At 42.8% G+C, this 60,948-nt stretch overlaps 1 protein-coding gene across 1 annotated transcript; it reads right to left on the bottom strand.

Annotated features, from left to right (window-relative positions):
* Positions 1-18,978: 18,978 nt before the first annotated feature.
* LOC121003639 (transient receptor potential cation channel subfamily V member 6-like) lies at positions 18,979-55,682 on the bottom strand. The gene is made up of 15 exons (XM_040435473.1): positions 55,552-55,682; positions 27,978-28,075; positions 27,739-27,861; positions 27,211-27,351; positions 26,985-27,083; positions 26,584-26,759; positions 24,165-24,311; positions 23,858-24,070; positions 23,683-23,769; positions 23,523-23,599; positions 23,268-23,433; positions 22,726-22,792; positions 21,884-22,152; positions 20,711-20,817; positions 18,979-20,455 (listed from the first exon to the last, which is right to left on the bottom strand). The coding sequence occupies exons 1-15, from the start codon at positions 55,680-55,682 to the stop codon at positions 20,164-20,166; spliced, it is 2,193 nt and encodes a 730-aa protein (XP_040291407.1). The 3' UTR covers positions 18,979-20,163.
* Positions 55,683-60,948: the final 5,266 nt, after the last annotated feature.

Genomic DNA, 60,948 nt, shown 5'->3' with positions numbered 1-60,948 from the left:
GGGCTATGATATGCACAATTAACCCCTCAGGTGCGGCACCTGAGGGGTTAATTGTGCGGATCACAGCCCCCTGTAAGAGATCGGGTGCTGACAGGCAGCAGGGGGCAGTCATGTACAAAGTTCTTAGTATATTCTAACTTGAAGAGTCCCCATCACTATGGGAATGCCTCTGTGTTAGAATATACTGTCGGATATGAGTTTTCACGATATAACTCAAATCTGATGGTATATTTTAACATTGAAGCGTTCCCATGGTGATGGGGACGCTTCAAGTTAAAATATACCATCGGATTGGAGAAAACAACGATCCGATGGTATAATAGGGACTCCTGACTTTACATTGAAAGTCAATGGGGGACGGATCCGTTTGCAGTTGCACCATACTGTGTCAACGTCAAACGGATCCGTCCCCATTGACTTGCATTGTAAGACAGGACGGATCCGTTTGGCTCCGCACGGCCAGGCGGACACCAAAACGACTTTTTCCTTCAAGTCCGTGGATCCTCCAAAAATCAAGCAAGACCCACGGAAGAAAAAACGGACACGGATCACGGACCTACGGACCCCGTTTTTGCGGACCGCAAAAAAAAAACGGTTGTGTGCATGAGGCCTTAACCGCAGACACATACATTTTAGAATACAGGAAATAAATGTAACAGCTAGCATTTCCATTTATCAAGAATATCATCCCTCACATTTCCCCCATTTGAGACCATGGTGAGCCCGTAAGATCCGGCCGGACGTACCCCAGATGTTTCACCTCATGGATGAAATGTACATCTGCCGGCATCCATTCAAAGTTCAGTTGAACCGGTGTTCCGAGCTCATCCATAGTCTCACTACGGAATTGGTAAAAAGTTACTTCAGTCTGCAGTCTTTTCAAGCAGTCTTCTAATACATGGCATAATACAATATACCACTATTACAAGCAAGATTATAGCAACGATCAGTGATACAAATATTCAAGATGGGCCCTCGATCTTTGAGACATCTGTGGACTGTCACCGCCCAGATGTACTTCAGAACAAGCTAATCCTATTCTGCCCTTTGAGATCCTTTCCAGAAGGGGGGGGGGAACAGTACCACAGATCATTCAGTCCCTCAAACAGCAACTGATGGTGCCGTATCAAAGCATTGTCCCATTCATCATTCAGTGGACGAAACACTGCTGACACACTCAAGGTCAGAGCCACTGCCAACAGAAGGACCCTCATCCTGTGGTTCCAAGACTTTTTTTGCAATGAGAAGCGTGTATCCAGTTGGGTTTTCCTTCAACTTTTACAGCAGTCTCAGTCTTTAACAAAACTTGGAAGGGACCATCAAATCTGGGCTCAAATGTCTTTCTCACGTGCCTTTTTATGACAACCCAATCACCAGGCACCAGGGGGTGCGTTCTTTCCACTGAGTCTGGATCTAGAATGGAAGCAAACACTTGTTTATGATTGTGCTCCATCCTGCGGGTGAGGGCCTTCATGTAACTGACCATGCTGTCAGTCTGGAGCTGAAACTGTTGAGGAAAATACAGCCCCAGTTTGGGTACAGAACCAAACAAGATTTCATATGGGGATAGGCCAGACCTTTTCCCTGGGGTGGTGCGGATGGAATACAGAGCAAGGGGGAGGCACTCAGTCCAGGGCTTCCCAGTCTCCTTCATAGCCTTCTGGATTTATAATGGTGCCGTTCAGTCTTTCCACATGGCCGCTGGATAGGCTGTGTGAAAGGCCTGAGTGACCCCCAAGGCTCCCATCACTTCCCCTGTGAAATGGCTTCCTCTGTCTGATTCTATCACTTCAGGGACTCCATACCTGCACACAAGTTCACTGACCAGCTTATTTTGCAGTATTCTTGGCATTTGCAGTAGATACAGGGTAAGCCTCCGGCCATCCTGAAAAGAGATCAACGCACACAAGCACATATTCGTATGTTCCTACCTTCGGTAACTGTATATAGTCTATTTTCAGTCTCTGGAATGGGTAAAATGGCCTACCCGTCTATTTCTTAGGTGTCTTAACTACCTGTCCGGAGTTGTTTAGAGCACAGATCATACAGCCTTGTACAAATCTACTGGCAATAGTGGAGAAACCAGGTGCGACCCATCTCTTCAGTACCGTGCTCACCATAGGACCCATCATAGGATAGAGGGCTCTGGGTAGTCATATTTTTCCTGACATTTCCCAGAGTCCCTGCCCATTTGGTACTGCTCCTCTCTGAGTCCAGGAGGTCTTTTCTTCTTCATCTGCCTGTGCAGACAGTTTAATCAACACGTCTCCAGGACGCTGACAGGGATAACCTCGGGTTTCCAAGGCTTCACTGCTGCCTCGTCTGTCCTGTTGCCCCTAGCCTCACGGGTTTGTTGTCTGGTATGTGCCTTAACCTTGACAATGGCTACTTCCTCTGGAAGCAGTAGTGAGTTCATTAGTTCAAACACTGAGTCTTTGTTCTTTATAGGTTGACCTGCAGAGGTAAGGAAGTCCCTGGCTCTCCAAATAGTGCCATAATCATGTGCAATACCAAACCCGTAGCTGGAGTCTGTAAAAATATTTGCTTGTTTACTTTGTGCCATTTTACATGCTTCAGAGATTGCGTTTAACTCAGCCTCCTGTGCTGACATGTGAGGAGGGAGTGGTTCAGCCAATACTACCTCATGTTGCGTGACCACTGCATATCCAGTATGAAATCGGCCATCAGCACCCATGTATCTGCTGCCATCTACAAAAAACTCAAAAATAAGGATTAGCTATGGGTTGATCATGTAAATGTGAAAAGCCAGAAGTTTCTTGTCGCATTAATTGGACACAATCATGTTCATCAGTATCTTGTAATTGTTGTAAAAGAGGGCCTGTACCCCCTTCCCCCATTTCTGAATCCGAAATCGGTAGGAGAGTTGCAGGATTCAGAGTAGCACATCTCTTGAAAGTAATGGACTCAGGCATGAGTAAAGAACATTGCAACCGTAGTTGGCGCGCCATGGATATGTGCTTTGGTTGCAACTGACTAAGGATACCTTGGATGTCATGAGGGGTCTGTACCATCAGGGGATAGTCAAGTACAACTTCAGAAGCATTTTCCACCATCAGCTGCACTGCCGCGACCGCCCTGACACAGGAGGGGGCGCCGCGTGAGAATGGATCTAATCTGGCAGAAAAATAGGCAATCGGCCTTTGTCTGTCCCTATGTTTCTGGGTCAGGACTGAGGTACTATGGCCACTCAGTTCTGAGCAGAGCAGGTTAAAAGGCTGGTCATAGTCTGGTATGCTGACAAGACTTCCAATTTGAGTGAGTAAAAAAAAATCCTCTGCAGGGCCAATGATTGAAAAAGGGTCAGAGGCCAAGTAGTCATAAAGGGGTTGCATCAACATGGATGCATTCTGGATCCAAGGTCTGCAACAGGACACCAGTCCCAAAAACATTCTGAGGGGTTTTGGCCCCTGAGGGAGTGGGATGTCCTTCACAGCCTGTTTTCTTTCCTCGGTGAGGTGCTGGGCACCTTCTGACAAACAGTGACCGAGGGAAGTAACACGGGATTGGCAAAACTTCAGCTTGTCTTTGGAAGACTTACACCCACTTTCTGCTAGAAAAATCAACAGTGACAGAGATGCATTTTTACAAGTGTCATAGTCAGGAGCACATAACAATAGATCATCAACATATTGTAACAAAACAACAAGATCAGGAACCTACCAACCTGTCAGGACTGATTGGAGGGCTTGAGTTTACTGTACATGGTGGGTAAGTTTTGAGCTCCCTGCTCAATACCATCCATGTATACTGTTTACCCTTAAATGTAAATGCAAAGAGATATGGACATTTCACATGGATCGGGACACGGAAAAATGCATTTGCAAGGTCAATGACAGTATAACATGATGCCCTCGGAGGGACGTGTGACAACAAGGTGTATGGGTTTGGGACAATTGGAATATGGAGGACAGTAACCTTATTAACTTCCCGTAATTCATGCACCAACCTATAAGTCACAGCCTGGCCTGTTACTGCTTTCTTTTTGACCGGAAAGAGGGGGGGTGTTGGCGGGAAAATTATTCACCACCAGGACCCCCATTTGAACATACTGGTCAATCTGAGTGACCACAGATTGTTCTTGTGAATGACTCAAGGGATACTGACGGACTCGGGGTGGTGTACATCCTGGTTTTAAATGTACCATGAAAGGAGTGACATCCAATCTGCCAATATCAGTTTTACCCTTTGCCCACAATTTGTCAGGGACTGGCTGCAGGTCCTGCTCCAATTGTACCACACAGGATGTTTGGTCCAGCTCCAGGTGTAAAGCTAGAACCCGGGTTAAAACATCATCGGGGGTGTCAATATCTGCATGTGTGGTACCATCCTCATTAAAGTAAATATGAGCCCCCAGTGCCTGCAGGACATCAGCACCCAACAAACTGAATGGGATATTTTCTTTTACTAACAACCGTGATGTAGCCTGCAAGGCACTGGGGACACCGCTGCGCTCCTTGAGAAGGATCGGACCACCACCTAGGCCAACCTTCCAACACTGCCTGAATATCGCTAGGCAAGTACTGCGCCCAGGTACATAAGTGGAGTCTGGATCAAAGGCTACCACTGTAAGGTACCATTTGTGTCACCCACTGTTTAATATAACTATATGTGTTGATAACCAATTTAAAGACCAATGCTATAGTGCTTATTGTATTGCCCCATTGTGTGTGCCTAAACTTCCCCTGATGAGTTTTCTATACGAAACATGCGTGTAGGGATTAGCTACACTAGGGCACAATAGGGCCAAGTAGTAAAAGGGCAAGGTTCCGGACGGGGTCGTTCTTATCAGAACGGGTGCTCCGTGTTTAGGACGTCAGGGCCGAGATAGCACCTTTATCATAGGGCTGTCTAGGGACCCCCAACCCACTAATACCCCCGCCCAGCATTAATTGCTCTTCTTTTCAGCTAACCGAAATTCACTGAACATCTACGGTGACCGGAGGATCCTGGCCTGTACGGTAGGACCACTGGTTTTTCAAGGTGCCGCCGCGCACATATCTTTTTTGCATCTAAGGTGCCGCCGTGCACAAATCTATCTTTGTATCCCTAGTGTTATCATGCACTTTCTTTGTTTCTAAACACAACACTTAGGGACCATATTCTATGTAAAATAATTAAAAGTTACGTTTTAACTATAAATCACCATTTCCATTTCACTTACAAACTTCAATAGATCCACTGTCTCGGACCCAGGTGAAGACATAGGAAACACAGATATATTTATGTAAGAATAAGCTTCTTACCTTACAGCACTGTTTGTAGTATGTGTGAGTCCGGGTCTCCTCCTGTTGCGGCCGGGACCGTAAGGTCAGAGTTCACTGGTCAAGCCCCATGTTGGGCGCCAAAGAAATTGTGGGGGCAAAAACCCCTTGCTCTAATTTATGCTGAGTTCCAAATTATTACTGCCCATATATTAATAATGAGTACTCATGGAGCATTAATTGACCGACACTCGAGTGATCAAACAAGTCTCTGTTAAATTTTTCATGGTAGCAAATACTTATCATTAGGGCCAGTTCCGGCTATACACCCACACACTTACCAGGAAACATCTAGACATATATAAATGCTTATGAAGCAGAAGGTGTAAAATGTCAGTTAACCGCAGACACATACATTTCAGAATACAGGAAATAAATGTCACAGCTAGCAGTTTCCATTTATCAAGAATAGCAAAGATGGGGGCTAAGTTATTCCCTGCAGAAATTTTGACATACGGAAAGTCCCAAAACTATTAACTTCAAAAAAGGGTCATACAATGTAAAATGGCCGCTGCATACACAAAGATGGAGTGTCATCGCTTACATCATGTCACATTCATTGGTCACATGGCCTAGGTGCAGCTCAGCCCCATTGAAATGAATGGGGCTGAGCTGTGATACCAAGCACAGCCTCTGTTCTTGGTGAGAAGAGAGAAATCCGCAGTACTAGTGCGAGCGCTGGTGCAGGGATCCAGGTTGTCGGACCTCCACTGATCAGATACTGATGACCCACTCAGAGGATAGGTCATCAGCTTAAAGAGGTTTTCCAGGTATTTCATATCCTCAGGATAGTTCATCAATATCTAATCTGCTGTTTGACAAGGCCGCAGTGTTCCAGCATCTGCCACGGCCTCCTTGCTTGGTTTTAGCAGCTCCGCCTATTCACTTGAATGGGACTGAGGGGGCTGTACTTAGGGCATCTGACCGATGAATGTGATGTCACTGGACTAGGAAGAGGCCACAGCACTCACTGGAGCGTCGCAGTTTGATCAGAGTATATCCTAAAGATAAGATACCATTATGAAAATCTCAGACAACCCCTTTAAGCTAGCCATACACCTTAAATTCAGGTCAGCTGGATCTTCCAATTTCAGGAGGAACGCCCAAGTATCTACCATGTATGGGGGTGTCCAAGTTCTTCCCTGTTTGAGGAAAGAAGGGCTGTTGGATTTCATAAGGGAAATAAACCTCCAACAAAGGTATCATTATACCTTCATATCATATTCCTCATATCATCATTAGGAACCTCTCATCATTCAGAAAACCTGTAAACCTAGCTAAGCAGAGCATTCACGTTTATGTGGTGGTCTGGAGGAATAGCTGTTGGCCAAATGAGCAGTCAGCGGACAACCATTTAACCATGAGCATCAAAGTAATTGGCAAACTGAAAGTTTTCATACTCGCTGAGAGCTCATAAAGATAGGTCTGCTACATATAAATTAATTTATGCTACATATGTGTATGAGTTCTAGTTCAGTTTTAAACTTTTTAAAACATCACAAAATATGTCCTGTATGAAGGAAAGACACCTGGTGGTTTAGTTTTCTTCTAAAAACTACAATGAACTTAGATGATTAATAAGGTCATTCTATACCCAGTAAAATCTCATGTACATTGTAACTGATTCTGATAATTTAGCAATCAATCTCAAGCATGTGGGGGGGGGGGACATTCCCAAAATCTTAACCTCTCAATCTATTCTAGAGTTCAAGTTATGTAACAAGAAAAAGGATGTAAAGACAGTCATGCCTCCTTCATTAGGAATGTCTTCTCGAAAGAGTTTATCTAAAGTGCTAATTGATGAGACAACATGCCAGCCTATGGTCAAGTTCTTCCCATTATAGATCCATCCATTGATTATGGCACCAGGGAATGTTTACTTAAACATAATGGTAAGACCATGGTGATGAAGATTTTATTGGATTCCGAGCTTGACTGTAAGATTTAATTCATTAGGTGGGTTAGTGAAAGTCTTTGTTGAACAGCTTAAATATCTTAACGTATTTAATCAACGGTTGAATTAGGATTTGGGTGTCTTTGTGGGGCAAGATCAGATGCTCTATGGAAGTGGGATGTTTACAAGAACAAATCCAACATCATAAATCTAGATAGAATAGCCAAGGTTATTGAAGGACGAGGAGTCACATTCAAACCTCATGTTGTTCAGGGAAGATTCTTTGCTCCTCATAAGCCATAGACATAGACATTCATAAGCCAAGATTCATGAGATATACTCAGTTTGCACATGGTCAGATGGATATTCTTCTTTTAGTAAAGCTTAGGTGACCCAAGTTTCGAAATAATACAAAGCAGTAAGGATCGGTTTTCCTTGTTTAGACAGATCCAGCAGACCTTTGAGTCTGTTCAGCATAAAAGAAGCGTTCACCTTACACATCGTACACATCCTCATCAATATCAAGGGCATAGTTGACTATGCGACTGCACTGATATTGCGACACCACAATATTCTAATTCTTGCTGAACCACCAAAAGCCATGTGAAGCTTACATACTATACAATACACTGAGATGATTTGCGTTTTATCTTTGCATAGTTGTCACTTACCGGAGATACCACGAGTCTCCTAAACCGAATTCCTTGCCGCTAATGCCAATACGGGGCCAAAGGGACTTTGGCATTTTTATTTCTAGCATTATAGTTGTGACCACAACCTGAAAAAATGCATACAACAAAATAAGATAAAAATGTGAAACTTCCACATATGAGACAATGGGCTGCATACCACTCCTTTTTTTCATCTGTTTTCAGTAGTGAAGTGCAACTTTTTTCACACTTTCCAGGAAACCTGCGACTTTTCTCCACAAAGATGCAACTTTTTCATGTCTAAATACATTTGACCAGTCTAAGTGAATATGAACCTGTCCTACTGAGAAACAACCACCAGAGGTCAGAATAATAGCAATATGCTGAGTCTAATTCATAAACTGCTGTACGACTTTTAATAAATACTCGGCAAAAGAAAGACAGCCGAATGAAATTAAAGTAAATTTATGGCCAAAAACAGACTAGGCTTGATAAATGTGCCCCTTTATATTTTACACCCTTTTTTAAAGAGCCGGTGGAGCCACCACAGCTTGATACATTTATTAATAGTCACGCAACCATTTTAAAGCTGTGAAATTTGACTGTGAAAACGCAGGTAAGACCCACGTTACCTGCCACGTGCAACACAATAACATTCTGGCATGTTCACAATCTGTGTTCTGTCTTCATACACAGGGCCGTCTTTAATATTGATTGGACCCTGGGCAAGAATTTACTTGGGCCCCCTGGATCCCGCCCCCCCCCCACCACCACTTTGCTGTACTTGCTATACAGCAGCACTTACCTGTTACGTCCAGGGCCTCCAGGTGACGTCTCCTCTCTGTCATCATCTTCTCTGTAGATCTTCTCTCTCATCATCTTCTCCACTCGGTCTGGACAACTTCTCTCAGCCGCCTCGTCTCTGCAGAGTGTGACACACAGACATCTTAGCTTCCTCACATTCTATCATTATCCCCCAACTGGAGTCCCCACAATGTTATCCTGCTGCTTGCTGTGCCCCCCCAGGGGTGTAGCTATAGGGGGTGCAGAGGTAGCAGCCGCTACCGGGCCCAGGAGCATGAAGGGGCCCAAAGACACTTGTGCCGCATAAGAAGACACACAAAGCACTGAGGGAAGGGGGGCCCAAGCTAAACTCTTGCACCGGAGCCCATGATCCTTTAGTTATGCCCCTGCCCCCCCCCCAATACTATCCTGAAGAAACATTACTGCCCCCCATAGTAATAGTGCTCCTCATAGTCCACCAATAGTAATTCCCTTCTAGAGTGTCCTCATTAGTAACAGTGCCCCAACCGTGATAATGCTCCTCAACAATGCCCCCATTATTAGAAGAGCCCTCCCATATTAATAATACCCTCACAGAGCCCCCCAGTAGAAATAAGGCCCCCTATTGTTCCCCCAGTGGTAATAAAGCTCCCTACAGACCCCTCAGTAGTAGTAATAAGGCCCCCATAGTGCGCTTCGTAGAAATAAGGCGGATCTATGACCCTCCTATAGAGCCCCCAGTAGTAATAAGACCGCCTATAATGTCCCCTGGATCTGCAGTGCCCCCTGCAGTTATAATCCTCCCTCCACCATACAGTCCCATGTAAATAACATAACCTCCTCCCCAGCCGCCTCCAACGCACAATCCCATGTAAGCATCACCCCCTAAGGCTACTTTCACACTTGCGTTCGTGCGGATCTGTCCTGTACTTGTACAGGATGGATCCGCACCGATAATACAAACTAATGCATCCGTTCAGGACCGATTCGTTTGTATTAGATTTGAATTTCTAAGTCCCAATACGGATCCATCCTGACTTACATTGAAAGTCAATGGGGGACGGATCCGTTTACAATTGCACCATTTTGAGTCAATGCAAAGGGATCCGTCCCCATTTACTTACATTGTCAGGACGGATCCGTTTGGCTCCGCAAGGCCATGCGGACACAAAAACGCTGCTTGCAGCATTTTGGGGTCCGCCTCCAAAACGGAACGGGGGGCCGTACGGAGCCGAACGAATGCATTCTGAATGGATCCGCATCCATTCAGAATGCATTGGGGTTAAACTGATCCATTTGGGGCTGCTTGTGAGAGCCTTGAAACGGATCTCACAAGCGGATCCCCAAACGCAAGTGTGAACGTAGCCTAAACATTAAGTCCCATGTACATAAACATCATTCCCCCCCACCATCCACTTTCAACATACAGTCCCATGTAAATAACATCACTCCCTCCCCCAGCCACCTCAAGCACACAGTTCCATGTCAATAACATCCCTCCCTTCAGCCCTAACATACATCCCAGTTAAATAACTACAACTCCCAGCATTGCTCTGCCTCTCCCTGTCCCTTCACTTACCTCTCCAGTCCTCATATACAGACATCAGCATTAGGCTCCTTCCCCTCTTCACTCCGGTCCAATCCTGCACTGGTCACATGATGGTGACATCATCCAGGTCATCCTATCACAGCCTGTTTTGCTGATCACATGACCTGTGATGTCACCACAGGTCCTTCACCTCTACACCCAGTGTATTAGATTCAATTGTATTGCTGTTCTGTGTACGGCAATACAGTTGTATCTAGCAGGCAGGCAGGACATTCGGGGCCTGGGACAAAACATCAGGGGCCCAGGCCCCGAATGTTTTAATCTAGTGATGCAGTCACTAGTGAATGGGAGTCGGGAAACTGAGCTCCCTTGGGCCCCCAGGAGCAACTGGGCCCGGGGCAGCTGCCCCTTTTGCCCTGCGGCAAAGACGGCCCTGTTCATACACGTTCACACAGTGTGCAGTCTGACATTCAGCATAAACCATTCCTGTCTTCCAAATAAGAGGACTGTTCTTTGTAGTCTAACTTGTTTATTGGTAAAACAGGATTGTTTGATTGGCAAAACGACAAGAATACAAATAACATGTATGAGTATAAAGCATAGCATGTACTATCGATTACAATGTCAAGGTTCATCCAAGGGATTTGCTTTTACATTATCAGACGGGAAATCTCTTTATTCATAGTAATGGGGGTTAAACACTTATGCACCGAGTGTTCCTAATTATTTTAAATAGTTGGGTTCTCCTGAGATGGGTCGGTTCCAGTAGGAAAAGAAAGCAAACGGAATTATCCCAGGATCTGTCCAAAATGCAGGTGAGAAAACTATTCAGATACTGTCTGAATACATTATACGAGAGAAAAGCTGGTGTCAGCCTGCTGCGTACATTACCGGGAGGAAGTCATTACATGGGATTGTACACGGACGCTCCCTTTGGGCACAAGTTCTTGGCAACGATCTTACAGATTTGCTTGTACAAATATGACATGATTTTTTTCTAAAATGTTTCTGGTACTGGCCACCAGAGGGCACTGTTTCCCAACATCTAACATCAAGGGAGAGTTCAAGTCACCGCTATTTTTCCATTTTTCTGATCCATCTGCAAAAAAAACAGGATCCTGTAAAAAAAAATTAAAATTTTAAAAAATTGTTCCTGTGCATCAGTTCCTGTGCCGTTTTTAGCCATTTCTGTCTGAGATCCATTCTTTTTTAGACGGAAAAAAAAAGTCCTGCATCCCACATACCAAATGTGCATAACCGATGCACAGGATCCGTTTCTTTTTGTTGTTTTTTGCAGGATCCTGTTTTTTTTAGTTTTTAGTTTTTCTGTTCTTCTGACTAATCAGAAGAAAGCAATACTAACGGTGACGTGTACTCTCCCATATACACAGTTACACACCTCAACATTGAAATTGGATCACCAAGAAAGACCAGCTGTAAGGTTATGGAAATGAAACAAGTAGCAGGTGTTGCTAAAATTTGCAGATGCTCAAATTTTCAAGCACATAGCTCCAATCTGAGGTATTTGGGAGAAACAGAATAGCCAGACTGAAACCAAAGTAGACCTTGGTTTATCACTAGTGATGAGTGGCAGGGGCAATATTCCAATTCACAATATTTCACGAATTTTTGGGCAAATAGTCGTCATATATTTTTTTTTTATTATTTTCTTGATTAAGAAAATTGGCAATGTATTATGCTCGTATTAAGCGCGCAATACAGGCGTGGGTCACTGTTGCTACATTTTTCAAGCTGCTAGAAGTTTCCTGAGACTGGAGAAAATGGTTGGCACGGCAGAACATTACAATAGGTTTATATGCAGATAGAGTGCTCCAATGTATTCGCGATTGCGCAAATCGGCAATTAATGATGAGCATATTTTGGCGCAATACGTTCAACTTCACATTTTAGCAGGTCTGTCTACATATTACTGATTGGTGCCCTAAGTATTGTTGTGACATCACAGCACTATGTCTGTACGGACAGCAGAACCTATCAGCTACACTATATCAGAATATAACCTACACTGACTATCTCCCACTAACTATCTGTATTATATATATGAACTAACTATCTATCTAATGTAATTACACAGTAAAGCACGGAGCACAGCAATGACACTGCTCTCTCTCTCATAACTGCAAAAAACTGCAGTAAATGGCTGCTGGGGAGGTTCTTATATAGTAAGGGGTGGGCAACTTTCCTATTGGTTGCTAGGGATGTTGCTAAGATTAGACAAAGACATTGCAGCCTTCTCATTGGCCCACAAGCAAGAAGGGAGGGTACTGATGAAAAAAAATCTAGAATATTTGCAAATGCGAATATATAGCACTATATTCTAAATCTTCACAAATTCTCGAAGTGGCGATATTCGCGATTAAAATTCTCAATAGGAATATTCGCGGCCAACACTATTTATCACTCCGGCAGATCTCAACGCGCCAAGATGTCAGCACTGTTCAACATTGCTTTTCACGGTGGTTGGAAGAACAATGCAAGAGGTGCAGAGAGGAGAACATCTGTATGGATGGCTCGTCTGATTGGATCAATGCACACCATTCTTCTATTCTGTACTGTAAGTTAAACTAGACATCATATACCAAGCCTAGGGCGGCAAACAGTGTCTACAACAACCATCAGAAGGCGTCTGTATGACACCGGACTACAAGGCAGATGTCCAACTAGAGGTCTTCCAGTGTTCCATTGACCTCACCCCACCACTCTTAAAAGGCCATAATACTGCACAGCAAAGCAGCAAGGAATAAATTAAAGTAATGTTTCTGAGGGACATCGCAACTGATTTTCACAAGACAGGTATCATTTTAATTAGCAGGATTGACCCTACCAGGCGGCATGCCTGGTTTAATAGGGTTGACCCTTCTGTCAGGCGCTCTTTAAAGCTGCCTGCAGAACTCAACATTTATTAAAAAAAGAAGATCAATGGGGTGGTATGGATATGCATTAGCTTATATTTACTGTCCCCCCCCACCCAAATATTCCCCCCTACTCCAGTGAAACTTGTGTGGAAAAATCGCAGCATAACATAGTACTAGTAAATTTTATTTCATTCGCAACGAAGGCGAATTTCCTCGCGCTTTGTGGTAACGAATCACATTTTTTCCTAAAATGGCTGCTGCACGTGTGAGGACATGGAGAAAAGAAATCTGGGAAGGCGGGATCACCCATAATGCCATGCATGCAGACAATCAGCAGCCAGACAGCCCTGTGATGTCACAGCCCGATAAATAGCATCAGCCATCTTAGATTCTGCCATTTACTAGTATACTTAGTGCAGGGAGAGACGTCAGCAGGCGCTAGGGACAGTGCTAGAAAAGACTTTATTGTGGTGAAAAAAACATTTATAAGTTCAGGGAAAAGATAGGGAGGATTCATTCCACAGCATTGAATCAGAACAGGGTTCAGTAGGGGAGGTCACAGCCTGGGTAACAGGAACAATCCTATTACACCTTGCTGCACTGACTGGGGATCCAAATTGCCATTATACAGCTCTGTAATTCCAGCAAACCGTGTGCAAGTGCTGTTTGATACAGCCATTATCAGGGTTTACTACAAGGAAATATTTCTACAGTACGTCTTATTTACCATTGTGCGGTGCAATTATATGTTAAGCCCAGTTTGCCGTGTATTAGTGGCGAAACAAAAATATATTCACCGTCCAACATTGCTTATCTGTTGAAAAGCCTTTTGTGTAGTGTAAAAATTGAAAAAAAATTAGGACCTAATTGTCGTTCAGCGGTGCAATCATATGTGGTGACATTTTTTTTATCTGAAACAGGCTTTTTTGGGAAAATTGATGGGTGGTTGTAGACTTTCTTCTGTATGAACTGAATTCCATTATCCTTTCATTGGTGACACTTTTTATTCCAAACATATTTTCTTCTGGAAAATTGGTGGGTGATTGTAGACCTCCTTTTGCTGTATGGGCCGAATTACGCAGTGGTGAAATTTTTAATTTCAAAGCAAACGCCGCTGCTATGTATCTCTTGTGAAGTCAATGTCTCCAACTATGCCCCTCGCGCGAGTTACACCAAACACATTATTTTTATATAGAGATCCAAGAATTATGTTGGAGGCATGTAGTGTATGCAAGCCATGTGCGACCCCTCTCATCACTCTCACGCTGTTCTGAACCTGGTTTGCCTGGGCAAACGGAGTCACACAGGGGAGGAACTGCTCCATGTCCTTCATCAAGAAATAGAATCCTGGCTTTCTCTGCGAAAACTCAAAATCATGGTGAAAGCGAGGATTCGATTTCTTGATGAAGGACATGAGGCATGTTCCTCCCCTGTGTGACATGGTGTCGGCGATGCGTCAAGGAGGGCTGAGCCATGCGCACTGCATGGCATACATGTTCAATCTGGGTGTCAAGCGGTTCCTGAAGTCTTCCACCCATCTGCAGGAAATCCTAAAAATGGCCAGAAAACTTTGCATGCACTTCAGCCACTCGTACACCGCAAAGAACACCCTCCTTGAGCTGCAGGTGCAGAACGGCATCCCCAACATAGGCTGATATGCGATGTTTCCACCCGTTGCAATTCCACCCTCCATATGTTGGACTGACTGTACGAACAGAGAAAGGCCATAAACGATTTTTTGATGATTCAAGCGGACAGAAGTAGTCCTCTGTGTAACTTCGATGTCAGCCAGTTGCAGCTCATGCGTGACACCTGCCGTTTGCTCAGGCCCTTTGAGGAGGCCACGTTATTTGTCAGTCACCAGGACTATATGATGAACAACATCATTCCACTGCTTCATGTCCTGGAACAGATGCTGGTAAATCTGGCTGGTCAGGAGAATAGAGACGTGGCGTCTAGAAAGATGGCGTCAGAGTTTGATACATTTGTCTGTCAAGATCTCTGTTTACAGTCAGTGAACGGGAACATCATTTATCGCAAGGATATGCAAACACCAACCGATGGGGTGTTAACCCCCAGAAGTAGGTCATGGGCACAAAGGAGCCGTCATTTTCACAGCTCAAGGTATCCTCTCGGAAGCTTGACCTCTGCACGTCAACAGTCTGCATTGCGAAGCTTGTCTAAAAGAAAAATCCCGTAGTGCACCCCCTTGGAGGAAACTCTTGATCCGGCACAGGCTACTTTGCTCCTTCAAAAACAATGGACTCTGTACAGCGTGACACCAATGTATAATTTCTCATACACCAGACTGAAAGAGTATTCCAAGCACCTGTCTGGCCACATAGCTGCCGAGAAGCAGAAGGGTCTTGCCATTGAAGTGGGTTCAGAGCTAAACCTAAAATCCAAATTTTCCTGTTTACCTGGACTCAAAGGAAAGGACAGAGATCCACTGGCTGTGCTCATACAGATTTCATCCAAGTCTCCCATCACCAAGGCAAGCACAGAGGACCGGATTGTGTGGACAGGTTGCTTCTGCGGGATGTACACAGAGGACGATCCATTGGAGGTGTTACCAAAGACATTTACTTGCCTCCCGCTCTTCCTGTATAACGGCTCCGAGGCACTCACAGCTATCATAGGGACATGGTTCTAAAGAAACTTTGACTGTTTCAGTAAGCTGGTGATCAGTTCTCAGAACTTTACGTGGCTAGCAGCGATGTGGACCGGGTATGACGTGTCTGGATCAGTACTACAAGAAAATTTAGACTAGAACCTTCAGAATCACAGGTGCATATCCATTATACATAGAAACAATAGAGCTAAGAAATGGGGGTTATTCTAAATAAAAGTGGTACAATACCGACTATAAATGATGGTGTGCAGCCATTTTATTTATTATAATAGTGTCTGGATCAGTGTCGGCCACAGAGCTTGTTTTCTCTGTGCCCATCGAACCTCGCATGGACATTTCTTATGCCATCCACGCAGAGGATTTCAAGGCTATGGAATGATATTCATAAATTAAAGGACGAGGTCACGTTGGAGGAAGTGGAACTTTAGAATCCACTTATCAGCAACCCAGCTCGTCAAGGTGACGGCATCTGTGGCATCAGCGCATTGTGAAGGAAAAGTGAAGTTCCTCAGTAAGGACTACCTAATCCGAGTGCTGGGATTAATCACGGAGCTGGCCAACAATGACATCCAGTATTGAACACATGGACGACTCATCTCGGACCTTGTCCACACAATGTTCTGGACCCCGCGGACGTCTTACATGTCTTAGACATGATCCCTGCAGTGCTTACTACATGTTTTACTGCTTCTAACCATTCTGTTACAGCGGCTGTGAGACCTGCACATAGTAAGGCTTATTTATGAAGATTTTTGGGTGTTGCCTGTACCGACTAGTTACCTTCCAGCTGTGATTGCATAGCCTGAAATGTAGGAATGAGCTGGAGTCGGCGTGTTTGCTGGACTGTCCTCCAGTTATCAGCCATAACCCCATACATTTCATGATCAATATGCATTACCATTATGGTCACCCCGACACTGGTCGTTAATCTATTCTTGTTGATGAAGCACTTTTTTTTTCCAGTTTTTCTTTTAAATCTTGCGGTTTTGCCCCTTCTGTGTTGTATGTTATGTGTGCTAAATTTATGTCCTGTTTGTTAAATAAAAGTTTTTTCTCCCCCGTTTAAAAAAAAATAAAAAATTAAATAAATTGCCTTGTGATTTGGTAGCAAAAAGCAGGAGTGGGTACAAAACACAGAAGACATGCAAATATTCCATTCACGTGTCATCTCTGTTTCTGATACACTCCTGTTCTTTTGGGCATCAGCAATACTGATGGATTACTGACCAAATGCTGACCGAGTGAAGGCGGATGCTCCACAGACAGGATCCATTTCCTGTGGGTTATTGTCCTGACGGATCGGAGGAAGGGCAAAATAATCAGTGACGTCAACACAAACTTACTGCTGACACCCTCTCCACTCTGTCTACTTGTATAAGCGTTTAATAGAACAGGTTCTGTAGACATCTATGTGTAATCAGCTGATGACTGTGTAAAAGGAGTGCGCTTCTTCTTAGTACTAACATCGACCTGTAAGGCTGAGTTCATACTGGAGTTATTTGGTCAGTTTTGGCCCCGTGACTGCCCAAATAAGTGAAGTGTGCAGTGATTATAAGAGCGACACCTGTCATCTGCATGTCATATGGACTTACAGTATTATTTCACTATCAAAGCAGACTCCCTTTCCTATGCGTGTTACTACAAGGCACAGTGTTCTACACCATTATAAAAGGCTCTCTACAGCCAAGAAATATAAATTTTTTAATGTAATTCGCCGCAAATAAATTCGGATCGAATCAAATTTTTCCCCAAAAATTTGGAGCACTGGCGAATTTTTTCAAATTTTGCTCATCTTTTGTCGTTTGCATGAGCCCTAAGAAGGTGTGCTATGGGGAATCTATGGCTGAGGTAGACATATGGATACTATTATAGGGTGTCCATTCCAAACTCCTTTGAATCAAGCCTTATAGCATTCCATGCCCTTAGAAATATCCATCTGCTTGCTGCACCTTTTAATTACAACAGACTAAAATTTATAGAAAATAAAATTTTATTGACAAAAATAACATTTCAAGAATAAAAGCGCAAAACGAAATGGCTTTGCTTAAAGTGTCAATTGTGCACCTCACCTCACCTCCTAAGCCCCCTGCTCCATAGACAACTGGAGAAGGAGGACAGAAGATAGTAGCCATTGATGACCACCAGAGGGCTAGCTTTTGGGACAGTAGATTGTACCACACTGTTATTTGGTTCTGCAGGGGTGGTATTTTGCACTATGGTCTACTTGAGTTGTCCCGCCTTCTGTTAATTTGGACCTGCCTACAAAATAAGGCCACTTTTAGTTTTTTTTTTTTCCAGGGCCACTTTAAGTTCCCAGTCTGCCGCTCATTTAAAGGAACCAGGTCGTGGTGACCAATTCCCTTTAAGCATGTTATAGTGTTCCAATATACATCAGCAAGAAATCAGTTACATAATTGTAGGTTATATAGGGCAGATTCCTGAACAGTCTTGAGAAGAATAGACTGAGCCAAGACTATAATGAGTCATGCCACACGAGTATACACTATATAGATATTGACCCTGCCAAGATTGACCTGCCCAGCAGAAAACCAACAAACATCTGAATTAAGTACAGAAGACAGCTGTGTTCTGTTCTATAAGAAGAGCCATTAGTAAATATTAGCTCTAGGGAGCATCGTGTATGGATTAATGGGATTATTCTCTGATCAGTAATCCGTGACTATAAACACATGTGCCGAGGATTAGATACACTAGCATCAGACTATCACAAGCCTGAACTAAGAGTTTACCTTACTTACACAAAACCTTTAATACCGGTCATATCATTTTTATTAAAATATCATATTTCCCCAGTTGATTTCCAACATTGACCAATGGTGGACATATGAAAAAGGTATCCCATAGGACTGGTATAGGATCTATGGAGAGGGGAGCTGAGCTTAGGTTGGTTCTATCATCATTGGTGATCCAATCCGGCACAGGATATTCCTATACATGAGCACCACAACAGCAATCAAGAATGGGGAGTGGTGGAACATCCCATGGTCTACATAGCTATGTTCTCCTACAAGAGAAGCACCTGGATCCTCATTAGCCTTTAAAAGGAATTTATGAGATTTTCTTACTGATGACCTATCCTTTGGATAGGTGGAGGACAGAGGGACGGGATCATCATCGCACGGAATAGATCGGTAACCCCTGTTGAAGTAATAAGGATAACACTAATATATAAATATATATATATATATATATATATATATATATATATTAATATATATTAGACCCCGATAGACTATGATTAGTCATGTGATGCCCGATACACTGTAGAGCGCAGTGGGATGACTTACTTTATGGAGGTGTGAGGAACCTCTCATCATTCAGAAAACCTGTAAACCTAACCTAAGCAGAGCATGCATGTTTATATGGTGGTCTGGAGGGATAGCTGTTGGCCAAATTAGCAGTCAGCGGACAACCATTTAAGCATGAGCATTAAAGTAATTGGCAAACTAAAAGTTTTCATGCCCGCTGAGAGCTCACAAGATAGGTCTGCTACATATAAATTAATTTATGCTACATATGTGTATGAGTTCTAGTTCAGTTTTTGACTTTTTAAAACATCACAAAATATGTCCTGTATCAAGGAAAGACACCTAGTTGTTTGGTTTTCTTCAAAACACTACAAAGAACTTAGATGATTAATATGGCCAGTCTATACTCGGTAAAATCTCATGTACATGGAAACTGATTCTGACAATTTAGCCATCAATCTCAAGCATATGAATGGGGGGACATTCCCAAAATCTTAACCTCTCAATCTATTTTAAGAGTTCAAGTTATGTAACAAGAAAAAGGATGTAAAGACAGTCATGCCTCCTTCATTGGGAATGTCTTCTCGAAAGAGTTTAACTAAAGTGCTAATTGCTGAGACAACATGCCAGCCTATGGTCAAGTTCTTTCCATTATAGATCCATCCATTGATTATGGCACCAGGGAATGTTTACTTAAATATAATGTTAAGACCATGGTGATAAAGAATTCATGGCATTCCGAGATTGACTGTAAGATTTAATTCATTAGGTGGGTTAGTGAAAGTCTCCGTTGAACAGCTTAAAAATCTTAACGTTTTTAATCAAAAATTGAATTAGGATTTGGGTGTCTTTGTGGGGTAAGATTAGATGCTCTACTGAAGCGGGATGTTTGCAAGAACAAATCCAACATCATAAATCTAGATAGAATAATCGGCAAGATGTTCTTCAAGTAGCCAAGGTTATCCAAGTCCAAGGACGTTGAGTCACATTCAAACCTCATGTTGTTCAGGGAAGATTCCTTGCTCCTCATAAGCCATAGACATTCCAAGATTCATGAGATATACTCAGTTTGCACATTGTCAGATGGATTTTCTTCTTTTAGTGAAGCTTAGGTTACCCAAGTTTTGAAATAATACAATGCAGTATGGATCAGTTTTCCTTGTATAGACAGATTAAACCTAGATCCAGCAGACCTTTGAGTCTGTTCAGTATAAAATAAGCGTTCACCTTACACATCATACACATCCTCATCGATATCAAGGGCATAGTTGACTTTGCCTTGTAGCTGGCCAGTTGAGGCTCTTTTAAGAATATGCCAACCTTTGCTCGATCTTCTGTGAGAAAATTTTCGGAGCAAAGCGGGAGTTTCACTTATAGACACCCTCTTAGTCTTGAGCTCATCTCCAGGGAGATCCATTACCAAAGATTCCCTTTCTGCATCTTCATCATCCTCATTATTTTTAAAGGCATCTGTAATCCTTGTAATTTTGAGCTTGTCTAAATCCTTGCGCTCCTCGACTCTGTCAAATGAGAAGATAAAAATTATAGATGTCAATTTAGCTATAAAGATTATTTCCATTCCATGGCTGAAACCAGAATACTAATTATAAAAGTACAGTACAAAAACAGCCGGGCCCGTATATTGCCACACCACTGATCGTGTGAATAAGGAGTTATTCTAATTCTTGTTGAACCACCCAAAGCCATATGAAGCTTACATACCATACAATACACTGAAATGATTTTCGTTTTATGTTTGCACACTGGTCACTTACCGGAGATACCACGAGTCTTCTAAACCAAAATCCTTGCCGCTAATGCCGATACGAGGCCAAAGGGACTTTGGCATTTTTCTTTCTAGCATTATAGTTGTGGCCACAACCTGAAGAAATGTATACAACAAAATAAGATAAAAATGAGAAATTCCACATAGGAGACAATGGGCTGCATTCATCAAAAGTGGAATTCCATATGCCAGTCTACATCACATTTCTTCAAAACAAAAATCCGTGCAGTTCCCATACGGATTTCTGTGCCTTTCCCTCACCAGATCCACACCAAAAACCAAGTGTGTTACTTGCAGTTTTTGGAGCGGATGTGATGTGGATTTTCTGAGGACCTCACTCTTGCATTTAAATGGCTAAAATACACAGACACACACACAAAAAAAAAAAAAATTATTAAAAATCACAAAGACATGCTGCACGGCAGGTCAATTTCCGCACAAAAAAGTGTACATGAGATTTGTCTAATCTCATACATTTTGCTGGTACTGTATTAAGCTGGGGTTTTTTCTGCACGTAAATACACATGGGAAAAAATACGCTTAATCTGCGAAACAGCCAAAATGTCCATTCTTGTATAAATAAATCTTCAATCCTCCTGGTAATAATCCTCATCAAATATAATCTTTACTTCAGAGAGGATGGGTGGTCTCTCACTAAATTTTCCCATTCAAGTGAATGTCTTGATGAGAAAAAAGGACACACTATAAATGCCATCTGTGTGCTGCCCATTGCAAAAATATTCATGTTTTTGAAGATAGAACATGGACAGGTCTTAGATTCCTCAACTGAAAGAGCTCTGATGGCATCAAGCACATGAGACAATATGGCAGCAAACACAATGCCTACATCTCAGTACTGTAGAGGAACAGGAACTCCATGTGCCACTATACAATGCTACATTAAATTGGACTTCCATGGAGGTATAGTATGGTTCCCTAGACTCCTATAGGTGTCATATTACAGCCCTGTGCCAATAAAGCCATATTATGACCATGGATGAGCCCTAACAGTGTGAAAGGTAACACTTATTGATGCCACAACAATATCAATATCTGTGGAAGACTATTACCCAGACTTCTGTTTGTGGTGCAAATGGCAAGGGAGAGAAGACACATAAGTGATGTTATCTCTAGAGAAACTGGACTTAATGCAACAACCTACCTGAGCTCTCCATAGCTCATCTCCTTCATGAGCCACACGCCAATGTGTGTCCCCCATCATGGCAATTAGAAGATTCAACATCAAAAGAGCAGCGACTACTGCAAACGCTGAGTACATAACACTGAACATGAAGGGCAAGTCTACACCGTAATTTGCCGGAGCATCGATGAGGGTCAGGAAGAGTTCAAATGTGCTGAACAGAGATATAGAGTATGACATAAATTGTCCCAGTTCTTCAGGGTCTTCGGTTTGAAATATCACAAAGAAGGCTATGGAGGAAAAGAATAACATGAGTATTTTGCAGTTCAACAATCTGATGTCCATTAATTGAATTGCTCCCTTGCAGCTTTTGAATCACAAGCTCAAATTTAAAGGAGTTTTCCAGGTTTAGGATATTGATGGTCTATACTCAGGAAAGGCCATCAATGTCAAATCGGTGGGGGCCTGACTCTCAAATCCCGCAGCAAAAACGGTTTGAAGAAGCAAACTTGAAACTCATATCACTCAAAGTGATATTAGTGAATGCTGCTTTTTTCCCTCCTCAATTTCTGTCTGTCACTCATGCAAAAATCTGGGATCTTAGGGAATTACTGATGTACAATGAAACCTCTTTGGCTCCATTTCTTTAAATTGCTGTAAAAACTTCCTTTTAGGGAGATGGTCCGCTTAAAGACCAGGCCAGTTGTGGAATTTAAGTGATCACAAAAAAATCTGAACTAGACTAAGCAGGAGGGAAGTATTTTACAAAGATTTTACTTGAATCTTTAATTGAGGAAATATTTCTCAGTTTCATGACAAAGACCCGCAACCAAATTCATAAAGTGACAAAAATGGAATCTCACCAGCACCAAAGCCAAGAATAACCACAGCCATTAGCCAACAAAAGCGCAACAGATCTCCAAATATCATCTGAAAAATAGAATTAGAAGATCAGAATCAGTATGTATTCACTTGGACTTTCTCTTGGTACATGGAAAATGATTGTCTCTATTCCAGATTCAAAATTACATAATAGGTCAACAGGAGATTGCCCAGGAACTTTATGAAAGAGAACCATCAAAATGGTCCTGCACCTTGAAAGCTCCTATCCTGAGATAATTGCACTTTTGTGTTGACCCTATTTCTCAGAGATGCAGGAGTTGTGTCCATGGTCTAATGCAGATCCCCTTATTTAGGGCCCCCACTGTCTGGGGGAAGTATTGCTCTGTAATAAAAAAAATCTGAACATCAACGAAGCAAATATTTATAGATTTACTTATCTCTACTAAGCTTTATTCTTGTGCTTTTGGTGGAGGCAAATGAAAATAAAAAATTTCTGTGAAATTAATTTATACAGTATTTGTGATGGGTAAAATCTATAGTGCAATATCTTTATTAGATTTACCTTTTGTATCATGATGGTAAATGGTCCAAGCATCTGAAAACCACGTGTGAAATACATGATGTAACACCAGCCAAGCACCAATGCCACCGACATAGGAATGGCTTCGCCATCACTGTTGGTCAACCTCATGACCAAAACTGCCATCACCATAGAGGCAAAAACAATTCTATGAAAGAGGAGATTATGGATAATAAATCTAAACCAAAAGGCATATAGACAAAAAACATGTCCCCCATCGAACTATAATGTTCTTACATGATTATGTGAAATGGACCACCAAGGACAGTCTGTCCAAAATATCTTGTGGCTCCAACCCTGAGCAGATCAGGAATCTAAAAAACAAAAAATTAATAAACTTCTTAGAAGTAGCCACAAACAAAAAGGTAAATCACGAAGACTTGGGAGGATTTCTTACCAGAAGCAGTAGTATAACAATTGCCCCCAAAACACTAATTAGTTCCCCTACAAGACGAAGGTCATCCTGGTAGGTCCTGTATGACTCCTGTTATGATCCAATAAAGAGATCAGTCATGAATAAATGAAAGAGGAAACAAAACTCCAAAACCTCTATGCATTCTATGTTCACTTACATGAAGAGGTTTTTGAATTAAGATGGTTGCATCTCTAGACTCGTTTGACTTATGTGGAATGGGTTTAAGAGGTCTGTAAATGCAACACATAGTCACGCAGATCATATACAAGACATAGACTGCCGCCAAAAACCAGAAGTATGGTCGTCCACAGCTCCTCCACTTCAGACTGACAAGTTCTTTCACAGGTGTAAGGTCAAGGATATGGCGAGCCTATAAGAAATATTAAGTGCAAGACCATATTAAAAAATGCACACGTCATGCCAGGGCATCAAACATGTTAAACCTGACAAACAGATATACGTACTGCTCTCTTTCTGGAAGACACCACAAGTTCTAACACCGACTGCTCTTCTCCCCAAGAGTCTATCCCCGAAAGATCATACAAGACGGAAATCACTGGGCCAAAACTCCACTGGATCTGTTTCCGTTTATTTAATAGATGTTGAAACACCTGAGAAGTGAAGATTGAGAATAAACTGTAAAGTCATGTTTCTAAACAAGCATTTCTAAAAGGTTCTTCTAATGGATTTTGGAGATTCATAAAAAAATGAATAAATAAAATTCTATATCATAACAGGTCAATTTCCGCAACTAAGAAAAACAAAACTAAGTGTACATTAGATTTGTCTTATCTCAGGGTACTTTCACACTTGCGGCAGAGGATTCCGGCAGGCAGTTGCGTCGCCGGAACTGCCTGTCGGATCCGGCAATCCGGACGCAAACTGATGGCATCCGGTTCTGTCTCACAAATGCATTGAAATACCGGATCCAGATCCGGTATTAATTTGTTTAGCATTTTTAAAGGTCGGCGCATGCGCAAACCGGAAAGCCGGATCCATTTTGCCGTAACACTTAATGCCGGATCCGGCACTAATACACTTCAATGTAAATGAATGCAGGATCCGGCATTCCAGCAAGTGATCAGTATTTTTGGCCGGAGAGAAAACTGCAGCATGCTGCAGTATTTTCTCCGTCCAAAAAATGTAAGAGGGACTGAACTGATGCATCCGGAACGGATTGCTCTCTATTCAGAATGCATTAGGATAAAACTGATCAGTTTTTTTCTGGTATTGAGCCCCTGTGATGGAACTCAATACCGGAAAACAAAAACGCTAGTGTGAAAGTACCCTTATACACTTTGCTGGTACTGTATTACACTACAGTTTTTCTGCACAAAATCCATGCAGAAAAACCACTCAACTTGCATCATGGGCAGGCACCCTAATAATTAACTGAGGATAATTTCCATGCCTGTCCTCAGCACTGCGCCTACTGAGGACAGCAGTATGTGGCCCATTCATCAGGGGAAGAGAGTGAGAGGTATTACTGATTTTTTTTTTTTATTTATACCACAGAGACTTCTTCTCTAATTGAGGGGGAGCACTACCATGTGAGGACACTAAAGGTGAGCATTAGTGTTGAGTGAATCGAAGTTAATGTAGTGGACTTCGATCCGAATTTCAGGAAAAATTTGCCGCAAAGCCAAATTTCCTCATGTTTCATGGTAACAATTCAATTTTTCCTGCAATGGCAGTAAAAAAAAAAAAAAATAAGTGAAAATTTAATTAGCTCATCTGTTTGAGCACGAAAAGGCCGCTGCGGCCATTTTGCTTAAACATCCCGCGCAAAATCTTGTGCGCTGTGACATCGGCCATTGTGATGTGATTTCACGCTGGATCTTCAAGTAAGATGGCCGGAGCGGCCTCTTCATGTTCAAATAGATGAGCTAATTTAATGTTTGTTTTTTGTTTTTTTGTTTTTTTACAAGCAACCCCTAAAATGCTCTAATATTGATCTCAGATGCCACGATCAGAGACAAAAAAAAATGCATTGCGTGACAAAGCAACTTTTTTTTAGTAAAATTCGGCAAAGCAGCCGAATCAAATTTTTAAGAATTTGCCACTAAGGGGGCATTACTACTGAGTGGGTGGGGGTTCTATGGCAAGCATGAGCAGTCTTGACTAGATCCAAGAGGTGGGGTTGTGGAAAAGTTGCTGGGGGAGTGGGGGTATTAAAAAATTTGGTATGGGACCCAGCCTTTGCTAGTTATGCCCCTGGTCAATATACACGAATACCAAAAAAATACCATAAGCGTGAGGTGTTTGGCTGCATTACAATAGAAATAGCACAATAAAATCTCACATTATGTGGTATCTTGAGAGGTGGTCTGCATGGTAAATTTTAAGCTTTTTGGGTACGAGCACCAGGTTTAGCAACTGTTTTCTGTTGAACACTACCCTCATTTTAGCCAAGTTTTTGAATAGTATCTCTATAGCTATCAGATGTATTTTATAGACTTGCACATCCTTCAGGACAGGAACATTTGTATTAGATTGTTCCACAGAATCTAGAAATGACACCTCTAAATATCTCATGTATCCCAGCACAATATGACTCAATATCCCAAATGTTACTACAAGCATATTCTCCTAGGGGAGCCATTCACACGGGCATGGTCATAATACTGGTCCTTTTACTACAGTAGGAATGCCATATATACAGAGCAGAAAAACAAATGTGGCAAGGTCAATCAGACCCTATACATACAGGAACACTTTTTTTCCTAGAAGCACATGAAGACCAGTTGAGCATGTACAGCAGGGCATGGAGGTGATATGACTCACTATCCAGGAGCTACATGGGTTTCATTTGCAGGGTTCTGCTGTTTACATTTGCCCTTAAGATAGATTTTTATTTGATAGTATTCAAAAAGCTCTACTTACAACAATATTTCCCTCGGCAGCAGATAATTTGAAGGCAGTAAGACCCATATAATTAGGGATTGTTAGAAGGTCCACATCATTGTTTTCTTTGTCGTCATAGGACAGTATGAGATCGAACATCTGGCAGGAAAAGGTCTGGTTAGGTTGTAGGGCCAGAATATGGAGTATGGTATTACCTACAAAACAGAAAATATTAGATAATAATGATATTTACTGATGCAGATATAATCAGATAAAGACACATTGGACACCAAAGCAACAACTAGGTGAAAACCACTCATTTCCAGAAACAGCAGCCACAATGGTTTTAAATGATAAGTTACAAGGACAGTTATCCCATGATTGCTCCACCATATTGAACAGAACGTTATCATGATACAGTCTTAAAAATGAGTCCTCACCATACGAATCTTGAGCCCGAATGCTGGCTTCGTTGTCGATAAGGTGGCGGACAATGGCCTCGTTGCCAGTGCAAGCAGCGAAAGACAGAATGTGCTCCCCTAAAAGCAAACAGAAAGGAAGAGAGGGTATTCAAGAAAGACATTCATGATATTTGAGAGATTTTTAGAAACATAGGAAAAAGCTTAAGAAAACAAATAATTGCTTGGTGCCGAGAGCTGCACTAACCAAAGTAAAATAGGTTGCCTGAGTTTTGAGAGAAGAAGGTGCCAATGGCTCGCGGGGAACAGGCATCAGCCCCTTTTTCAATCAGTAGTTTCACCAAATTGACGTTTTGATTGACAGCTGCAATATGAAGTGCTGTTTGTCCTATATAAAAAAAAAAAGTATATGTATATATAAAAAATAAAACCTTTTTTTGTTTTTAAACACACTATGAGCCCTTTTCCATTTTTCCAACATTTCTCCCACTGGACAACCCCTGTCATGATAAAACATGCATGCAATATCCCCCTGGTTGTGGTTGAAGATATATAGAATTTTATCATGTATTTCTATGACTGTGTGAAGGTAAACTGAGGATTTGGGACTTAGTATGAGCAAAAAAAATAAAAAATTCAATTGTATGCCCCCTATAAAAGATATATTCTAAAAGTGAAAGAGGTTCACAAAAATATGATGGAGGCCCCCACTATCTCAGTGGATTTCACTGAGAAACAATCATGATATGTCATAAACCCAATGCAAGTATCTGACCTTCATAAAGGGTAGAGGTGAAGGGTTGGTCGATCAGATCTGGTGCAGCCTCTAGAATTATTTTAGCAGCCTCCAGGTTATCATAAGAAACAGCCACGTGAAGTGCGGTCTCTCCTACCGCTCCTGATAAAGACAAAACAACATCATAATGGACATAAGTCTCAAAGACTCTGATTGCTTCTGACTGCCAACGGCACTTTTGCTTTCGGCTACATTCACAAACAGCTGTACCCACCTACCTCTCACATACAGGTCAGTTGATGAGCATTCTAGTAGTTTCCTGAGAGCCCCAATGTCATTGTCTTTGACTGCACTCAGTAAAGGAGACTCTCGTATCCTGGGAAAGAAAAGACAAATGCATCACAAAAAGTGATTAAACAATCTCAGAAATCATGGGTGCATCCTTAAGAAACCTGAAGCCCTAAAGAGAAGAGAAGACACTTTGGAGAAGCATCACCAACTTGGTCATCAGGAATTATAAAGGCCTACCACTTTAGCCTTGTAGGATCTAGTCAGTGGGTGACAAATACAGAATCATACCACAGTATTCCACACCACTAGCCCTAGAAAAACAGATATTTTATCTAGTAGGTAACAAATTTTATTTTCTGCTCTTAGAAGAATTTTCAAGGCTAACAACTTTTTAAACATTCCTAAACCTTAAGAACAGGGTCAGACTGGCCCAACAGAGTATCAGTACCTCTCATGGGCCCTGATTAACATAATGGGCCCCAAACATCCCGGAGACAAAACCTATTTGGCTGCCTTTGGAGCCAGTCACTTGCCACTAGGGCCAATTTCTTTGATTGAAAAAACCTGTTAAACCCTTCCCGACACACAATGTACATATACGGCACTGCAGGAAGTAAGTTCTGGATCAGCACAGCACAAAGAAAAACCAAGAGGCAGCTATCTTAGATAGGGGCCCAGGCAAGTTGCACCTCCTCCTGAAACCACGATTGTTACAATTGGCCAGTCAGTACTATTATGTACGCCCCTCAAAATTCACTTCAGAACTGAACAGGTCCTTAAAAAAGTGGGTTTTGGAAATTTTCTAGAACATTTGAAAAATTGCTTTTAAAATTCTAAGTCTTCAAAAATTGTATATACACTGCTCAAAAAAATAAAGTGAACACTTAAACAACACAATGTAACTCCAAGTCAATCACACTTCTGTGAAATCAAACTGTCCACTTAGGAAGCAACACTGAGTGACAATCAATTTCACATGCTGTTGTGCAAATGGGATAGACAACAGGTGGAAATTATAGGCAATTAGCAAGACACCCCCAATAAAGGAGTGGTTCTTCAGGTGGTGACCACAGACCACTTCTCAGTTCCTATGCTTCCTGGCTGATGTTTTGGTCACTTTTGAATGCTGGCGGTGCTTTCATTCTAGTGGTGGCATGAGACAGAGTCTACAACCCACACAAGTGGCTCAGGTAGTGCAGCTTATCCAGGATGGCACATCAATGCGAGCTGTGGCAAGAAGGTTTGCTGTGTCTGTCAGCGTAGTGTACAGAGCATGGAGGCGCTACCAGGAGACAGGCCAGTACATCAGGAGACGTGGAGGAGGCCGTAGGAGGGCAACAACCCAGCAGCAGGACCGCTACCTCCGCCTTTGTGCAAGGAGGAACAGGAGGAGCACTGCCAGAGCCCTGCAAAATGACCTTCAGCAGGCCACAAATGTGCATGTGTCTGCTCAAACGGTCAGAAACAGACTCCATGAGGGTGATATGAGGGCCCGACGTCCACAGGTGGGGGTTGTGCTTACAGCCCAACACCGTGCAGGACGTTTGGCATTTGCCAGAAAACACCAAGATTGGCAAATTCGCCACTGGCGCCCTGTGCTCTTCACAGATGAAAGCAGGTTCACACTGAGCACATGTGACAGACGTGACAGAGTCTGGAGACGCCGTGGAGAACGTTCTGCTGCCTGCAACATCCTCCAGCATGACCGGTTTGGCATTGGGTCAGTAATGGTGTGGGGTGGCATTTCTTTGGAGGGCCACACAGCCCTCCATGTGCTCGCCAGAGGTAGCCTGACTGCCATTAGGTTCCAAGATGAGATCCTCAGACCCCTTGTGAGACCATATGCTGGTGCGGTTGGCCCTGGGTTCCTCCTAATGCAAGACAATGCTAGACCTCATGTGGCTGGAGTGTGTCAGCAGTTCCTGCAAGATGAAGGCATTGATGCTATGGACTGGCCCGCCCGTTCCACAGACCTGAATCCAATTGAGCACATCTGGGACATCATGTCTCGCTCTATCCACCAACGTCACATTGCACCACAGACTGTCCAGGAGTTGGCAGATGCTTTAGTCCAGGTCTGGGAGGAGATCCCTCAGGAGACCATCCGCCACCTCATCAGGAGCATGCACAGGCGTTGTAGGGAGGTCATACAGGCACGTGGAGGCCACACACACTACTAAGCCTCATTTTGACTTGTTTTAAGGACATTACATCAAAGTTGGATCAGCCTGTAGTGTGTTTTTCCACTTTAATTTTGAGTGTGACTCCAAATCCAGACCTCCATGGGTTAAAATTTTTTATTTCCATTTCTTAATTTTTGTGTAATTTTGTTGTCAGCACATTCAACTATGTAAAGAACAAAGTATTTCAGAAGAATATTTAATTAATTCAGATCTAGGATGTGTTATTTTTGTGTTCCCTTAGTTTTTTTGAGCAGTGTATATAGTTCCAAGAAAAAGTATGTGAACCCTTTGGAATGATATGGATTTCTGCACAAATTGGTCATAAAATGTGATCTGATCTTCATCTAAGTCACAACAATAGACAAACACAGTCTGACGTGTCAGTCTCATAATTGCTTGGATAAGTAAAAGTATTCCAAAAAGTTATTACCACAAAAAGTGACACATGTAAGATTAGCAAAAAAAGGCTCTGAAATATGGTTGTGTCAGGAAGGGGTTAAAATTTATTGATGATATAGGGGTTGAGCCTTGAGGATAATTTACTCTGGTGGGCCCAGGAACCCCAGTCTGACACCGACTGTAAAAATTAGAGCCATGTGTAAATGATAATAAGAATGAAAGATTTTAAATATTAATGTGAAAAATAACTAAATTAACCATTTGTGATATTGTCCCCCCCCCAAAAAATAAAAATCTTACAACTGGAATGGAATTTATAAAGTGATTATTAATATTATTATTATTTTCTTGAGTGCATGTCCTTACTAATTACGGTACTTGCATGAGTTATTACAGGTTTCATTGCAAAATGGTTTCTGGCATTGACCCAGGTGTATGATATAGTGTTAGGCGGGAGAAGATAAGAGAACCTCTTGTTGGTTTACCGTAGCAGCCGGCAGCATGGAATTACCTAAGATTCTTGCTTGTTTAAAAATTCTCTACCTGTGGTAGACGTTTAATGTTTTTTTGCAAGGCAAGGAGGAATTAGCATTTGGTTCACATTTTGCTGTACCTTATATTGAAATATAAAAATATATATACACTCACCTAAAGAATTATTAGGAACACCTGTTCTATTTCTCATTAATGCAATAATCTAGTCAACCAATCACATGGCAGTTGCTTCAATGCATTTAGGGGTGTGGTCCTGGTCAAGACAATCTCCTGAACTCCAAACTGAATGTCAGAATGGGAAAGAAAGATGATTTAAGCAATTTTGAGCGTGGCATGGTTGTTGGTGCCAGACGGGCCGGTCTGAGTGTCTCACAATCTGCTCAGTTACTGGGATTTTCACGCACAAACATTTCTAGGCTTTACAAAGAATGTTGTGAAAAGAGAAAAACATCCAGTATGCGGCAGTCCTGTGGGCAAAAATGCCTTGTGGATGCTAGAGGTCAGAGGAGAATGGGCCGACTGATTCAAGCTGATTGGACTGTTGAAGACTGGAAAAATGTTGCCTGGTCTGATGAGTCTCGATTTCTGTTGAGACATTCAAATGGTAGAGTCCGAATTTGGCGTAAACAGAATGAAAACATGTATCCATCCTCTGATGGCTACTTCCAGCAGGATAATGCACCATGTCACAAAGCTCGAATCATTTCAAATTGGTTTCTTGAACAACATGACAATGAGTTCACTGTACTAAAATGGCCCCACAGTCACCAGATCTCAACCCAATAGAGCATCTTTGGGATGTGGTGGAACGGGAGCTTCGTGCCCTGGATGTGCATCCCTCAAATCTCCATCAACTGCAAGATACTATCCTATCAATATGGGCCAACATTTCTAAAGAATGCTATCAGCACCTTGTTGAATCAATGCCACGTAGAATTAAGGCAGTTCTGAAGGCAAAAGGGGGTCCAACACCGTATTAGTATGGTGTTCCTAATAATTCTTTAGGTGAGTGTATATATATTTCACAAAAACGAGTACTTTTTTTGTAAAAAAAAAAAATGGACATAAACATATGGAAACATGTCAAGCTTATATGTTAAAAATAAGATAGATAGACAAAATTGCATATATTTTGACACTTTATTTTACTGTATGTCTAAACGTATCCGCAAAAAACAGCCGCTAAAACAGAATATGACTATTATTGAGGGATTTATTATAGCGGTCAGAGAAGCAGTCAGCCATTTTGGAGACAGCTGACTTTAGTCACTTGGTCACCCACTAGCATAGAAGATATACATAGGCTGTTCGCATCCCATTATGTATATGCCACTGTTGCCATATGACGGCCTACATAAACTTTAAGTGAAGGTATTTTCAGCTTTACTATTACTAATCTTCTTGCTGACTCTCACAAACATGTCTAAAACTACCACATATGATAAGCATGGGAGCAGAGCACTTTCAGAACCCTGATGGCAGAGAGGTTGCAGGAGCCTTTATTGGACATTTTTGGATTCCTGCTTGCTCTGAATTACAGCACACACATTCAATTCCAAGGTAAAAATAGCCAGAACTTGTTTATATGGAGCAAAATTTACATATAACCCACTAAATAATATTATAATAATGAGGTTTGTCATCTGCTGGTCTACCATCACTCTCTTATAGTCAAGTACACTTCCCACGTTATCTGATGGCTTTGATGTGGCCAGTAGTTAGATATTTCTTCTAATTGTCTTACAGGTCTATGACCTCAACTTGGAGAAATTGCTCCACCTTTCTGTAGTGCTTGAGGGGTTTCTTGAATTCACAACACTTTTCACATCCTCAACAGCATCTCAAGGAGGGTGACTTGGTAGTGGTGGTTAAGGGAGATAGGTAAAAAGCTGATAACATGAGAAGTAGACATTTCTCACTGATAAGACATATTACAAAGTTTCTTATGGTCACTTGTACTTTTATGTAAAGCTGTGTGTAAAGTTAGTGACCATATAAAGTGATATACAAGCAAAAGAGAACATGTTACGCTCAGAAATAATGTACCAAATAAAGTCATACACCACCAACAGAGTAATAGAACAGAGTTACAATGCAGATAACACATATCACCAGCCCCATACATATAAAATATGGAACTGTGAACAGGTCTTGGTTTTGGCCACATTATTTTATTTTCTTTGAAGACGTTGGTGTATGTTCATGAAAGAAGACAAGTGGGTCATCTTCCAGTGATGGGTTGTACACTAGGGTCCTTGTGTTTAAGTGGAACAGATTCCTGTCTTCTCAGAACTGAATTGACTTATCTTACTGAAGTCGATGCTGAGTGAGTGGTATCTTTATATAAATATACAATACAAATGGATTCCAAACCCAATGTCATGAACCACCTAAAAAGAAATCCAAAAGGTAGGGTTTGACATCTTCCATGAGAAAACACAATATACAGGGCTACTGGTAGTAATGCAGAATTTTAAGTTGGCCATACCCATTAGTCTAAAGTTGATAAAAATGGATGATTTCAACAAAAACAATCGTTCATCGGGTGAAATTTAACTACGACCACTCGTTTTAGCTGACCGATAACAGACCATTATGGTCAGAAAAGAGGTCAGCCTTGCTTTTTTCATCTGGTAAACAGACAAAAGATCTTTTGTTCAAAGAAAGATCATTCATGGATGAAAGATCTATATTTGAAAGAACATTCCTAGAAAAATCTTTTGTCTATGGCCCGGTTTCATGGAACCTGTATTGATAATTTGATTAAAGGGGGTTTTCTGAGATTTATTTAACTGATGACCTACCCTCTGGATAGGTCGTCAGAATCTGATCGGTGGGGGTCTGACACCCAGGACCCCCGTTGCTCAGGTGTTTGAGATGGTATCGGCACTTGCAGTAGCGCCACAGCCTTCTCTAGCGTCTGTGCTTGGTGTCAGGCTCCCACCGATCAGATACCGATGACCTATTCAGAGGATGGGTCATCAGTTCAATTATCTCGGAAAACCCCTTTAACTATAACAGACAATATGTGTCTGTGTCTGTGAAACTAATGTTCACCAGATGTTTTTAAACTGTTGGTAAACCATCAACCAATCTAATGTATAGTGATGAGCGGCATAGGCAATATTTGTTTTCGCGATATTTCACAAATTTATGGCTTAATATTCGCCATAAATTCGCAAATCACCAGTCATTATTTTCTTGATTGCGAAAATCGGCAATGTAGTTTGCAATACAGGCGTGGGTCACTTTTGCTACATTTGTCAAGCTGCTAGAAGTTTCACGAGATTGGAGAAAATGGTTGGCAGCAACTTTTGTGAGTGTGAGGAAGAACTCCTGATCACTAAGTAATTTTACATTACAGCACTGTTTTTGATTGCATGGCATAACAACAGCTTTATATGCAGATGGAGTGCTCCAATATATTCGCGATTGCGCAAATCGGCACTAATGATGCACATTTTTTTGCAATACATGAAACGTCACATTTTATCAGGTCTGAGTAGATATTACTGATTGGTGCACTAAGTATTGTTGTGATATCATAGCACTATGTCTGTAGCATGTATGTAAGGACAGCAGAGAAACAGTAATTCCTATCACACTACCTAACACCCTGCACTGGAACCTGCTACACTATATCACTATCTAACCTCCACTGACTATCTCACACTAACTATCTGTAATAATATATATATATATATATATATATATATATTTTAACTAACTAACTAACTAACTAACTAATGTAATTGAATAAGGATCCAGATGAAAGCACGGAGCACAGCAATGTCACTGCCCTCTCTCAGAAATGGCTGCAGGGGAGTTTCCTATATAGTAAAGGGGTAGGCAAATTTGCTATTGGTTGCTAGGGATGTTGCTAAGCTCAGACAAAGACATTGCAGCCTTCTCATTGGCCCACAAGCAAGAAGCAGTAGTTAAAAATAAAATAAAAAATAGAATATTTGCGATTACGAATATATAGCACTATAGTCTAGATTTTCGCGAATTCTCAAAGTGCCAATATTTGCAATAGAAATTTGCGATTAGAATATTCACGCTTAACGCTACTAATGTATATGGCCACCTTTAGCCCAGGACGCGTCCAGTTTCCGGTAGGGATCAGGAAGGAGTTTATTTCAGTCTATGACAATCTGATCGCTATCAGGTGGTATTTGCCTTTCTCTGGATCTACTGACGTTTGTAAGTAAAAAAAAAAAATATTTTGATGGATTACATAACAATAAAAACAATGACAATGGATTCACTGATGATGAAAAACAAAATCTATTAGTTTGCCAAATCATCAAGTCCTTGCAAAAATCAAAGTGGAGTAATCAAGTGATAGGACATATATGCAACTTCAAAGGGGTTATCCAACAAACATTATTTATCACCTATACGCAGAATAGGTGATAAATATCAGATTCCATGAACAAGAGGTCCCCAAGTCCCCTATGTGAATGGATTGATGTGCACATGTTGGTCTGCCGTTCCATTCACTCCCATGGGGCAGGCATAGACGGCTCTCCATCAGTCCCATAGAAGTCAATGGAGTGGTGGACTGATGCAAAACAGGTGACATCTAATGGACATTTCAGGTTAGTAAATATTTGGTCTTCTCATACATCGCTCTTTGTAAACACTCGTGCGGAATGTTAGGAGTCAAGACCAGATGTAGCAACTTTATTAATATATTTCTGTAATTATCTGGCCTGAAAACTGATCCATTCTGGGTAAATACTTCTCTTCTGGTGAAAGGCTTAGCGTAGATTTAAAGGAGACATGGCTGATCCAGTCACATGTGAGTTTCAGCAGCTAGTGGTAGCAGCGGGATATCAATATTGAAGGAGGAGATCATATTGCTGTAGAGGCTGCAGAAACAAGGATGTCTGAGTGGCAAATTCTGCAGACATTGAGAGAAGTTGTCATGGCGGTTGGGGCCAATGGAGCAGGAATGGAAATTATTCCAATCAGAGAAGAGGTCACCTGGGTGCTACCAGATTTACCAGTTATGTAATCCACTTGGGACGGTGTCTGATACTATGTACTATTTTATCATCTGCTGCATGATGATAATCTGCAGTGCACTTCTGTATGTTGAACTTTCTTTGTTCTCCTCACGTTTACCTGCTCTCTGTCGACATTGCAGCAACGAGCAGTATAATTACAGCGCCTGCGTCCCATTCACTTCAGAGCTGTCCCATGGAAGTGAATGGGACAGAGGAGCTGTAATTACACTCCTTGCCGCTGCGATGCCGATAACGACGAGCAGGTAAAGAGTGAGAACACAGAGCTTGTACGAGCACTGCATTGTCTTCATAAAAAAGTTGCCGGCAGTTGGACCCCCACTGATCTGATATTGATGACCTATCTAGATTGGTCATCAATATAGGACAAACAGACAACCCCTTTAAGGCATATTTCTAGGATGGGCCATCTCATTCTGAGAGGTCTCCACCAAGCTTGGGATGAAGTGTCCATAGGACCGATTTAGCAGATTTATCAGTGGTGCCCCGCCACCTGGCTGTGCAGGGAATTACAGCTGGCCCCATTTACTTGAATGGGGTTCTGCTGCAGTTCCCTGCAGGATAAAAGGGGGGTCCCAGGGGTACAACTCCTACAGGTCATGAGGGAATGGCATATCCTATCAATATGCCTGAACTACTGTATATCAGATAGGAATATCCCTAGAAGGGTTACCTTCATATATTACGTGTACAGTGCAATTTACGGTAATTGGGATGGATTGCAAATTACTGGTGGGGAGGCCATTATTAAAGGAGGAGTGACGCTGCACATGGGCATGAGGCCACAAAAAAAGTTTCCACGGGCCCCTAGAATCAGTAAGCCCTAATCACCCCAGTTTGTCGTGTTTTGAGGGCACGGAAACTTCTTAATGAGCACTGGGGAGATATGGCCACCCGTCACCAAGGGGTTAATAGTTGCTCCGCTCTTGTATCTTGCATCATTCGCAGAGGTTTTACTCGTGTCTTTGTACAGCGGCTTAATCCAAAAACATTGTGCAATCAGTAGTCTACCGCACGTAATGACCCAGCTCATCTGAACATCTTCCAGCTTTGTAAATTACTATTTTCCAGAAAATTATATAGGAAGGAGGCTGGACGGGTTTCTATTCTTCACAGGGAAAAAGAGATACACAGAGATACAGAACATGGCTTGGTCTTTGTATTACGGTCATTTTAAAGGACAACTTAAAAGAGGTAGTTCCATTACAAGAACTGTGGACAGGAGATAAGTGTCTGACCCGCGGGGGACCGGCCGCTGTGGCCCCTGGCGATCATGAGAATGGAGGCCTATGTTCACTTGTTTACATAGAGTTGAATACAGGCGGACACACACGTGTGTCTGACGCTCCATTTATATATGAGAACATGGGCTCCTGTTCTTGTAATCAACAGGGTCGCCATCGGTCGGACCCCACTGGTCACACACATCCCCCACCCTGTAGACAGGGAATAAGTTGCTTTAATGGGTCAACCCCTTTAAAGAGCATCTGTCAGCAGGACCAACCATATTACAATTCTTGGCAGGGTTGATTCTGCTGAGCGAAATGATACCTCAATTATGCAGATCCATTGTGCCATTCCTGAGTAATTTCACAGCCTCTAAGGGGTTAAGAGGGAAGGGTCCATTGGTACCTCGCAAATGAGATTGAGGGGTGCTGACATCTTCACATGGCTGCCTGGGGCCAAATGAACGCCCCAGGCCTGCCTGCAGTGTATGTCTATCAGGCTGTGCCACTCTGACACACCTTGCCGGTGCCTGGCAGTATAGCACTGACGGTATTATACACTGTACTGCAAAGTCTGTCCAGCGTATTATACAAGTGATCAACAGATTGCCTGTTAGAATCTCCGTTTTGGGTCTAGTAAATGGTTAAAAACAAGTGGAATAAAGTTTTATGAAATAAAAGAAATCTCCACATGTCTAGTATCGGCCGCACTACACAACTATCAAGCGATATATCCTGTACGGTGAATGTCATCGACAAAAAAGGGAATAAAAAGCGATCAAGAAGTGCTATGTACCCCAAAATGAATACCAATGAAAACTATAAATCGTCCAGCAAAAATCAAGCCCTCACACAGTTCCATAAATTGAGAAATAAAGTCTTGGGATGTGGCGATGCAAAAACATTTCCTTTTTATTTATTTTTTTATTGTCACAAAATTTATAATGTAAAAACTCAGTGGCGGTATTGGTGCCCCCCCCCCCGACAAAAGAAATGGTGCCATTAAAATCTACAACTTGTCCCGTAAAAAAAAAAAACAAGCCCCTTATACGGCTTTATTGATGGAAAAATAAAAAAAGCTATAGTTCTTAGATTGTGATAATGAAAATTTGAAAAATATTGCTTGGCCAGTAAGGACGAAAACAGGCTGTTGACTAAGGGGTTAAGATCAATATTTTACCTGACGGTCTTTATCTATCCCTTGCAGGCATCAGATGCGTCACAGTTAGGCCTCGTGCACACGACCGTTGTTTTGGTCCGCATCCGAGCCGCGGTTTTGGCGGCTCGGATGAGGACCCATTCACTTCAATGGGGCCGCAAAAGATGCGGACAGCACTCCGTTTGCTGTCCGCATCCGTTGCTCCGTTCCGTGGCCCCGCTAAAAAAATATAACATGTCCTATTCTTGTCCGCGATTTCCGGACAAGAATAGGCATTTATATTGAAGGCTGTCCGTGCCGTTCCGCAAATTGCGGAGAGCGCACGGACGACATCCACGGTCGTGTGCATGAGGCCTTATTAAGACGTACACACCTCTTAATAATTGCGATGCTTCATTGCTGGTCCACGTGCCCGAACTGAAATCTACACCAACAGTACATACAGTTTTCTGATGTACAGGGATTGAGAAATATCCCTTATAGTCTTAAAGGGTTTTTCTGAGATTTTTATACTGATCGGTGGGGACAGTCGGGACCCCCACCGATCAGCTGTTCGAGAAGGCAGAGGTCACAGCTTCTCCTAGGCCATGATGTTAAACATGATAATTTGCATATATTTTACCCGGAAATCCAGAGGAGTGTTGTCTAGCCTACAATAGTCGTCACGTGCATCAAGTGGTCTCCATAATAGAAATAGTACCCACCCAGAGGTTCCCCCTAAGGCCTTGCAACTAGAAATGTTGTTTTCATCTGCTTTTCTCCGATTAAGGGCCTTTGTTTTGCAGCAAGTATAATTATAGCTCCTACCGTCTCAGATCCTCCCTATTCATCTGTGGATACATCATCAGTATTGCAAAGACAGACAACACCTTCATCAACTTTATTTCACTATTTTGCATCAACTTCAGAGACACCTCCTAAGTCACCTTCAACTGAGACAAGAGAATTACAATATCCTACAAAGCTTACATCTCTCTCAATGAAACATGCAAGCTAGTTCTACAAGGACAAGAGACATGGGCTCTCCATGATGAAAGAGTACCCCTAAGAAAATGCATATATAGTGTTGAGGAACACACATTTGTTAACTCAAAACAAATTTTGCCCGGTTTGCTCATCTCTATTCTGGGTCTTTTCTTCATTATCCGTATAAAAGAAAATATGATGGTTGAAACAGGCCAATACTGGGCGTCATCTAGGCCTATAAAATGGATAACACTGATTTTATGACTTTCAACTGGCCCATTATAAAATGTGTGTGTGAACTCTGTCTAGATTAATAAAGCTTATATTACCCTCTACAATAAAATAAAAAAAAGCGCCTGTGCAGTGAGGCCAGTAAGTAGCCCAAACGGGCACCACCCAGAGACTAAAGATTAGTGGTAAAAAAAATATATATATATATCATCGGAAGGAACGTTTTTTTCCCTAAATTAAGGCCTCATGCACACGGCCGTTGATATGGTCCGCATCTGAGCAACAGTTTTGGCGGCTCGGATGCGGACCCATTCACTTCAATAGGGCCGCAAAATATGTGGACAGCTCTCCGTGTGCTGTCCGCAGCCATTGCTCCGTTCCGTGGTCCACCAAAAAAATTATAACCTGTCCTATGCGGACAAGAATAGGCAGTTACATTAAAGGCTGTCCGTGCCGTTACGCAAATTGCGGAACGCACACGGACACCATCCGTGTTTTGCGGACTGCAAAACACACAACGGTCGTGTGCATTAGGCCTTAAGCTGTGGTTCCACACTGGGCCCCTCAGGTGCCAACCATCTACCAAACCCCTCAGTCTGGCCCTTGTGGTAACCGTGCAGGATAGGCTGGAATGTGTAGTCCATTAGCACGTACAGTATCTTCGCTATGGCGGGAGACAGCATCCTCCAGCTGAAACTACAACTCTCAACATGCTGCACTCACTTCTATGGGAGTTCTGAGAGCAAATGAGCAAGTGTGCATGCTGGATGTCGTAGTTACACAACAGCTGGAGTGCCAGAGGTTGCTGACCACGATACTAGAATTTTATTTTTTGCCACCAGCATGCTGGGAGTTGTAGTTCTATGAAATCTAGAGAGCCATTGCATTCCTGTAAATGTTTTACATTTTTGACATTGCTTTTTGTCCTCTCAGCTGCTCAGTTTCCCACAAACATACAGGTAATTACTTCCATGTTGAACTCCCGAAACACTTTCACTTCATTTAAAGCTTCCGAGCTTATCTTTACAACCATCTTGGCAGACAAAGGCAATCAGCTGATCCCCGCAGTGTGCCAGCCAGGTATCGCACAATTTACATTTCTCCTCCAGATGCTGGTGGATATTATTTTTTCCACATCTACCGTATGAAATTATTCATTGCATGAGCCTCCACAAACCGGACAATATTAGGTGCCCCTTTATGAACAACTCCTTATACTTAGAGAGTAGCGAATTTCGCAAAAATTCGATTGGTTTGCCGAATTTTCCGAAAAGATATGATTCGATCTGAATTTATCAGCTATTTCCTGGCTGCAGAGAGCCTTTATACTGGTGTAGAACACTGTGCCTTGCAGTAACATGCATATGGAGTCTGATGTGATAGTGAAACAATACTGAGTCAGTATGACATGCAGATGACAGGCGTCACTCTTAGAATGCACACTTCACTTATTTAGGCAGTTACGGAGCCAAAAATAAGCAAATAACTCAAGTGTGAACTCAGCCTTACAGGTCGATGTTAGCACTAGGAATAAAGAACCGTGCAGAGGCCCAAGATCTTACTGTAGCGTGAAAGAGTGCACTCCTTTTACACAGCTGATTCCACATAGATGTCTACAGAATCTGTTCTATTAAACACTTACAAGTAGAGCCCCCCCCTCCCGACAGAGTGGAGACAATGTCAGCAGTAAGTTTGTGTTGACGTTACTGATTATTTTTCCCTTCCTATGATCCTTCAGAACAATAACCCCCCAAAAAATGGATCCTGTCTGTTGAGCATCCGCCTTTACTCGGTCAGCATTTGGTCAGTAATCCATCAGTATTGCTAAAGCCCAAAAAATTAATAAAAATGGAGTGGAACCAAAACAGAGAGGACACGTGAATGGAATATTTTCATGTCTTCTGTGTTTTGTACCCACTCCTGCTTTTGGCTACCAAATTATAAGCCAATTCTAATGGGACCATACAGGCCTTACAGCTGCTACACAGACAGGATCCAATGTGCGTCTCATTTTTCCTTCCTTCTGACAGATCAGAAGGAGGGTCAAATAAATGATTATGTCAACCAGGCCAAAAAGGCAAAATAGTGGCCCAGTCATTGAGTGGGGAGGGTGGGAGAACAGCTTGAGAAGTCCACAGAGTGGCCCAATAACAGTGTTGAGGTAGAAGCAGCATGAGGAGACCACAGAGTGGCCCAGTGACATAGTGGTGAGGTGGCAGCAGCATGAGGAGGCCACAGACTGGCAAGGTGACATAGTGTGGAGGTGGCAGCAGCATAAGGAGACCACAGAGTGGCACAATGACAGAGCGTGGAGGTGGCAGCAGCAGCATGAGGAGGCCACAGATATGGCAAGGTGACAGCAACAGCATGAGGAGACCACAGAGTGACCCAGTAACAGGGTGGGGAGGTGGGTCGCAATAACAGTACCCGCTGACGATGGTGGGTGTAAGAAGTAGCACTTGGCATCAGAGATGTGGCATCAGGCGGGTGGCAGCATCAGAATAGTAGCTGAGGCAGGTAGTACAAAAAAAGAGCAAGGATTTAACAAGGTAAAAAAAATCTCATTTTAATCAATATAAATCACATGCACATTATAGTTGAGACTCAAAAGGGACAGAACATGGAGACTGGGCCACAAAAGGGCTCTGCAATGTGGAGAATCACAATGGGGGGTAATGTGACCATATACAACAGGTAACAGACAATTAACAGAAGCTGTGAATATTGGAGTAGTTGCGGGTGCAATTGCTGTCCCCTAGTGTTGAACAACTACCTGGCTCTTATTCACAGCGTCCAAGCAATGGATGCTGTAGGGTATAATTGGATAGTGCAATACTACTCATAAAGATGGCATATAACAATAAATCACTAGTCCCACCCTAATCCAGATACCATGTTACCTACCCATGTTGCTGCTGAAAAATGGTGACACGGTTCCCCCACTGCTTCAACCTCGACACGTGTTTCGCCACGTAGGCTTCGTCAGGAGGTATCTGGATTAGGGTGGGACTAGTGATTTATTGTTATATGCCATCTTTATGAGTAGTATTGCACTATCCAATTATACTCTACAGCATCCATTGCTTGGACGCTGTGAATAAGAGCCAGGTAGTTGTTCAACACTAGGGGACAGCAATTGCACCCACAACTACTCCAATATTCACAGCTTCTGTTAATTGTCTGTTACCTGCTGTATATGGTCACATTACCCCCCATTGTGATTCTCCACATTGCAGAGCCCTTTTGTGGCCCAGTCTCCATGTTCTGTCCCTTTTGAGTCTCACCTGTAATGTTCATGTGATTTATATTGAATAAAATGAGATTTTTTTTACCTTGTTAAATCCTTGCTCTTTTTTTGTACAAGTTGCAGTAGGTTGGGGAGTGAGGTTCGGTTTTTGGGTTATTGTAGGCTCTAATAGTAGCTGAGGCAGGTAGCCAGAAGAAATCAGTCTCTTTTGTCAAGGTTTGGGTGAGGCAGCATGGATGATATAATCTGATGCATCAGGCATTGGTGGGTGGAAATCCTCGGCACATCAGTTCTCTGAAAGGTGCAGAGTTTACCACTTGGAAAGGGAGGGACTGCAGCACCAGCAAATTTGGACAGGATCACATTCAGCTTCTGCGTCGTTGGATGAGTGCACGCATACTGTTGTCTCTTGGAAATCGCTTCGGTGATAGATTGCTGACGAAATGACTGACGAGAAGTAGGAGGGCGAGGAGCAGGATCATCAGAACTGGCAGCTCCCTTCAACTGAGGTGGTGGAGCCTTCACTGCCTGAAATCGGGTGCGTGCCACTGGGTGATGCAGCGGAAGGCTGGACCACCACATTGGAGCCACTGTTCTCCCAGGCCACTTTATGGTGACCCTGCATATGCTAACACAGGGCAGTGGTGCCCACATTGGCACCTTGGCCATGCTTTACCTTCTGCCCACAGATTCGGCAAATGGCCATGTTCACCTCCTCCGGCCGCTTAAACAAAAACTGTCACATCGCCGAGTAGATGATTTTCCCCCCAATACCACACTGACTAACTTATCACCACTGCCTCCATGAACCCCTGCATCACTACTTTCGGGGCAGGTAGGCTCCTGTGAAGCAGGTGGTCTACCCCAGGACCGTTTGGCTCTCGACCTCCCACTGCTGCCACCATGCTGACTCCCGGCCACGCAACAAACTTGCTGGCTCCGCCGCTGCCTCACGAGCAAGCTGCCACCCTCTTCTCCCGATGATGATGAAGCCCCTTTATCACCTGGCTCCCAATTATGATCGGATACATCATCATTGAGTACTGTCTGCACATCACTGATGTCCTCCTCAACGGTCTCTGAGCCGGTAGCCTGACCGCTCACAACACCAGCTCCCATGCCACTCTCCTCATCACTACTTGCCCGCCTACCGGAGGAAACGGCAGATGTCTCCGCCAGATCTTGTCTGGGCAGAAGCTGCTGACTGTCCTCTAGTAGCTCGTCCTCACTGTATAGTGGAGCTGAGCCCATAGCATATAATACTTGCCTGGCTGAGGGAACACAAAAAGACAGAGGCAGGTTGAGGACAGGTGAGGGCACAGGGCCTGCTCCCAGGCCATGACAACTAAGGGTTGTGTCTGACAAACCCACTACCTCTTGGCTGGGGGTGTCTGATGTCACTTGGGACGAAGTGGATGACCGCGTCAACCATTGGTCGAGACCCGTCCGCTAGCTGACACAGGAAGCTGAAGCCTCTCGAAGTGACCGCTGCTGCCACGCCCCCTTACACTGCTGCGACCTGTGCCTGTGCCAGAAACATTTAGGCCTATGCCACTCCCCTGTGCAGAGCCTGGCACTTCTCTGTCCGACATACTGTTACATCAAATAAGTAAATAGAAGGAAATGAATACACCCCAAAAAAGGCTGTAATTTTCTCACTTCACCACACAACGGCAAGTTTTTTGCCACTAATACACGCAAAAAAAGGCTTTAGAACATAACTGCACCGCACAAAGGCTAATAAGACATAAAAATATTTCCTAGTAATACCTGTCTGTAATACCCCAATAACAAGAAAGGTTTGCTGGAATTACAGAGGTATCATCTATTGAAAACCTGAAAGCAGCAGTATAATGGCAATTTGGATCTGCAGTCAGTGCAGCAAGGTGTAATAGGATTGTTCCTATTACCCAGGCTTTACACTCCCCTATTGGACCCTGTTCAGCCTCAATACGGTGTAACAATTCCTCCCTATCCTTTCCCTACACTTCTAATGCTCTTTCCCTGAAATTCTATTTCCTAGCACTGTCCCTAGCGCCTGCTGACGCCTCTCCCTGCACTAAGCACACTGGAAAATAGCTGAATCCAAGATGGCTGAGGCTATTTATATGGCTGTGACATCGCAGGGCTGGCTGGCTACTGATTGGCTGCATGCATGGCATTATGGGTGATCCCTCATTCCCAGAGTTCTTTGCTCCATGTCCATCAGCCTTTTTAGGAAAAAATGTGGTTCGTTACCAGGAAGAGTCAGGAAATCTTTCTCTACTTATACCCAACCGCTTCTAATGAACATTGCCATGATGATCCAAAAAAACGCTCAAAAAGAGATCACTTACACTTGTGGTCATGTAAAAGTGAAAGAAAGAACAGAGCTGATGGCAATCTCAGATGTTCAGTAATAGGTACAGTAGGAGAGGAGCAAGTTGCAGCAGGCAGAGAATAAGGAAAAGACCAGGAGCAGCAAAAGAATAGAAGGAGAGGAAGAAAGGACATGCAGGGCTAGAGAGGAGAGATGAAGAAAGGAAAAGCTGGAGAGGAGAGAGGAAGAAAGGAAAAGCTGGAGAAGAGAGAGGAAGAAAAGGAAAAGCTGGAGAGGAGAACTGAAGAAAGGAGAAGCTGGAGAGGAGAACTGAAGAAAGGAGAAGCTGGAGAGGAGAACTGAAGAAAGGAGAAGCTGGAGAGGAGAACTGAAGAAAGGAGAAGCTGGAGAGGAGAACTGAAGAAAGGAGAAGCTGGAGAGGAGAACTGAAGAAAGGAGAAGCTGGAGAGGAGAACTGAAGAAAGGAGAAGCTGGAGAAAGGAGAAACTGAAGAAAGGAGAAGCTGGAGAAAGGAGAAACTGAAGAAAGGAGAAGCTGGAGAGGAGGAGAACTGAAGAAAGGAGAAGCTGGAGAGGAGGAGAACTGAAGAAAGGAGAAGCTGGAGAGGAGGAGAACTGAAGAAAGGAGAAGCTGGAGAGGAGGAGAACTGAAGAAAGGAGAAGCTGGAGAGGAGGAGAACTGAAGAAAGGAGAAGCTGGAGAGGAGGAGAACTGAAGAAAGGAGAAGCTGGAGAGGAGGAGAACTGAAGAAAGGAGAAGCTGGAGAGGAGGAGAACTGAAGAAAGGAGAAGCTGGAGAGGAGGAGAACTGAAGAAAGGAGAAGCTGGAGAGGAGGAGAACTGAAGAAAGGAGAAGCTGGAGAGGAGGAGAACTGAAGAAAGGAGAAGCTGGAGAGGAGGAGAACTGAAGAAAGGAGAAGCTGGAGGGGAGAACTGAAGAAAGGAGAAGCTGGAGAGGAGGAGAACTGAAGAAAGGAGAAGCTGGAGAGGAGGAGAACTGAAGAAAGGAGAAGCTGGAGAGGAGGAGAACTGAAGAAAGGAGAAGCTGGAGAGGAGGAGAACTGAAGAAAGGAGAAGCTGGAGGGGAGAACTGAAGAAAGGAGAAGCTGGAGAGGAGAGTTGGAGCAGTCAGAAAAGAGGAAGGATAAAAGAGGGGGAGCAATAGTCAAAGAGGAGGGGAAGAAAGGAGAATGAGAAAAGAGAAGGAGTAGGTTGAGAGGAGCAAAGAGGAGGAGTAAAAGTTATTGGGAGAAGTAGTCAGAGAGAAGGAGGAGCAAAAGAGCAGCCACAGGAGAGGAGAGAAGCAGCAGCTGCCAGACGAGCAGCAGAGGGGTCTTGGTGGAGGCCGCAGTGAGAGTGAGGAGTAATTGCATCTCGGGATGATTATTATTAAAGCGCCATTCATTCCATAGCGCTGTACATATGATAAGCGGTGCACATACATAATACAGACAATTGCACTAATCATAAACAAGACAAGTTACAAACTGGTACAGAAGGAGAGAGGGCCCTGCCCGTGAGGGCTTACAATCTACATGGTATGGGAGAAGGACACAGTAGGTGCGGGTGAAGTTGGTCATGGCGGTATAGAGGCAGCAGGGTCACTGGTTGTAGGCTTGTCTGAAGAGGTGGGTTTTCAGGTTTCTTTTGAATTATTCCACTGTAGGTGAGAGTCTGATATGTTGGGGTAGTGAGTTCCAGAGTGTGGGGGATGCGCGGGAGAAATCTTGGAGGCGACTGTGGGAAGAAGTGATAAGAGGAGAGGAGAGAAGGAGGTCTTGTGAGGATCGGAGAGTGCGTGTGGGGATGTATTGGGAAAGTAGCTCAGAAATGTAGGGAGGGGACAGGCTATGGACGGCCTTGGATCTATTTGTTAGTACTTTGAAGTGAATTCGCTGGGCAATGGGGAGCCAGTGAAGGGATTGGCAGAGGGGAGAGGCAGAGGAGTAACAGGGTGAGGGGTGAATAAGTCGGGCAGCAGAGTTGAGGATAGATTGGAGGGGTGCGAGAGTGCTAGATGGAAGGCCACAGAGGAGAGTGTTGCAGTAGTCTAGGAGGGAGATGATGAGGGCATGTACAAGCATTTTCGCAGATTTAAAGTTAAGGAAAGCGCGGATGCGGGAGAGGTTTTTGAGTTGGAGGCGGCAGGTGGTGGAAAGGGCTTGGATGTGCGGTCGGAAGGAAAGGGCAGAATCCAAGGTCACTCCAAGGCAGCGGACTTGGTTGACCGGGGAGAGTGTGCAGCCATTGAACGTGATAGATAGGTCTGTTGGGGGGTTAAGCAAGATGGGGGAAAGATGATGAATTCTGTTTTATCCATGTTAAGTTTTAGAAAGCGAAAGGCAAAGAAGGATGATATAGAAGATAGATATTGTGGGATTCTTGATAGTAAGGTGGTGATGTCTGGACCAGAGAGGTAGATTTGTGTGTCGTCAGCATAAGAGTGATACTGAAAGCCATGGGACTCTATGAGCTGTCCCAGGCCAAAAGTGTAGATAGAGAAGAGCAGGGGTCCTAGGACAGAGCCTTGCGGGACACTAACAGAGAGGGAATGAGACGAGGAGGTGGTTCGGGAGTGGGTGACGCTAAACGTACTGTCTGAGGTATGATGTGATCCAGGAGAGGGCCAGGTCAGTGATGCCAAGAGATGAGAGAGTTTGCAACAGAACAGAGTGGTCAACAGTATTCGAAGACAGAGGACAGGTCAAGGAGAAGGAGGACAGAGTATTTTTTCTTGGTTTTGGTTGTTAGTAGGTCATTGGTGACTTTGGTAAGGGCAGTCTCAGTCGAGCCAGATTGTAGGCGGTCAAAGAGGGAGCAGAAGGAGCGGTGAGAAGACAGTTCTGAATGGACATGTTGTTCAAGTAGCTTTGAGGCATACGGAAGAAGTGATATGGGGCGATAACTGGACAAAGAAGATGGGTCAAGTGAAGGCTTTTTGAGGATGGGTGTAATGGTAGCATGTTTAAAAGCAGAGGGGAAGACACCAGAGGTTAGTGATAGAGCATTTATGTTAGAATGGAATGATTATACAGGGATTACCACACTTGAAATCTTATTGCTGTATGTAGTTCTGATTTCTAACTATTCCTCTCTTTCCCTTTCTCCTAACCTTATCTCCACCTGGCAATGGTCAGCACAGTCTCTTCTATGGCCACGTGTGAATAGTAAGAGATCCACTTCCTTTAGGTGCTGTTATCGTTCTCTGTGTCCAGGGATCACCATCTATCAAACCATCTCCATTCCTTCTCTAACACTTATCACTCGAGCTCTAATTGGGCTGGTGGCATGGAGACGCTGGTACATACTTCAGGTTGCCAAGGCATTTTCTTACACTTTTATTTAGCTCGGTAAATAGAAATGGAGGTGAATTTCCAAGTACTGGAATCGTACACACCCTGTCCTGCTTAGGAGGCTTTTTACTTTGATGAGTGAATTGCATAACTAACAATTGCAATTGCCTAATATACAAGTCATTATCGCTTTGTAAGAGGAATTCCTGTCACATGGAGCTGCCCTGCAGGAGCCATTTTGGGTCTCTGACTCTGGAGGACCTGTCCGATCCTGCCTTGTGTAGACAACCCATTGATATGAAGGAAGCATTACAACATGCCCATTTTTTCTTGTGGGGGTGCTGCAGAGAAACCAAACACTTACTGCCCGATTTTCCCAGTGATTACATCTGATCGCTTCAGGTCCCAGCACAGGGAAACGCTTCTTATCAAGGGGTTCTTTTAGCAACTAGGGATAGTCTATGGGGGAGACCCCCTTTAGGCATTTACTTTAGGAATTTGATATTACAGTCAGTTTATTTTTGTAGGATATACTTATGAGCTTAGTTCGCAAATCCCCCTCCACTTATTGCAGGGAACCTCAATGATCGAGAACCAAGAGGAATTTTATGAAGAGATCTCAATAACGCTAAGGGTACATGCACACGTTCAGGAGTCATGTGCGGAGCATCCGCACTGAAATCCGCAGGGGTTCGCAGGCAAATATGTGCGGTCAATCCGCATCAATTGGTGCAGATTCGGTGCGGATTTTACTAAGTGAATGAAGAAAATCCGGTCAGGAAAAATAAAATAAATTGACATGCTGCGGATTTTAAAATCCGCGCGGAAAAAATCTGCATCGTGTGCACTGAGAATTTCAAATTCTCATAGAATAAAATGTACATGACCTACAGTGCGGAAAATCCGCACGCAATCCTGATCGTGTGCATTTAGCCTTAAAGGCACAAACACCAACAATCAAGAAACCAATTTTTGCAGTTTTTCTTGCCCAAACATATACTGTACAATAGTAACTTCCCTTTAATCATGGACCCTATGAAGTATTCTAGATTATCATAGAAAAGAACAGTGCCAGAATATCGGAATTCGATAACCCGAACTTTAGACGCCGAACTTAAAACACAAGTTCGCTCAACACTACTGTCTACACCAGGCATGGTTAACCTGCGGCCCTCCAGCTGTTGTAAAACTACAACTCCCACTATGCCTTGCTGTAGGCTGATAGCTGGAGGCTGTTTGGGTATGCTGGGAGTTGTAGTTTTGCAACAGCTGGAGGGCCGCAGGTTGAGCATGCCTGGTCCACACCATCAGTCTCCAAGATGAGGAGCTCCAGCTATTGCACAACTACCACTCCCAACATGCAAGAGCTGCACTTTTTCAACAATTGGAGAGGCACAGGTTAGAGACATCTGACCTACATTATCCATATGTTGGCATTGTAAAGAGTTTAACATTTGCATTCGGTCTAGTCAAGTTAGTTACCGTGCATCAGTGCAGGTAAAATGTATCAGCCCAAAGTCCACAGAGAGTTCTCTAGACTTTATACAATTTGATAAACTCATTATGATGCCAACATACACTGCTCAAAAAAATAAAGGGAACACTTAAACAACACAATGTAACTCCAAGTCAATCACACTTCTGTGAAATCAAACTGTCCACTTAGGAAGCAACACTGAGTGACAATCAATTTCACATGCTGTTGTGAAAATGGGATAGACAACAGGTGGAAATTATAGGCAATTAGCAAGACACCCCCAATAAAGGAGTGGTTCTGCAGGTGGTGACCACAGACCACTTCTCAGTTCCTATGCTTCCTGGCTGATTTTTTGGTCACTTTTAAATGCTGGCGGTGCTTTCACTCTAGTGGTAGCATGAGACGGAGTCTACAACCCACACAAGTGGCTCAGGTAGTGCAGCTTATCCAGGATGGCACATCAATGCGAGCTGTGGCAAGAAGGTTTGCTGTGTCTGTCAGCGTAGTGTCCAGAGCATGGAGGCGCTACCAGGAGACAGGCCAGTACATCAGGAGACGTGGAGGAGGCTGTAGGAGGGCAACAACCCAGCAGCAGGACCGCTACCTCCGCCTTTGTGCAAGGAGGAACAGGAGGAGCACTGCCAGAGCCCTGCAAAATGACCTCCAGCAGGCCACAAATGTGCATGTGTCTGCTCAAACGGTCAGAAACAGACTCCATGAGGGTGATATGAGGGCCCGACGTCCACAGGTGGGGGTTGTGCTTACAGCCCAACACCGTGCAGGAGGTTTGGCATTTGCCAGAGAACACCAAGATTGGCAAATTTGCCACTGGCGCCTTGTGCTCTTCACAGATTAAAGCAGGTTCACACTGAGCACATGTGACAGAGTCTTGAGACGCCGTGGAGAACGTTCTGCTGCCTGCAACATCCTCCAGCATGACCGGTTTGACATTGGGTCAGTAATGATGTGGGTTGGCATTTCTTTGGAGGGCCGCACAGCCCTCCATGTTCTCGCCAGAGGTAGCCTGACTGCCATTAGGTACCGAGATGACATCCTCAGACCCCTTGTGAGACCATATGCTGGTGCGGTTTGCCCTGGGTTCCTCCTAATGTAAGACAATGCTAGACCTCATGTGGCTGGAGTGTGTCAGCAGTTCCTGCAAGACGAAAGCATTGATGCTATGGACTGGCCCGCCCGTTCCCCAGACCTGAATCCAATTGAGCACATCTGGGACATCATGTCTCGCTCTATCCACCAACGTCACGTTGCACCACAGACTGTCCAGGAGTTGGCAGATGCTTTAGTCCAGGTCTGGGAGGAGATCCCTCAGGAGACCGTCCGCCGCCTCATCAGGAGCATGCACAGGCGTTGTAGGGAGGTCATACAGGCACGTGGAGGCCACACACACTACTGAGCCTCATTTTGACTTGTTTTAAGGTCATTACATCAAAGTTGGATCAGCCTGTAGTGTGTTTTTCCACTTTAATTTTGAGTGGGACTCCAAATCCAGACCTTCATGGGTTAAAAAATTTGATTTCCATATTTTTTTTTGTGTGAATTTGTTGTCAGCACATTCAACTATGTAAAGAACAAAGTATTTCAGAAGAATTTTTAATTAATTCAGATCTAGGATGTGTTATTTTTGTGTTCCCTTTAATTTTTTGAGCACTGTATAATGTAGACCAGTTGCCTTTAACCTGTGGCTCTCCAGCAGTCGCAAAAAACTTTGGCTCTTGCATGCTGGGAGTTGCAGTTTTGCAACAGCTGAACAGCCACAGGTTAGAGATAACTGGTCTACATTGGCATCATAAAGGTAAAATCTGTCAAATGTGAATGTACACTTATCAGCCAATTTAATCCGACCTCACAGAGCTGCCGTATAAAGCCTCATTCACTCAGTGTTTGGTCAGTGATTTCCATCAGTGATTGTGAGCCATAGCCATGAATGGAGACTACACAGAGATAAGGTATACAGGCTCATGCACACAAACATATATTTTTTTTGTGTGTTCCATTTCTTTTGTTCCACAAAAAAAAAAAACGGAAATGATTCTTTGTGCGTTCTATGTCCGTATGTCCGCATAGCAATTCTGCAAAAAAGAACGCATTACGGACAAGGATTGGACTCTCATCAGGGGCCGGCCGGTCCGTTCTGCAAAATGCAGAATGCACATGGCCGGTATCCTTCTTTTGCGGATCGCAAAACAGCCAACGGTCATGTGCATAAGCCCTGATAGAAAGATTTGCTCCCGTTCTATGTTTTTGGCACGCACCTGGTTTTGTCTCACAATCACTGACCAAACACTTAGATATCGTTCACATTTTCGTGTCCATTTGGCGTCTGTGCAAAGTCAGTCTGTGTTTCATCCATGAAGATGCGAGTGAAACATTTGTGTCTGTTTTTTTTTACCCTCCATGTGTCATCCGTTTTCCAAGGACGCTGCTCAGCTAAAAATTTTATTTCCAGAGCTGCTTCTACCAGGGGTTGTGAAAAACCCCTGACACCACATGGACGCCATCCATGTTGGGTCAGCGTTTTTTTTTTTTCACGGACCAAAGTAGTGCAAGCTCCCGTGATTTTTCCACTGACCACTGAAGTGCGAACAAACACATTCAGATCAATGGATCTGAGCGCAGTCCATGAAGAACGCAGACAGCACACGTCCGTGAATCACTGAAGTGTGAACGAGGTCCGACTGCGCATTAGGGTACGGCCACGTGGACAGGTCTGCAGGCGGCCAAAATCTGGAGTGTCTCAGAAAAGGACAAAGGACACACACAACTACTTTTTTTGAATTCACTCCTGATTTTGGATTTTTTTTTAAACTGCATCCAAAAACCTGAACGTTCCCTTACCCTCTGCTGGGATCATTGTGAAAATCTGCAGATTTCCGCGCACACGCAGTCAGTGGGGGTCATTTGCAATGTTTTTCCCACATTAAGCGCATCTTACAGCTGTCCGTATGGATGGAGTGAAAAATCTACTCCCTTCCCTGAGTGGAATGGATTTTCATAATCTTTTAGGCCTAAAAATGGTGTAAATGTAAGTGAATGCGCCGGGGCCGATAGCGCAGCCCTAGCCTGGTCCCACTCCCAAGTGGCAAGGATGGCGTAAAAATGTTGCCTACGAAAAAATATTGTCCCAAAACTGGGTCTTTCAAAAATGTTTATGCCAGTTTTACATTAACAAATGACCCACGGTGTTTGATCAGTGGTTTAATTTAGTGATTGCGAGCCAAAACCAGGAATGGTTCCTACACAGCAATAGGAAATAATGGAAAGATTTGGAACCAGTTCTGTTTTTCTGACCCGCACCTGGTTTTGGCTCACAGGTGTCAATCAGCCTTGTGTAATCTAGGAAAAACAGTCCGTGGGACGGCCTCAAATCCCGGACTGACTGACAGCATCATAGCGAGATTTGATGCAGCGAGTTCTTGCCTGAGCGCAGGTTTGTGGCACTGCACTGGCATCATCCTCATGCGAGTTCAGAACAGTGGACCCACAGTCAGATAAGAACTCAATGCATCATAGATAACTTTGATGCTGTAAGTTCAGGTCACATATCTCCTGAACCAGCCGTGGCATATGATCGTCACATGGACCATTTTTCCCAGACTACACACATCAGGCTTAAAAAAACTACAACTCCTAGTATAGCCTGACAGACGGCTAATGTTTTAAGACTAGGGCTACCTGGAGACTTAGGCCATACTACGTTGCAACTTAATGAAAGTGAACGTGGTCATATTGTGACCTGCAAGTGGTCGCGGCTTCGGCAGACACGTCACCAGAAGTTCAATCACCATGGATTTCTGGTCACTTTCATGTCACAGTCGCGGTGACAACGCAATGCGGCCACATTCATTGTCATTGTGTTGAGATGTAGCATCGTGATCTTTTGCTATGTGATCTGTCACGTGGCCAAACTCGCCGCATAGATCTGGTCTCAATCAGTTCTCCTGTATAGTGTTGAGCGAACTTGTGTTTTCAAGTTCGGCATATCTAAGAACTCCAGTATGGATTCCGCTACCACGGGCTATAACTTATGGTCCGTGTAGCGGAATCCATAACGGAATTCTTAGATAACCCGAACCTTGTACGCCAAACTTGAAAACAGAAGTTCGCTCATCCCTACTCCTAAATTGATAACTGTTTAGCTAGTGTGAGTCTACAACCCCCATCATTTCTTGAAAGCCTCCAGTTTCAGTGCATGGTAATCCTGAAGTCCAGCAAACATTTTAGTTCACATCACCGTTTAGATTTCCGTTCTTTTGATCCATCTGGAGATAAAAAACTAAACAAAAAACAAAACAAATGATCCTGTTGCATCAGTTAGGGCTCATGCACAAGGCCATATGTACTTTGCAGCCCGCAAAACACGGATCTGCAAAAAATAAGGATTACATCTGTGTCGTCCGTATTGCATCCGTTTTGTTTGCGGATCCATTGTAACAATGCCTATCCTTGTCCACAAAACGGACAATAATAGGACATGGTCTATCTTTTTTTTTGCGGAATGGCCAAGCGGACATACGGGCACGAAATGCATATGGAGTCATTTCCGTTTTTTTACTGACCCATTGAAGAGAATAGTTCCTCATATGGGCTGAAAAAATAAATAAATAAATAAACAGACACGAGAAAAAATCTACATTCGTGTCCATGAGCCATTATGCATAGAATCCGTTTTTGACAGGATCTTGAAAAAAAAACAAAAACAAAAAAAACAACTGGATGCAGTTGCATCGGTTGGGATCCATTTGAGCCATTTCCGTCTGAGATCCGTTTTTTAGACAGGGAAAAAAAATAAAGTACTGCAAACTGGATCTCAGACGGAAATGGCTTAAACGGATCCCAACCGATGCAACTGCATCCAATTTATACATTTTTGGCTCATGCACACGAATGTATTTTTTTTTCGTGTTCCATTTTTTTGTTTTGTATCAGGATCCGTTTTTTTTTTTTCCCGCCCTCTTCTTCTGACGGATCAGAAGAAAGGAAAGCTAATTGGTCACGTGAACTCAGCCTTCCATCACTGGTCTACAGCTTTTGGCACTATGGATGCAGAGTAACTACAAGTCCCAGCATGCCACAGAGAGCCACAGATTGCAGACCCCCACTTTTAGGCTAAGTCTACACAATGACATTTGTTGCGCGACAATTTTTTTAATGGCAGTCTATTGTGACGCGCTGCGACTGCGACGCGACAGTTGCAGAAAATCCATTCGAGATGGATTTTTCTGCGACTGTCACGTCGCAGTCGCAGCGCGACACCATAGACTGCCATTATAAAAATTGGCGCGCGACATTTGTTGCAGTGTAGTTGTGCCCTATCTGTCGTCGTGTAGACCTAGCCTTAACTAGCTAGTTGTTACCTCCCACATGGCCAGTACCTATTGATCTGTTGCCTCCTGTCAAATACATCTCAACCTGTATATGAAATTAGATTGCATGCTCCTGGGCCCAGTCAGATAGAAGCAAAATGCTAGGCTACATACCAGCCCTTTACAAAAGGAGCCCAACAGTTTTCTACTCACCGCTTCTGCTGTAACATGTGGATCTCGTCCAGCTCCAGCCACTCAGGTGCTCGACTCTGGATCTGACACTTAATCCCGTTCCATACATTACTGGTGATGCCAACGGACTTGTCGCAGTAGAAGAGCCCCATCGCTAAATCAGGGTCACCCTAAAAAAAATTTTTTTAAAAAAATCTGCTTCCCTTTTTCCTTCTCCTCCTGACTCACGAACCGTGGTGGCAAATCAATCTCAGATTCCTTTACACCTGGTTGGTCACTCATGAGGGGGTCTGGACCTACTTCAAGGAGCAAAACACTAGATAAACTGCCCTAAAATTAGGGAAATTTGTAAAAAAAAAAATTCAGGGTAAAATCTGGAATGGAAATTTGTAAATAAAAGAATCTCAAAGTTCTAGAATCCTTGGAATTTGTTACAATGTGAAAGATTTAAAAACAAAAGTTTCCTGTGGCTTCCTCGAGGAGCTCGGTCTCTTGGAGAGCTGTGACCCAGGACTGGATGCAGGACTACATTTAAAACTATCTCCTCTCATGCTGTAATTAGCAAGGAGGCAGAGACTTGGGAGGTTTCTCCTCTACCTGTGGGTGAGAGCAATGATCACACATCCTCTGGGACAATTAAAGAGATAGCTGCTCTGTTTAATAGCAAACACAGCCCTCCACAGCAAATAGGAGAGGGGAGGTGGGTCCCTCGGCTTTGTTTCTGGAGAGATGGGGGCTGGGATCCTAAAAAAAACAAAAACAGCAAAGGTGGGAGGTGTTTTTTTTTTGTTTTTTTTTAACTGGTTGACAAGGCACAAACCACATTTTAACATGAGGTGGTAAGTGAGAAAAGGCAAATAGATGATGTAGCAGTGCTGGGTTTCGTATGTTTCGTCCACCTCGCCAATGGGGTCGGCGCAAGTTATGATGATTATTATAGAATCGACGCCAAATAGCAATATCAGCTCTGCTACATCTACATCCACGAAAAAAGCTAAAAATATATTGTTGATTCCCTGCAATCAAAAGGAAAGAAGAAGTTGTCCAGGATTAGGACGGTGGCTCTGTTCCAGCAGCAGTACCAGAGCAGCCCACAGGCAGGAGGGGCGCTGTTGTAGGAAGAGTAGCGGCTTGCTGTTTCTCATCCCACAGAACTGCTTCTGATTTTAAGGACATTAACATTAGAGATGAGCGAATTTTTTTAAGAGTTTTATTCGGCTGATTCGCTGAATTTTACAAAAAAATTACATCATCACGCCGGCCGACGCGGTGAGTGGTGACGTCATTCATCACCACGCACGGGATTTTGGCCGAGATCTTCAATCAAGATGGCGACTGGCGGCCCATCGCGAGCGAATGGAGGAGGTAAGAATACATTTTTTGTTTTGCTTTTTACACTACTTCAGGTTAAATCGATTCGCCACCATAAAGCACGAGGAAATTCGGCTTCGAGGCGAATCAAGTTTATCCCGAAATTCGGATCGGATTCCACTTCGTGGGATTCGATTAGCTTATCTCTAATGAACATGAAAGGTCACCTAGAAACTTCTCTGCTGGGAGAAGACGGGTTTACGTTGTGTTTATGTAGTTGTATTTAAAGGGGTTTTCCATTTCCTCACATAGCAGGTCTGTTACAGGGGTCGTCTCCGTACAGACGTTAGAGAATAGAAAGACATCAATGAGTGGAGGCAGAAGGCTGCAGAAAAGAGGCAGCGAAGGAGGAAAGTAGCAAGAAGTGTGAGACGATGGTGGACATTCTGTAGATACAAGTCACACTGTTATTTCCAGGCAGAAGCCATTGAATCCAGTGTAAAGTTAGAGAACGTTTTCTTGCTTAACGTGTTAACCGTCAAGTTTAGTTTGGCTGCGTCTGTGTGTTTAATTGGGAGAAGAAAGTGTTCACACACAGTATACATACCACAGGTTATCTATCTATTATCTATCTATCTATCTATCCATTATCTATCTATTCATCCATTATTTATCTATCTATCTATCATCTATTATCTATCTATCTATCTATTCATCCATTATCTATCTATCTATCTATCTATCTATTCATCCATTATCTATCTATCTATTCATCCATTATCTATCTATCTATTCATCCATTATCTATCTATCTATCTATCTATCTATCTATCTATCTATTCATCCATTATCTATCTATCTATCTATCTATCTATTCATCCATTATCTATCTATCTATCTATCTATCTATTCATCCATTATCTATCTATCTATCTATCTATCTATCTATTCATCTATTATCCATCTATCTATCTATCTATCTATCTATCTATCTATTCATCCATTATCTATCTATCTATTCATCCATTATCTATCTATCTATCTATCTATCTATCTATTCATCCATTATCTATCTATCTATTATCTATTGTGGGGACTCGCTCTGGTAGACAGGATTAAGCAGACGCAGTATAGAGACAACAAACAGTTCAGTGTTTTATTCACATTTTAGGTAAGTGACAAAACAAGCAGTCATAATCAAACAAAAAGTCACCTTGTGATGTTGGTGGTAATTCACACCATGCAGCAATTCTGCCTCAAAGAGTCCTTGCTGATAGCAGCACCAACCTGTTTTCACCCCAAACAGGTAGCAACCTTCATCCAGACACAAGGCTCCCAGATCCCAACACATAGACCTGGCTTCTGAGCCCAGCTGCCTATTTAAGGACAGCCAGGTGCTGCCAAAACCCGGACCGGCACTTAAAATCCGGTCCGGTATTTGACCTCACCTGACTGTAAATCAGCCCAGCAGCACATGCTGGGAGGAAAATACCTGTTTTCCCAGATGAAACCTCTCACTGTGTGACACTATCTATCTATCTATCTATCTATCTCCTATCTATCTATCTATCTATCTATCTATCTATCTATCTATCTCCTATCTATTATCTATCTATCTATCTCCTATCTATTATCTATCTATCTATCTATCTATCTATCTATCTATCTATCTCCTATCTCCTATCTATCTATCTCTTCTATCTATCTATCTATCTATCTATCTATCTATCTATCTCATATCTATCTCATATCTATCTATCTATCTATCTATCTCCTATCTATCTATCTCCTATCTATCTATCTATCTATCTATCTATCTATCTATCTATCTATCTATCTATCTATTATCTATCTCCTATCTATCTATCTATCTATCTATCTATCTATCTATCTATCTATCTATCTATCTCTTCTATCTATCTATCTATCTATCTATCTATCTATCTATCTATCTATCTATCTTCTATCTATCTATCTATCTATCTATCTCCTATCTATCTATCTCTTCTATCTATCTATCTATCTATCTATCTATCTATCTATCTATCTATCTATCTATCTCCTATCTATCTCATATCTATCTATCTATCTATCTATCTATCTCCTATCTATCTATCTATCTATCTCCTATCTATCTATCTCCTATCTATCTATCTATCTATCTATCTATCTATCTATCTATCTATCTATCTATCTATCTATCTATCTCTTCTATCTATCTATCTATCTATCTATCTATCTATCTATCTCCTATCTATCTCTTCTATCTATCTATCTATCTATCTATCTCCTATCTATCTATCTATCTCTTCTATCTATCTATCTATCTATCTATCTCCTATCTATCTATCTTCTATCTATCTATCTATCTATCTATCTATCTATCTATCTATCTATCTATCTATCTCCTATCTATCTATCTCCTATCTATCTATCTATCTATCTATCTATCTATCTATCTATCTATTCTATCTATCTATCTATCTATCTATCTATCTATCTATCTATCTCATATCTATCTATTATCTATCTATCTATCTATCTATCTCATATCTATCTATCTATCTATTATCTATCTATCTATTATCTATCTATCTCCTATCTATCTATCTCTTCTATCTATCTATCTATCTCCTATCTATCTATCTATCTATCTATCTATCTATCTATCTCTTCTATCTATCTCTTCTATCTATCTATCTATCTATCTATCTATCTATCTATCTATCTATCTATCTATCTATCCATTATATATCTATTTCATATCTTTCTATTTATAATCTATCATCTATCTATCTTCTTGTTGATGTAGTCACATGTCTGCATCTATCAACCCATTTCTTTCTTCGTCTCTATCTTTAATGTATCCAAAAAAAATGTATGCATATGTACAAATCTGATAGAATAACAAATATGGTATATAATAATAGTAGTAATAATAATAATAATAATAATAATATGAATTATTCGTAGTATTGCAGATTGCACTGGACAACAGAGAATAAACCCCCCAGAAGTGGACAATATGCGGAGCTGTCTCATACACAAACACAATATCAAAACCTTCTACAACTTTGTTCACATGGATTATTGCTGGGGTTTTGCGATGCATCTGTAATAATATGAGACGTGTGTGGAAGACATGAGGTGGCGGCAGAACATCACTATCATCACAGCTGGTAATAGTCTGAGAGAGTGGAGTCGCACAGGGCGGCAGAGAGAAAGCACCTAGGAAATCCGCACTAGATGTCAGCCTGTTGTACGGTATGGTGGGCATTCCTCTGTCAGACGTTTGCACATTGAAACCTATAGGCACCTTACAGTATAAATGGGGGGGGTGGGGGTATTACCTTGTGTAAACAGATCCTTTGCCTGTTTTGCCTTGTCATAGTCTAACATGGATGTGACATGAGAGGTAGAGATGAGCGAATTTCATATTTTGAAATTCGTTCACGCTTCGCTTACTGGTAAAAGGTCTTCTCCTGATCCTGAGTCCTCTCCTGCATAACGGAAACGGGACGGATCCGTTATACAGCCCATAGACTTCTATTATGACGGAATGAATAACAGAATACCTCTAAAGACATTCCGTCATAGAATTGCGTTATGGTCCGTGGTAACGGAATCCATAACGCAATTCACCTTTTACCAGTAAACTAAAGCGTGAAATCGCTCATCTCTAATGAGAGGCATCCCAACATCCAGTGGACGAAGTATAGTGGGTCAATGTGTAATGTCTTCCAGCCATTTTCAATGAGTACTCCAGCAACATTTAAAGCTACAGTATACTACTCAATTTTAATACTAATGTGCATCACATGAACGTAGATCTTATAATGCGGAATTAGAGACACAAAAACTTTTACAATATAAATCCTGTAAAAAGCATAAAAAATTCCGACAGTGCAGTGCTTTATTAAACAGGCTGTTTGTTGCCACCAACATTACTAATGCTATCTCGGCTTTAAAAATGCTTGAAAGGGATCGGATACCGCCCTAGGAGACGCCAGAGCGTCATACACAACTTTTTAGGACAATCCAAGCACTTTTGATGGAATCTGACAACAGAATTTGTGCAAATCGCACCCGAAGAACAATTCAAAAAAT

This window comes from Bufo bufo, chromosome 6 (genome assembly GCF_905171765.1).
Source record: "Bufo bufo chromosome 6, aBufBuf1.1, whole genome shotgun sequence".
NCBI lineage: Eukaryota > Metazoa > Chordata > Amphibia > Anura > Bufonidae > Bufo > Bufo bufo.
Note: the sequence above shows the minus strand (reverse complement) of the source record. Positions and strands in the feature narration are given on the sequence as shown.

What these genes read in the sequence shown, in the direction of transcription:
- LOC121003639 (XM_040435473.1), bottom strand. Translation starts at nt 55,682, where the DNA reads ATGGGGCTCTTCTACTGCGACAAGTCCGTTGGCATCACCAGTAATGTA. An exon ending in TCGGGCTCAAGATTCGTATG is followed by an intron (nt 26,760 to 26,984) that starts GTGAGGACTCAT and finishes TCTGTTTTGTAG; the next exon opens with GTAATACCATACTCCATATT. An exon ending in ATGAGCTATGGAGAGCTCAG is followed by an intron (nt 20,818 to 21,883) that starts GTAGGTTGTTGC and finishes ACATTTCTTCAG; the next exon opens with GTTGTGGCCACAACTATAAT.